Here is a 72,089-nt window from a genome sequence, read left to right as displayed (position 1 = left end):
AAGACGCGGAGTGAGACGTTCAGTGAGACGTGTGTGTCTCGAATTTCGAATGGAACGCCATACAGGTGGCAGCTGCCTCGCGACCCGTCACTCCTGCCTCACTACCTGTCACTGTTTTATTCACCTGCCTCACTGACTGTCACTGTTTTATTCACCTGCCTCACTGCCTGTCACTGTTTTATTCACCTGCCTCACTACCTGTCACTGTTTTATTTACCTGCCTCACTACCTGTCACTGTTTTATTCACCTGCCTCACTGCCTGTCACTGTTTTATTCACCTGCCTCACTGACTGTCACTGTTTTATTCACCTGCCTCACTGCCTGTCACTGTTTTATTCACCTGCCTCACTACCTGTCACTGTTTTATTCACCTGCCTCACTGACTGTCCCTGTTTTATTCACCTGCCTCACTGACTGTCACTGTTTTATTCACCTGCCTCACTACCTGTCACTGTTTCATACACCTGCCTCACTGACTGTCCCTGTTTTATTCACCTGCCTCACTGACTGTCACTGTTTTATTCACCTGTCTCACTGACTGTCCCTGTTTCATTCACCTGCCTCACTGCCTGTCACTGTTTTATTCACCTGCCTCACTACCTGTCACTGTTTCATTCACCTGCCTCACTGCCTGTCACTGTTTCATTCACCTGCCTCACTACCTGTCACTGTTTCATTCACCTGCCTCACTGACTGTCACTGTTTTATTCACCTGCCTCACTACCTGTCACTGTTTCATTCACCTGCCTCACTGACTGTCACTGTTTTATTCACCTGCCTCACTGCCTGTCACTGTTTTATTCACCTGCCTCACTACCTGTCACTGTTTTATTCACCTGCCTCACTGCCTGTCACTGTTTTATTCACCTGCCTCACTGACTGTCACTGTTTTATTCACCTGCCTCACTACCTGTCACTGTTTCATTCACCTGCCTCACTGACTGTCACTGTTTTATTCACCTGCCTCACTGCCTGTCACTGTTTTATTCACCTGCCTCACTACCTGTCACTGTTTCATACACCTGCCTCACTGACTGTCCCTGTTTCATTCACCTGCCTCACTGACTGTCCCTGTTTCATTCACCTGCCTCACTGACTGTCACTGTTTTATTCACCTGTCTCACCGACTGTCCCTGTTTCATTCACCTGCCTCACTGCCTGTCACTGTTTTATTCACCTGCCTCACTACCTGTCACTGTTTCATTCACCTGCCTCACTGACTGTCCCTGTTTCATTCACCTCCCTCACTGACTGTCCCTGTTTCATTCACCTGCCTCACTGCCTGTCACTGTTTTATTCACCTGCCTCACTGCCTGTCACTGTTTTATTCACCTGCCTCACTGCCTGTCACTGTTTTATTCACCTGCCTCACTGCCTGTCACTGTTTTATTCACCTGCCTCACTGCCTGTCACTGTTTTATTCACCTGCTTCACTGACTGTCCCTGTTTCATTCACCTCCCTCACTGACTGTCCCTGTTTCATTCACCTGCCTCACTGCCTGTCACTGTTTTATTCACCTGCCTCACTGCCTGTCACTGTTTCATTCACCTGCCTCACTACCTGTCACTGTTTCATTCACCTGCCTCACTGACTGTCCCTGTTTCATTCACCTCCCTCACTACCTGTCACTGTTTTATTCATCTGCCTCACTGCCTGTCACTGTTTTATTCACCTGCCTCACTGCCTGTCACTGTTTTATTCACCTGCTTCACTGCCTGTCACTGTTTTATTCATCTGCCTCACTGGCTGTCACTGTTTTATTCACCTGCCTCACTACCTGTCACTGTTTCATTCACCTGCCTCACTGCCTGTCACTGTTTTATTCACCTGCTTCACTGCCTGTCACTGTTTTATTCATCTGCCTCACTGGCTGTCACTGTTTTATTCACCTGCCTCACTACCTGTCACTGTTTCATTCACCTGCCTCACTGACTGTCCCTGTTTCATTCACCTGCCTCACTGACTGTCCCTGTTTCATTCACCTGCCTCACTGCCTGTCACTGTTTTATTCACCTGCCTCACTACCTGTCACTATTTTATTCACCTGCCTCACTGCCTGTCACTGTTTCATTCACCTGCCTCACTGACTGTCACTGTTTCATTCACCTGCTTCACTACCTGTCACTGTTTCATTCACCTGCCTCACTACCTGTCACTATTTTATTCACCTGCCTCACTGCCTGTCACTGTTTCATTCACCTGCCTCACTACCTGTCACTATTTTATTCACCTGCCTCACTGACTGTCCCTGTTTCATTCACCTGCCTCACTGCCTGTCACTGTTTTATTCACCTGCCTCACTACCTGTCACTATTTTATTCACCTGCCTCACTGCCTGTCACTGTTTCATTCACCTGCCTCACTGACTGTCACTGTTTCATTCACCTGCTTCACTACCTGTCACTGTTTCATTCACCTGCCTCACTACCTGTCACTATTTTATTCACCTGCCTCACTGACTGTCCCTGTTTCATTCACCTGCCTCACTGCCTGTCACTGTTTTATTCACCTGCCTCACTACCTGTCACTATTTTATTCACCTGCCTCACTGCCTGTCACTGTTTCATTCACCTGCCTCACTGACTGTCACTGTTTCATTCACCTGCTTCACTGCCTGTCACTGTTTTATTCACCTGCCTCACTGACTGTCACTGTTTCATTCACCTGCCTCACTGACTGTCCCTGTTTCATTCACCTGCCTCACTGACTGTCCCTGTTTTATTCACCTGCCTCACTACCTGTCACTGTTTCATTCACCTGCCTCACTGACTGTCCCTGTTTCATTCACCTCCCTCACTGACTGTCACTGTTTTATTCACCTGCCTCACTGACTGTCCCTGTTTTATTCACCTGCCTCACAACCTGTCCCTGTTTCATTCACCTGCCTCACTGCCTGTCCCTGTTTTATTCACCTGCCTCACTACCTGTCCCTGTTTCATTCACCTGCCTCACTACCTGTCACTGTTTCATTCACCTGCCTCACTGACTGTCCCTGTTTCATTCACCTGCCTCACTGACTGTCCCTGTTTTATTCACCTGCCTCACTACCTGTCACTGTTTCATTCACCTGCCTCACTGACTGTCCCTGTTTCATTCACCTGCCTCACTGACTGTCCCTGTTTTATTCACCTGCCTCACTACCTGTCACTGTTTCATTCACCTGCCTCACTGACTGTCCCTGTTTCATTCACCTCCCTCACTGACTGTCACTGTTTTATTCACCTGCCTCACTGACTGTCCCTGTTTTATTCACCTGCCTCACTACCTGTCCCTGTTTCATTCACCTGCCTCACTGCCTGTCCCTGTTTTATTCACCTGCCTCACTACCTGTCCCTGTTTCATTCACCTGCCTCACTGCCTGTCCCTGTTTTATTCACCTGCCTCACTACCTGTCACTGTTTCATTCACCTGCCTCACTGACTGTCCCTGTTTCATTCACCTGCCTCACTGACTGTCCCTGTTTTATTCACCTGCCTCACTGACTGTCCCTGTTTTATTCACCTGCCTCACTACCTGTCCCTGTTTCATTCACCTGCCTCACTGCCTGTCCCTGTTTTATTCACCTGCCTCACTACCTGTCACTGTTTCATTCACCTGCCTCACTGACTGTCCCTGTTTCATTCACCTGCCTCACTGACTGTCCCTGTTTCATTCACCTGCCTCACTGCCTGTCACTGTTTTATTCACCTGCCTCACTACCTGTCACTGTTTCATTCACCTGCCTCACTGACTGTCCCTGTTTCATTCACCTCCCTCACTGACTGTCACTGTTTTATTCACCTGCCTCACTGACTGTCCCTGTTTTATTCACCTGCCTCACTACCTGTCCCTGTTTCATTCACCTGCCTCACTGCCTGTCCCTGTTTTATTCACCTGCCTCACTACCTGTCCCTGTTTCATTCACCTGCCTCACTGCCTGTCCCTGTTTTATTCACCTGCCTCACTACCTGTCACTGTTTCATTCACCTGCCTCACTGACTGTCCCTGTTTCATTCACCTGCCTCACTGACTGTCCCTGTTTTATTCACCTGCCTCACTACCTGTCACTGTTTCATTCACCTGCCTCACTGACTGTCCCTGTTTCATTCACCTGCCTCACTACCTGTCACTGTTTCATTCACCTGCCTCACTGACTGTCCCTGTTTCATTCACCTCCCTCACTGACTGTCACTGTTTTATTCACCTGCCTCACTGACTGTCCCTGTTTTATTCACCTGCCTCACTACCTGTCCCTGTTTCATTCACCTGCCTCACTGCCTGTCCCTGTTTTATTCACCTGCCTCACTACCTGTCCCTGTTTCATTCACCTGCCTCACTGCCTGTCCCTGTTTTATTCACCTGCCTCACTACCTGTCACTGTTTCATTCACCTGCCTCACTACCTGTCATTGTTTTATTCACCTGCCTCACTGCCTGTCACTGTTTTATTCACCTGCCTCACTACCTGTCACTGTTTTATTCACCTGCCTCACTGCCTGTCACTGTTTTATTCACCTGCCTCGCTACCTGTCACTGTTTCATTCACCTGCCTCACTACCTGTCACTGTTTTATTCACCTGCCTCACTGCCTGTCACTGTTTTATTCACCTGCCTCACTGACTGTCACTGTTTCATTCACCTGCCTCACTGCCTGTCACTGTTTCATTCACCTGCCTAGCTGCCTGTCACTGTTTCATTCACCTGCCTCGCTGCCTGTCACTGTTTTATTCACCTGCCTCACTGCCTGTCACTGTTTTATTCACCTGCCTCACTGCCTGTCACTGTTTTATTCACCTGCCTCACTGGCTGTCACTGTTTCATTCACCTGCCTCGCTGCCTGTCACTGTTTTATTCACCTGCCTCACTGCCTGTCACTGTTTTATTCACCTGCCTCACTGCCTGTCACTGTTTCATTCACCTGCCTCACTGGCTGTCACTGTTTCATTCACCTGCCTCACTACCTGTCACTGTTTCATTCACCTGCCTCACTGCCTGTCACTGTTTCATTCACCTGCCTCGCTGCCTGTCACTGTTTTATTCACCTGCCTCGCTACCTGTCACTGTTTCATTCACCTGCCTCGCTACCTGTCACTGTTTTACCTGTCACTGTTTTATTCACCTGCCTCGCTACCTGTCACTGTTTTATTCACCTGCCTCGCTACCTGTCACTGTTTTATTCACCTGCCTCGCTACCTGTCACTGTTTTATTCACCTGCCTCGCTACCTGTCACTGTTTTATTCACCTGCCTCACTGACTGTCACTGTTTCATTCACCTGCCTCACTACCTGTCACTGTTTCATTCACCTGCCTCACTACCTGTCACTGTTTTATTCACCTGCCTCACTGTTTTATTCACCTGCCTCACTGACTGTCACTGTTTCATTCACCTGCCTCACTGCCTGTCACTGTTTTATTCACCTGCCTCACTGCCTGTCACTGTTTTATTCACCTGTCACTGTTTTATTCACCTGCCTCACTGCCTGTCACTGTTTTATTCACCTGCCTCGCTACCTGTCACTGTTTTATTCACCTGCCTCACTGCCTGTCACTGTTTTATTCACCTGCCTCACTGCCTGTCACTGTTTTATTCACCTGCCTCACTGCCTGTCACTGTTTTATTCACCTGTCACTGTTTTATTCACCTGCCTCACTGCCTGTCACTGTTTTATTCACCTGCCTCACTGCCTGTCACTGTTTTATTCACCTGCCTCACTGCCTGTCACTGTTTTATTCACCTGTCACTGTTTTATTCACCTGCCTCACTGCCTGTCACTGTTTTATTCACCTGCCTCACTGCCTGTCACTGTTTTATTCACCTGCCTCGCTACCTGTCACTGTTTTATTCACCTGCCTCGCTACCTGTCACTGTTTTATTCACCTGACTCACTGCCTGTCACTGTTTTATTCACCTGCCTCGCTACCTGTCACTGTTTTATTCACCTGCCTCACTGCCTGTCACTGTTTTATTCACCTGTCACTGTTTTATTCACCTGCCTCACTGCCTGTCACTGTTTTATTCACCTGCCTCACTGCCTGTCACTGTTTTATTCACCTGTCACTGTTTTATTCACCTGCCTCACTGCCTGTCACTGTTTTATTCACCTGCCTCACTGCCTGTCACTGTTTTATTCACCTGCCTCGCTACCTGTCACTGTTTTATTCACCTGCCTCGCTACCTGTCACTGTTTTATTCACCTGACTCACTGCCTGTCACTGTTTTATTCACCTGCCTCGCTACCTGTCACTGTTTTATTCACCTGCCTCGCTACCTCTCACTGTTTTATTCACCTGTCACTGTTTTATTCACCTGCCTCGCTACCTGTCACTGTTTTATTCACCTGCCTCACTACCTGTCACTGTTTTATTCACCTGCCTCGCTACCTGTCACTGTTTTATTCACCTGTCACTGTTTTATTCACCTGCCTCACTACCTGTCACTGTTTTATTCACCTGCCTCACTGACTGTCACTGTTTTATTCACCTGCCTCACTACCTGTCACTGTTTTATTCACCTGTCACTGTTTTATTCACCTGCCTCGCTACCTGTCACTGTTTTATTCACCTGTCACTGTTTTATTCACCTGCCTCGCTACCTGTCACTGTTTTATTCACCTGCCTCACTACCTGTCACTGTTTTATTCACCTGCCTCGCTACCTGTCACTGTTTTATTCACCTGCCTCACTACCTGTCACTGTTTTATTCACCTGCCTCGCTACCTGTCACTGTTTTATTCACTTGCCTCACTGCCTGTCACTGTTTTATTCACCTGCCTCTCTACCTGTCACTGTTTCATTCACCTGCTTCACTACCTGTCACTGTTTCATTCACCTGCTTCACTGCCTGTCACTGTTTTATTCACCTGCCTCACTACCTGTCACTGTTTCATTCACCTGCCTCACTGACTGTCCCTGTTTCATTCACCTGCCTCACTGACTGTCCCTGTTTTATTCACCTGCCTCACTGACTGTCCCTGTTTCATTCACCTGCCTCACTGCCTGTCACTGTTTTATTCACCTGCCTCACTACCTGTCACTGTTTCATTCACCTGCCTCACTGACTGTCCCTGTTTCATTCACCTCCCTCACTGACTGTCCCTGTTTCATTCACCTGCCTCACTGCCTGTCACTGTTTTATTCACCTGCCTCACTGCCTGTCACTGTTTTATTCACCTGCCTCACTACCTGTCATTGTTTTATTCACCTGCCTCACTGCCTGTCACTGTTTTATTCACCTGCCTCACTACCTGTCACTGTTTTATTCACCTGCCTCACTACCTGTCACTGTTTCATTCACCTGCCTCACTGCCTGTCACTGTTTCATTCACCTGCCTCGCTACCTGTCACTGTTTTATTCACCTGCCTCACTACCTGTCACTGTTTCATTCACCTGCCTCACTACCTGTCACTGTTTCATTCACCTGCCTCACTGCCTGTCACTGTTTCATTCACCTGCCTCGCTGCCTGTCACTGTTTCATTCACCTGCCTCGCTGCCTGTCACTGTTTTATTCACCTGCCTCACTGCCTGTCACTGTTTTATTCACCTGCCTCACTGCCTGTCACTGTTTTATTCACCTGCCTCACTGGCTGTCACTGTTTCATTCACCTGCCTCGCTGCCTGTCACTGTTTTATTCACCTGCCTCACTGCCTGTCACTGTTTTATTCACCTGCCTCACTGCCTGTCACTGTTTCATTCACCTGCCTCACTGGCTGTCACTGTTTCATTCACCTGCCTCACTACCTGTCACTGTTTCATTCACCTGCCTCACTGCCTGTCACTGTTTCATTCACCTGCCTCGCTGCCTGTCACTGTTTTATTCACCTGCCTCGCTACCTGTCACTGTTTCATTCACCTGCCTCGCTACCTGTCACTGTTTCATTCACCTGCCTCGCTACCTGTCACTGTTTTATTCACCTGCCTCGCTACCTGTCACTGTTTTATTCACCTGCCTCGCTACCTGTCACTGTTTTATTCACCTGCCTCGCTACCTGTCACTGTTTTATTCACCTGCCTCGCTACCTGTCACTGTTTTATTCACCTGCCTCACTGACTGTCACTGTTTCATTCACCTGCCTCACTACCTGTCACTGTTTCATTCACCTGCCTCACTACCTGTCACTGTTTTATTCACCTGCCTCACTGTTTTATTCACCTGCCTCACTGACTGTCCCTGTTTCATTCACCTGCCTCACTGCCTGTCACTGTTTTATTCACCTGCCTCGCTACCTGTCACTGTTTTATTCACCTGCCTCACTGACTGTCACTGTTTCATTCACCTGCCTCACTACCTGTCACTGTTTCATTCACCTGCCTCACTACCTGTCACTGTTTTATTCACCTGCCTCACTGTTTTATTCACCTGCCTCACTGACTGTCACTGTTTTATTCACCTGCCTCACTGCCTGTCACTGTTTTATTCACCTGCCTCACTGCCTGTCACTGTTTTATTCACCTGTCACTGTTTTATTCACCTGCCTCACTGCCTGTCACTGTTTTATTCACCTGCCTCGCTACCTGTCACTGTTTTATTCACCTGCCTCACTGCCTGTCACTGTTTTATTCACCTGCCTCACTGCCTGTCACTGTTTTATTCACCTGCCTCACTGCCTGTCACTGTTTTATTCACCTGTCACTGTTTTATTCACCTGCCTCACTGCCTGTCACTGTTTTATTCACCTGCCTCACTGCCTGTCACTGTTTTATTCACCTGCCTCACTGCCTGTCACTGTTTTATTCACCTGTCACTGTTTTATTCACCTGCCTCACTGCCTGTCACTGTTTTATTCACCTGCCTCACTGCCTGTCACTGTTTTATTCACCTGCCTCGCTACCTGTCACTGTTTTATTCACCTGCCTCGCTACCTGTCACTGTTTTATTCACCTGACTCACTGCCTGTCACTGTTTTATTCACCTGCCTCGCTACCTGTCACTGTTTTATTCACCTGCCTCGCTACCTGTCACTGTTTTATTCACCTGCCTCACTGCCTGTCACTGTTTTATTCACCTGTCACTGTTTTATTCACCTGCCTCACTGCCTGTCACTGTTTTATTCACCTGCCTCACTGCCTGTCACTGTTTTATTCACCTGTCACTGTTTTATTCACCTGCCTCACTGCCTGTCACTGTTTTATTCACCTGTCTCGCTACCTGTCACTGTTTTATTCACCTGCCTCGCTACCTGTCACTGTTTTATTCACCTGACTCACTGCCTGTCACTGTTTTATTCACCTGCCTCGCTACCTGTCACTGTTTTATTCACCTGCCTCGCTACCTGTCACTGTTTTATTCACCTGTCACTGTTTTATTCACCTGCCTCGCTACCTGTCACTGTTTTATTCACCTGCCTCACTACCTGTCACTGTTTTATTCACCTGCCTCGCTACCTGTCACTGTTTTATTCACCTGTCACTGTTTTATTCACCTGCCTCACTACCTGTCACTGTTTTATTCACCTGCCTCACTGACTGTCACTGTTTTATTCACCTGCCTCACTACCTGTCACTGTTTTATTCACCTGTCACTGTTTTATTCACCTGCCTCGCTACCTGTCACTGTTTTATTCACCTGTCACTGTTTTATTCACCTGCCTCGCTACCTGTCACTGTTTTATTCACCTGCCTCACTACCTGTCACTGTTTTATTCACCTGCCTCGCTACCTGTCACTGTTTTATTCACCTGCCTCACTACCTGTCACTGTTTTATTCACCTGCCTCGCTACCTGTCACTGTTTTATTCACTTGCCTCACTGCCTGTCACTGTTTTATTCACCTGCCTCTCTACCTGTCACTGTTTTATTCACCTGCCTCACTGCCTGTCACTGTTTTATTCACCTGCCTCACTGCCTGTCTTCATTCACCTGCCTCACTGCCTGTCACTGTTTTATTCACCTGCCTCACTGCCTGTCACTGTTTTATTCACCTGCCTCACTGCCTGTCACTGTTTCATTCACCTGCCTCACTGCCTGTCACTGTTTTATTCACCTGCCTCGCTACCTGTCACTGTTTTATTCACCTGCCTCGCTACCTGTCACTGTTTTATTCACCTGTCACTGTTTTATTCACCTGCCTCGCTACCTGTCACTGTTTTATTCACCTGCCTCGCTACATGTCACTGTTTTATTCACCTGTCACTGTTTTATTCACCTGCCTCGCTACCTGTCACTGTTTTATTCACCTGCCTCGCTACATGTCACTGTTTTATTCACCTGTCACTGTTTTATTCACCTGCCTCGCTACCTGTCACTGTTTTATTCACCTGCCTCACTACCTGTCACTGTTTTATTCACCTGCCTCACTACCTGTCACTGTTTTATTCACCTGCTTCACTACCTGTCACTGTTTTATTCACCTGCCTCACTGCCTGTCACTGTTTTATTCACCTGCCTCACTGTTTTATTCACCTGCCTCACTGACTGTCACTGTTTTATTCACCTGCTTCACTACCTGTCACTGTTTTATTCACCTGCCTCACTGCCTGTCACTGTTTTATTCACCTGCCTCACTGTTTTATTCACCTGCCTCACTACCTGTCACTGTTTTATTCACCTGCCTCACTGACTGTCACTGTTTTATTCACCTGCCTCACTGCCTGTCACTGTTTTATTCACCTGCCTCACTGACTGTCACTGTTTTATTCACCTGCCTCACTGACTGTCACAGTTTCATTCACCTGCCTCACTGCCTGTCACTGTTTTATTCACCTGCCTCACTGCCTGTCACTGTTTTATTCACCTGCCTCACTGCCTGTCACTGTTTCATTCACCTGCCTCACTGCCTGTCACTGTTTTATTCACCTGCCTCGCTACCTGTCACTGTTTTATTCACCTGCCTCGCTACCTGTCACTGTTTTATTCACCTGTCACTGTTTTATTCACCTGCCTCGCTACCTGTCACTGTTTTATTCACCTGCCTCGTGAAATTGTCACTGTTTTATTCACCTGTCACTGTTTTATTCACCTGCCTCGCTACCTGTCACTGTTTTATTCACCTGCCTCACTACCTGTCACTGTTTTATTCACCTGCCTCGCTACATGTCACTGTTTTATTCACCTGTCACTGTTTTATTCACCTGCCTCGCTACCTGTCACTGTTTTATTCACCTGCCTCACTACCTGTCACTGTTTTATTCACCTGCCTCACTACCTGTCACTGTTTTATTCACCTGCCTCGCTACATGTCACTGTTTTATTCACCTGTCACTGTTTTATTCACCTGCCTCGCTACCTGTCACTGTTTTATTCACCTGCCTCACTACCTGTCACTGTTTTATTCACCTGCCTCACTGACTGTCACTGTTTTATTCACCTGCCTCACTGCCTGTCACTGTTTTATTCACCTGCCTCACTGCCTGTCACTGTTTTATTCACCTGCCTCACTACCTGTCACTGTTTTATTCACCTGCCTCACTGACTGTCACTGTTTTATTCACCTGCCTCACTGCCTGTCACTGTTTTATTCACCTGCCTCACTACCTGTCACTGTTTTATTCACCTGCCTCACTGACTGTCACTGTTTTATTCACCTGCCTCGCTACCTGTCACTGTTTTATTCACCTGCCTCACTACCTGTCACTGTTTTATTCACCTGTCACTGTTTTATTCACCTGTCACTGTTTTATTCACCTGCCTCACTGCCTGTCACTGTTTTATTCACCTGCCTCACTACCTGTCACTGTTTTATTCACCTGCCTCACTGACTGTCACTGTTTCATTCACCTGCCTCACTACCTGTCACTGTTTTATTCACCTGCCTCACTACCTGTCACTGTTTTATTCACCTGTCACTGTTTTATTCACCTGCCTCGCTACCTGTCACTGTTTTATTCACCTGTCACTGTTTTATTCACCTGCCTCGCTACCTGTCACTGTTTTATTCACCTGCCTCACTACCTGTCACTGTTTTATTCACCTGCCTCGCTACCTGTCACTGTTTTATTCACTTGCCTCACTGCCTGTCACTGTTTTATTCACCTGCCTCTCTACCTGTCACTGTTTTATTCACCTGCCTCACTGCCTGTCACTGTTTTATTCACCTGCATCACTGCCTGTCACTGTTTTATTCACCTGTCACTGTTTTATTCACCTGCCTCACTGCCTGTCACTGTTTTATTCACCTGCCTCACTGACTGTCACTGTTTTATTCACTTGCCTCACTGCCTGTCACTGTTTTATTCACCTGCCTCACTGCCTGTCACTGTTTTATTCACCTGCCTCACTACCTGTCACTGTTTTATTCACCTGCCTCACTACCTGTCACTGTTTTATTCACCTGCCTCACTGACTGTCACTGTTTTATTCACCTGCCTCACTGCCTGTCACTATTTTATTCACCTGTCACTGTTTTATTCACCTGCCTCACTGGCTGTCACTGTTTTATTCACCTGCCTCACTGCCTGTCACTGTTTTATTCACCTGCCTCACCGACTGTCACTGTTTTATTCACTGTTTTATTCACCTGCCTCACTACCTGTCACAGTTTTATTCACCTGCCTCACTACCTGTCACTGTTTTATTCACCTGCCTCACTGCCTGTCACTGTTTTATTCACCTGCCTCACTGCCTGTCACTGTTTTATTCACCTGCCTCACTGCCTGTCACTGTTTTATTCACCTGCCTCACTGCCTGTCACTGTTTCATTCACCTGCCTCACTGCCTGTCACTGTTTTATTCACCTGCCTCACTGCCTGTCACTGTTTTATTCACCTGCCTCACTGCCTGTCACTGTTTTATTCACCTGCCTCACTGCCTGTCACTGTTTTATTCACCTGCCTCACTACCTGTCACTGTTTTATTCACCTGCCTCACTGACTGTCACTGTTTTATTCACCTGCCTCGCTACCTGTCACTGTTTTATTCACCTGTCACTGTTTTATTCACCTGCCTCGCTACCTGTCACTGTTTTATTCACCTGTCACTGTTTTATTCACCTGCCTCACTGCCTGTCACTGTTTTATTCACCTGCCTCACTACCTGTCACTGTTTTATTCACCTGCCTCACTGACTGTCACTGTTTCATTCACCTGCCTCACTACCTGTCACTGTTTTATTCACCTGCCTCACTACCTGTCACTGTTTTATTCACCTGTCACTGTTTTATTCACCTGCCTCGCTACCTGTCACTGTTTTATTCACCTGTCACTGTTTTATTCACCTGACTCACTACCTGTCACTGTTTTATTCACCTGCCTCGCTACCTGTCACTGTTTTATTCACCTGTCACTGTTTTATTCACCTGCCTCGCTACCTGTCACTGTTTTATTCACCTGCCTCACTACCTGTCACTGTTTTATTCACCTGCCTCGCTACCTGTCACTGTTTTATTCACTTGCCTCACTGCCTGTCACTGTTTTATTCACCTGCCTCTCTACCTGTCACTGTTTTATTCACCTGCCTCACTGCCTGTCACTGTTTTATTCACCTGCATCACTGCCTGTCACTGTTTTATTCACCTGTCACTGTTTTATTCACCTGCCTCACTGCCTGTCACTGTTTTATTCACCTGCCTCACTGACTGTCACTGTTTTATTCACTTGCCTCACTGCCTGTCACTGTTTTATTCACCTGCCTCACTGCCTGTCACTGTTTTATTCACCTGCTTCACTGCCTGTCACTGTTTTATTCACCTTTCTCACTGCCTGTCACTGTTTTATTCACCTGCCTCACTGCCTGTCACTGTTTTATTCACCTGCCTCACTGCCTGTCACTGTTTTATTCACCTGCCTCACCGCCTGTCACTGTTTTATTCACCTGCCTCACTGCCTGTCACTATTTTATTCACCTGTCACTGTTTTATTCATCTGCCTCACTGCCTGTCACTGTTTTATTCACCTGCCTCACTGCCTGTCACTGTTTTATTCACCTGCCTCACCGACTGTCACTGTTTTATTCACCTGCCTCACTGCCTGTCACTGTTTTATTCATCTGCCTCACTGCCTGTCACTGTTTTATTCACCTGCCTCACTGCCTGTCACTGTTTCATTCACCTGCCTCACTGCCTGTCACTGTTTTATTCACCTGCCTCACTGCCTGTCACTGTTTTATTCACCTGCCTCACCGACTGTCACTGTTTTATTCATCTGCCTCACCGCCTGTCACTGTTTTATTCACCTGCCTCACTGCCTGTCACTGTTTTATTCACCTGCCTCACTACCTGTCACTGTTTTATTCACCTGCCTCACTACCTGTCACTGTTTTATTCACCTGCCTCACTACCTGTCACAGTTTTATTCACCTGCCTCACTACCTGTCACTGTTTTATTCACCTGCCTCACTGCCTGTCACTGTTTTATTCACCTGCCTCACTGACTGTCACTGTTTTATTCACCTGCCTCACTGCCTGTCACTGTTTCATTCACCTGCCTCACTGCCTGTCACTGTTTTATTCACCTGCCTCACTGCCTGTCACTGTTTTATTCACCTGCCTCGCTACCTGTCACTGTTTTATTCACCTGCCTCACTGCCTGTCACTGTTTTATTCACCTGCCTCGCTACCTGTCACTGTTTTATTCACCTGTCACTGTTTTATTCACCTGCCTCACTACCTGTCACTGTTTTATTCACCTGCCTCACTGACTGTCACTGTTCTATTCACCTGCCTCACTGCCTGTCACTGTTTTATTCACCTGCCTCACTGCCTGTCACTATTTTATTCACCTGTCACTGTTTTATTCATCTGCCTCACTGCCTGTCACTGTTTTATTCACCTGCCTCACTACCTGTCACTGTTTCATTCACCTGCCTCACTGCCTGTCACTGTTTTATTCACCTGCCTCACTGCCTGTCACTGTTTTATTCACCTGCCTCACCGACTGTCACTGTTTTATTCATCTGCCTCACTGCCTGTCACTGTTTTATTCACCTGCCTCACTGCCTGTCACTGTTTTATTCACCTGCCTCACTACCTGTCACTGTTTTATTCACCTGCCTCACTGCCTGTCACTGTTTTATTCACCTGCCTCACTGCCTGTCACTGTTTTATTCACCTGCCTCACTGCCTGTCACTGTTTTATTCACCTGCCTCACTGCCTGTCACTGTTTTATTCACCTGCCTCACCGACTGTCACTGTTTTATTCACCTGCCTCACTGCCTGTCACTGTTTTATTCACCTGCCTCACCGTCTGTCACTGTTTTATTCACCTGCCTCACTACCTGTCACTGTTTCATTCACCTGTCATTCTGCCTGTAAAAGTTTGAAAGATTCTGAACTTCTATAATCTACAGGTTAATATTTTATTTACAAAAAAAGTTTGCAAAATCCTTACCCAATTGTAAATACTATTAAAAACTGTTATAGCAAAATGTTATGTAACTTGTAGCATCTTTCATATACTGTAGGCTACATGTCATTGTTAATGAGGGTATGCTGCCCTCGTACTGCGTCACCAGCAGGCAGAATTAGACAGCTAGATAACACTTTGACAAAGCTCCAAATAAATCCAAGGACTGATTGAATTTGTTTATTCTTTGTCTTTTTGTCTTTTTTGTCTTTTTTGTGTAAAACTGTAAAAGAATTCAGAAAATACATATAAGTTTTACATTACGATACAAATGAAATACAAGTCAGCTATGTTGCTAACCACATAGCTTCAGCACATACAGATCGCTAGGAATAGCGTTTACAACATGACCAACGAGAGCTAGCATAACTTAGCTAACTAAAGTATGCACAAACATATATCTAAGTTACAGAAGTAAGAAAACTAAAGAGATATGACGAGGAATATTACTCTAACACAAATCATCTACTTACAGACAAATAATGTCCAAAGCTCAAACGTAAAATGGAAAATAGCTGGCACCGTGTTCATCTGTGTAAACTCGTGGTCGACTGAAACGTGAATCAGGAAGTTAACAGGAAGTAGTACTTAATTACTAAACAGTTACCTCAAAAGACCAGAAGGTGGCAGCATACACAAAGGAATGAGAAATAAGGTAATCACATACAAAATAGGATGCATTCTTATGGAAGGCAGAACACTCCCCGCTTGGTATAATATTATTATGCCACTATATAACATTAAAACTCAACTTAAACATGAGTGACAAACTAAATTTTCTATTTCACTCAGAGAGAAGAACGACTATTTCTGAGATAGGCCTCAAAAGCACTTTAGCAGTCCCTCCTTTAACTATTTTGACCTCCACTTTCCGGATCCTCTTGACACCGCTTGGCAGAGTGTTGACAACCACTCCCACAGGCCATTCGTTTCTGTGGGCTTGGCTGTCCTTCAGCAGGACAACGTCGCCGGTCTTGACATTAGGCCTTTCATCAGTCCACTTTCGGCGGCCTTGCAGTGTTGACAAGTAGTCCCTCCTCCATCTCTTCCAAAAGGTGTTTGCAAGGCACTGGACATGTTTCCATTGCTTCTCGTGTAGATCAGCCATTTGGAAGTTTCCGGAGGGGGCTGCGACATTACTCATCTTTTGGGTAAGCAGCATCGCAGGAGTGAGCACTGTAGGCATATCGGGATCAGAGGACACAGGCACCAGGGGCCTGGCGTTCATGATTGCCATCACTTCGGCCATGAGGGTGCTCAGGACCTCGTGTGTGAGGCGGGTGTGCCCAGTCTGAAGCAGCATGGCATCCAGGATGCGTCTGGCGACGCCGATAAGCCTTTCCCATGAGCCCCCCATATGTGAGGAGTGTGGCGGGTTGAAAACCCAAGAGCACTCCTTGCTTTGAAGGTAGGCTGTTATGGTTGTGTCTTCCGTGTTAATGCCCAGTTCTTTGCAGGCTCCCACAAAGTTAGTCCCTCTGTCAGAACGGAGAAGTCTGGCAGGGCCACGGATTGCAAAAAATCTTCTGAGCGCATTGATGAAGCTGTCAGTTGTCATGGATTCAATGAGCTCGAAGTGGACAGCTCTGGTTGCCATGCAAGTGAATATCACTGCCCAGCGCTTACTGTCTGCACTTCCTCCTCTTGTTCTCCGTGTCATGATGGCCCAAGGCCCGAAGACATCAAGGCCTACGTTGGTGAACGGAGGCTCGGGTGTGAGTCTGTCAGCAGGTAAGTCTGCCATCTTCTGATCCTGTAGCCACCCACGCAGCTTGCGGCAGGTCACGCACCTGTGGATGACGGACGACACCAGACGCTTACCGCCAAGGATCCAGTAGCCTGCTGCTCTGACAGCTCCCTCTGTTATGTGTCGCCCCTGATGTACCACCTGCTCATGGTAAAATCTCACCAGGAGTGTGGCGATGTAGTGGGTGCGTGGAATAAGCAGTGGGTGCTTTTCTTCACGGGACAGGTCTGGGGCGGATGTTATGCGACCGCCAACCCGAAGCAGGCCGTCTCCATCAGTCACTGGATTAAGCTTTTTGAGTGGGCTTTGGTTAGGAATTGTCTTACCCTCTTTTAGGCATTTCAGTTCGTTTTCAAAGACCTCATGCTGAACAGCGCGAATTATCACACACTTTGCCTGTGACAGTTCGCTTGTGGTGAGTGTGTCTTTGAAATGCCTCCAGCCTCTGCATTTTGCGCTGACTGGATTTCCCTTGAAAGACGCAGCAACGTGGATGAGTCTGGCTGTAGCATTGCAGAGGTTTCTCCAGCTTGAAAACCTTTCAAAACGCTCTGAGCCTAGCTGAGCGTCCGAGGCCCTGGTGGACAGAGCGGTGACCTCAGGTCGAATGTCAGAGTCTGCATCTGGCTCCACCAGGGTGAAGATGTGGGGCTCCCAGGATTCCTCTGTGTTGCTGCGTGTCAGGAAACTGGGGCCAGAGAGCCAACTGCTTTGCTGTAGCTGTGCTGCAGGCATGTACCTTGTCGCATGGTCCGCAGGATTCCGGTCCGTGGGGACGTAGGACCACTGGTCTGGATGAGTGGATCGTCTTATGCGGTTCACCCTGTTGGACACATACACATAAAATCTTCTGGACGAGTTATGGACATACCCAAGTACGATTTTACTGTCTGTGAAGAATCTGACATCGTCCACATGGATGTCCATCTCATCTCGGATCAGCTCATACATTTGAACAGCGAGCACGGCTGCACAAAGTTCGAGGCGGGGAATGGTGTGTGCAGGCCGGGGAGCCAGCTTGGACTTCCCCATGATGAAACCCATGTGTGCTTTGCCATCAGCGTCGATTGCTCTCAGGTAAGCCACAGCCCCTATCGCCACTGTCGACGCGTCAGAGAAAATGCAGAGTTCTCTCCTCTGTGTTGAAGACAGTAGGACGGGTATATAACACCTCTTTATTTGCAGGTCTTCCAGAGCTTTGAGTGAATCTCTCCACGTGTTCCACTCTGTCTCTTTCCCGGGGTCGAGTGGAGTGTCCCACCCCTGCTCTGTTGAGAGTTCCCGTACTAATGCTTTTCCCTGCATAATTATGGGAGCAACGAAACCCAGGGGGTCGTATAGACTGTTCACGGTGGACAGGATACCTCTCCGTGTGTATGGCTTCGTCTCCCGGGACACCAGGAATGTGAAGCTGTCTGTTTCCAGGTTCCAGGAGAGGCCCAGGCTTCGCTGGAGGGGAAGAGGATCTACGCCGAGTTCCACATCTTTCAAGTCTTTGGCACGGTCTTCCTCAGGTAGGGCTTCCATTACCTGTTCACTGTTTGATGCCACTTTATGTAGCCTCAGGTTAGACTCTGCCAGCATCTTTCTGGTTCTCGTGAGGAGGTCGATTGCCAGCTCAGGTGAGGCAACAGAAGTCAGCCCATCATCTACATAAAACTGACGCTCCACGAACTGTCTTGCATCAGAGCCGTATTCTGCTTCACCTTTCTCGGCAGCACGTCTCATGCAGTATATGGCGATGGCGGGTGATGGGGTGTTTCCAAATACGTGGACTTTCATCCTGTACTCCACCACGTTCTTGTCAAAGTCATTGTCCTCATACCAGAGGTAGCGGAGGTAGTCTCTATGATCGCTTCTGACCACAAAGCAGTAAAACATTTGCTGCACATCTGCTGTAACAGCTACTGGCTCTTTGCGGAACCTCAGAAGCACTCCCAACAGCTTGTTGTTCAAGTCTGGGCCGCTGAGGAGTACATCATTCAGGGATACGCCTTCACATTCAGCGCTAGAGTCAAATACTACTCTTATTTGACCCGGCTTCTTTGGGTGGTAAACACCAAAGGAGGGGAGGTACCAGTGTTCTTTACCTGCCTCCAGAGCTGGCGCCTGCTCGGCTTGGTCGTTGTTCATCATTTTCTGTATGAACTCTGTGTAGTGGCTTTTCATTTCTGGCTTTTTCTCCAGGGTCTTTATGAGCGATCCAAAGCGTTTGACTGCTTGTTCCCTGTTGCTTGGAAGGGGTCGTCGTGGCGACCGGAACGGCAGGGGTGCTACCCAGCTGTGGTCGTCGTCCTGGAAGACCTCTCTGTCCATGATGGTCAGGAACGCTTTGTCATCCACTGACAACGCTGTCTTGTTGTCGTCTCTGGAGCTCTCAAACACAGAAAGGCTGAGGCTGTCTGTGCTCGTTGCCCAGCCTGTGTCTTCTTCACGGGTGTGTGAGAGAGGGTTGTGTCGCTGCGATGTGCTGCTGTGGCCTTCCTTTACCTGGATGTTGTTTGGACAGGGATGGAGGAAGGATGTTCTTCCGTTATGCAGCACATTGGCTTTGTACACGTTGACTTCGGCTGGTTTGTGGGCTGCCCCAGACAGACGACACCCACGATGACCCAGCCCAGGTCCAGCCGTTGCGCATAAGGAGCGTTGTGTGGCCCGTTGATTTGCTCACGCACCTTGTGAACTCTGAGGATGTCTCTTCCCAGGAGCATGAGGATGGGGGTGTCTGGGTCCACAGCTGGAATCTTGTTCGCCACAGGCTGTAGGTGAGGGTGGCGCTTACGACATCAGGAGACGGGATTTCAGATCTATCATCCGGCACCATGTCACACTCGATTAGTGTGGGGAGAGGGAGTTGCAGTTTCCCATCCATAGATTCAAGCATGAAGGAACCTTACTGGCTTTGATGCCGAAGAGGCTGAAGAACTCTGACTTTGCGAGTGACTTGTTACTCTGTTCATCCAGCACTGCATACATCTTGACAGCTTTGTCTTTTCTCCCAGCAGGATAGACATTAATCAGGCAGATCTTAGCACATGAGCGTGGGCTGTCTGCATTGCCGCATATCTCTGTGCACTTGGATGTAACTGTGGGTGCGTCTTCATCTGGCTTCCCGCTTTCCTCCTTCTCCGTGTGAGCTCTCTCGCTGGATGTAGGAGGGCCTGGGTGTAGAGCCGTGATGTGCCTCTCACTGTTGCACTCATCACATTTGATTGATGCTTTGCAGTCTTTCGCTATATGCTGAGTTGACCCACAGCACTTAAAGCAGATGCGGTTGTCTTTCAGGTAAGCCTTACGTTCTTCAATAGGTTTGGATCTAAAGTTCCTACACTTTTTGAGTGGGTGAGGCTTCCTGTGTATCGGGCACTCGCGGTCTGGTCCACTCGTTCTCTTCTCCACAGAGCCGTCACCTTCAGTGTACTTGGGTGTGACATCGGTCTTGTGCACACTTACTGGGGCTTTGTGGCTGTGCCTCGTGGCTTTTTCTGCTTTCTGTGGCACGTTGCTGTTGGAGGTGGCGATGGCGAAGCTTGGGTCATTCCTCACTTTGGCCTGTCGCCGGACGAATTGAGAGAAGAGAGAGAATGGAGGGAAGGCTACTCCATGCTCTTCTTTGAACTTGGATCCCATGGTTATCCACCTCTCTTGCAGGCTATAGGGTAGCTTTTCTGCGATCGGATTCACGCCGCGAGCTGTATCTAGACAGGCGAGGCCTGGTAGGTATCCTTCTTCTTTGGCACACTCCAGTTCAAGGAGGATATCACCGAGTTCTCTGAGTTTGGCATTGTCCTTGTTGGTTAGCTTGGGAAACTCTTCTATCTTTTTAAAGAGTGCGTGTTCTACGGCTTCTGGTGTCCCATAGCATTCCTCCACACGTTGCCACACCATGCGGAGGCCTGCAGCAGGATTAAGGACATGCACTGAGCGGATTCTCTGCGCTTGCTCTGCTGAGTCTGCACCTAGCCACTTTACCAGCAGGTCCAGTTCTTCCCTAGGTGTCAGATTCAAGTCCTGGGTGGCACTGAGGAAGGATGCTTTCCATGACCAGTAGTGTTCAGGACGGTCATCGAACTGTAGGAGACCGGAGCTCACCAGGTCTCGCCGCATGAGGTACCTGGCGAGGTCTTGTGCTGGCTGTGCCTCGGGGGAGTATCTGTTGTTCGGACTGGGAGTTGGATGAGGCGGCTGCGGGCAAGACTTGAATGGAGATGGTTCACTTAGCTGTTCTTTCTTTATGTTGTTGACTCTCGGCATTGGGTTCGTGCGAGCAGCTGCTCCAGTGTGTCGATGGTGTTGTCTGTAGGCATCCAGTGGCGCATGCGTTGGCGGCGGTGGTTCTCTGCCGAACATCGCTGAGTGCTGCTGGACGTAGTTGCCTGTACGTTCATAGGCACTGAAAGGCTTACTTGGGACGTATGGCTCGTAGCGCTTCTCCCCGCTTTCAATCTCCTCATCCTCATATGCTGCAGCTGCTGCTTCGGCGGCAGCGGCCATCTTCTGGCTCATGAGAACGTGGAGACTGGCTTCGAGTTCAGCTTTCTGCCTCATCACGCTTGCTTTTTTTTCAGCGAAAGTCACCTGGGCTTGTGCTGCTTTTGACTTGGCATGTGCTCTGGCAGCCGCTGACGATATTGCTGATCCACCGGACCTTCTGGATATCTGAGACCGGGAGTCAGGTGTTCGGAAAGGCTCTAACCTCTCGGTTGCCTCATGACCGTCTTTGGGTAGCTCTAGGGGTGCTGCGCCATGTGCCTGTTCGGCGGCATCCACCTCCAGTCTGTCCATGTGTAGCGACATCTTCCTGGGCTATCTTCTTGAGTTTGAACTCGCTGCGCTGTTGTCTTTTTACTATGCTGCCCTCGTACTGCGTCACCAGCAGGCAGAACTAGACAGCTAGATAACACTTTGACAAAGCTCCAAATAAATCCAAGGACTGATTGAATTTGTTTATTCTTTGTCTTTTTTGTCTTTTTTGTGTAAAACTGTAAAAGAATTCAGAAAATACATATAAGTTTTACATTACGATACAAATGAAATACAAGTCAGCTATGTTGCTAACCACATAGCTTCAGCACATACAGATCGCTAGGAATAGCGTTTACAACATGACCAACGAGAGCTAGCATAACTTAGCTAACTAAAGTATGCACAAACATATATCTAAGTTACAGAAGTAAGAAAACTAAAGAGATATGACGAGGAATATTACTCTAACACAAATCATCTACTTACAGACAAATAATGTCCAAAGCTCAAACGTAAAATGGAAAATAGCTGGCACCGTGTTCATCTGTGTAAACTCGTGGTCGACTGAAACGTGAATCAGGAAGTTAACAGGAAGTAGTACTTAATTACTAAACAGTTACCTCAAAAGACCAGAAGGTGGCAGCATACACAAAGGAATGAGAAATAAGGTAATCACTTACAAAATAGGATGCATTCTTATGGAAGGCAGAACAGAGGGTGTTAAAGTTGGATCTAGGGGTGGGCGGTATGGTAAAAATAATAATATCACGTTTTTTTCAGGATAATACACGATTCACGATTTTATCACGATTCTTTTTCGTGTTGCGTTTTAAGACTATTTTGCAAATTACTGAGCCGCAATACAAGCAACTTATATCTCCATTTAAAAAATATAGCCATACAAGGTAACAAAACATAAAAGGGAAAAACATTTAAGTAGCATATTTTAATCAAGTGTATATTTAATGGAAGTGCAATTGTGCAAAGTAAGAACACTCAACAGGACTTGTATTCCAATCAGACTTCTCATCACAAAATGAACATTATTTGAAAAAACAAAATCAAACATTGGCAATGTAAATTTTGAACTTTGTGTTCCATCTTGTCGCGGCATCCGGAATACAGCCGTGGAATGGCCGTGGCAGAAAAATATTTGCGGCTGGGAATCTCGTAACGCGGATCTACGACTTTGAGCAGTCTTTTGAAGTCCTCATTTTCAACAGATTTTATGGGGATCGTATCCTTGGCCAGGTAAAATGTCACCGCATCAGTTACATCTTTCCAGCGCTTACTTGTCCTGTCATACGGAGTTCCCTTCTCGAATACCTCCTCCGTTAGAGTTGTCTGTTTAAGCCGTGTAACGTTAGCACTAGCCTCTGGCTGCTGCGTGGATGTTCCTGATGGACTCGCGTGGGGTCTCTTAACAATTTGACTGTCAGCATATTCTTTAGGGTGTTTTCTCTTGAGGTGGTTAAAAAGATTAGTTGTGTTGCCGTCGGACGTGCGAATCTTATCATTGCAACATTTGCAAATAACTTGTTTGCGCCGTGTCAGTTTTGGAAAATCCAAACCATTTCCATATTACCGATGTTGAATTTCTTTTAGGGATCAACTCCTCTGTGTTTTCATCCATCGTCCCTTTGTTGTTAAATCTCACGAGCAAGTAGTTTATGATCCTGTTAACACGCTGACATCTAGCGCGCCGCGCATCACATGTTGTTACGTAGCTGAAAGAAAAGCCATAGATCTGCATCTAATAGAACGTGCACTGGAGCGCGATTCTACGATATTTCCAAAAAAGTGAATCGTGGAGACATTTGAATCGTTCACGATTAAATATCGTCATATCGCACACCCCTAGTTGGATCTATTACACCTTAATGTTTAACTGTCCTTGGTGAGTGAAAATCTCTCTCATCGATTATTGTGTTAACTTCACAGACCTCTCCAGTTCAATGTCATCATGAGGAGGGGTGTTTGTCTCTCAGTGGGGGGTTTGGGGGCTGATTGATGTGAATTTTCTGGGGTGAGATACATTTAGATTCTGCTTGTTATCTGATCTGTTAAAACAGGCCTTTATTTTATACTCTGCTTAACTGCTTCCTCTCATTACATTACTTATGTTGGATTGATTTGTAGTATTTAATAGTACAAATTAATGCTCTAAATGCTATGGCTTTGTGAACTGTAAAATATTTCTTCTGTCAATAAAGAACTAAGAAACTCAAGTTGTCTTACACTCAGAAAGTTTGCACTGAACACATATTATATATATTGCTTTGTACATCTGATCATTACCTTATTAAAAAATGTGTAGAGAAACAGTTTAAGATTCTATACATCAAAACTTTATGTATTTCATGTTTAACAAATTAGAAAACTAAACGTAAAATGTTCCCTAAATATCAATGTATATTTTTTTAAAGAATAAATAATGAATTACACAAACGGTAAGGATAGTTTCATTAGTGATACATTCATGCTTTGTTGCACAAACAAACGCATCTTAATACCTGGGACCCGTTTCAATAAGGAGGTTCAAATAAAATATGAACTCTGAGTTGATTTACTCAGATAATCGCTACTCTGAGTTTTCTGTTTCAGAACAGCTGGTTTCAATCAGTTCAATCCACTCTGAGTAAGTTCACTCTAGGTTACATGTGATCATCGCGGCTTTAAAAAGACATCATCAATTGAGCGAAGATAACACGATTCACCATGGCAACGGCACGTGACAAAAAGCGCTCCGTTTATTTCTCGCCAATAGAATAGGAGGCACTGTATATATATATAAACATATACACGCATATATACCTACGATTTTTGTCATGTAGGTGCAATCCTTCTGCAATAAACAGAACATGGCAGCAGCTAAAAATTTAATATATAAACATCATTCAGTCCGGTGAGTTTAAATGCTCTTGCTAGTAGGATGCCTGACTGGGAAATGTTTGATATATTGATTGGATTTGATTCAATTTATTGTCATTACACACATACAAGTACAGTGCAACGAAATGTATTTTTAGAAGAAGATAAAGCATAACATGGGGGAGGTGAGGAGAAAAACATGTACACAGTACACCATAGACAAGACTTGCAACAGGGATAAGTAATCCAGTTCCGACAAGCAGCCATCTGATCCTGCTGCCATGGTGGCGCCGTATAGAGACCCGCTTGTCAGGCTGGCGGGTCAAAGTGACGGAGGCGATGGATCTGGGAATGGGTGACCACCCTCGAGTGCCGCCGATGTTTGTGTTTGTGTGTGAGCGTCTGTGTGATAGTCTGTGCAGGTGTTTCAGTAGAATGGGGGAGGGACGCAAGAGCATCTCTCCGTACTGCTCCACTCAGGGTTGAATTCCAGCACCAGCCTTGGCCAAGGCTGATACGGGGGAGTCGAAAAAGATAAGATTGATTGTTTAGTCTTGGGGCGAGCAACTGCATTCCATTTCCACGGCTACTCTCTTTGTCCATTTTGGTCTCCAACAATATCAATTTTCCTTTGCAAAGTCGTGAGCTTCTCCGTGATAGAATCCATATTGCGGTTATTAGTCTCATTTCCAGAGCCGACCGCTCTTCCCACGACTTATGAAGTCATTTTTAATAATTCATTATTTCATCATTTGTTTAATTTTTCACTATTAAGGATTTTGTAAGTAATTAGAGTTACGTTAAGTTCTTGCCCCCAACCAAAAAGAGTTCAATTAAATGTGTAATGCAACAAATGTTTTTGAACATCAAATAAGCACATAAAACCAATTTCAGTAAGATTATGTGACACAAAAGACTGTAGTAATGATCAACGGAAATGTTGCTTTGCATCTCTTGTATATTTGATTCACAGGAAGAAGTTTTTTGAGTTTCGCAGGCGATCAAGACTGTTGTTACTGCTGTACATCAGTTACAGCATCAGAATATCATTTGTCTATTCGGCATATTCGATTTGCTGTATACTTGGAGGATGGAGGCATCAGTAAGTAATCTCTGAAAATTCATTTAATTTCCAAGAACAAATACAAAATATGTAATCTTATTACAAAATTAAAAACATGTTTTTGGCATTGTAGGCAAGTTTACCATACCTTGCAATTGCCCAGAGCGGAAATGTGGAAAAAGGAGCCATTGGCATTGTCCTAAATGTGCCAAAATAGTTAATAGAGCTCCAGATTTTAAATCCCACTTACAAAATCATGGTAAATTATTGAAAACCATTTAAATGATTTATTTTGGTGCTGACAAATTTGTAAGTAACCCGCACATTTCAAATTGTTGCCACAACAGGACTGACAGTGACAGCAAAACCTTCTGGTGAGTTCACTAACAAATGTAACTCAACCAATCAACAGATTGAAAATAGTTCCTTTTACCTAAAATGATAATAACCACAGTGGAATCTGTCATCTTTTTCTCAGATGAGAAAGAACCCTGTGAACAGACTGATCATTTACATCAGGAGCAACAAGGATAAAGAATGTGCCAGAACTGTGGCATTCATTTCAGCAGCATGTCAAACTTAAGATGACATGAAAGAGAGCAGAACTCTGGACAGGAACCAATGATGTGCATTGACCCAAAGAATGGACTTTATGTTACAAGCAAACATGCCCATGGTCTTAGACTTCCCGTACACGTACAGAAGTGTTTACTAGCACAGCACTATGATTGTGAAATGGATGAGTGTAGGGATTTTATGGGCATAGCAGCCCAGAGTGGAAACCCTGGTAAGGAATGACACCACCTTGAGAGGACCAGGAATGCACTTCCCTATATTTCACCACCAGCAGAATCACACAGTAATGCCATAAACGAGATGGTAGAAAAAGGACTTGTTTGTAATTCCAGACAAGAAGACTGTATGGCACTATTTAAACGTGCTCAGTCGGAGGAAGTAGACTGTGTGTTCCCTATATTCTGGGGAGAACAGATTTCTTCTGACAGAAACAAATTCTTCTCAGTGTTCAGCGGACAGAAGGACAATTGGTGTAAGTTTGGAAGGACAGTATCAACCTATGAGTCAAAGTTGGGTAAATGGCACTGCCAGTGCTTCGGATGCAAAAACAGGAACAGTTGTGTCCATAGATACATATCTATGTGGTGGTTGTTCCAAGAACATGCAGCGGAAGAGGATATAGAGGATATAGAGGGCAATGACAGTGAAGCAGTGGAAATTCATCCTCACCAAGAATATACCCAAAGCAATGTCATCACTGCAACAAACTACTTGTGGGAACTTCCTCTGGAATGAAGTCAAACGGAGATGCCCATTCCAGTGACATTTGAGCCGGCAGAACTGTGTTGTCCTTACTGTCCTGGGCCTTGTCCACCTGAACTTACAACATTTGTCATAACAACAAAAGCAACAGTATATGGGATATTTTCACAGAACTTTTCAGTGTTTACAGAAGTCACTTTTTTACTGATTAAAATACAATTATTTACTTGATGTGTTTCTGTCCAGTTTGCAGAAATGTGGTTCGTTTTCAACACTCCAGTTCTGGCTTTCACAATTATAACAACAGAATCATTCTGACCATACCCTTGTGTTCACTTTTGACAACTGGTCTTTCAGTAAGTACATTCAAATGGATAATATGCTTTACAAAAGTACACTTTCAAAAACTGTTGTGTGTTTCTGTCAACACTGTGTGTAGTTAAGCACAACATCATTTGTGTTACTTGTTACTAGATTTATTTAACACACATTCAACATGAAACTAAACATATTTGCCCGGTTCCACAGACAAGGTTTAAGGCTAATCCCAGATATAACTGAAAATAACTCACCTTAAAACATCTTAAAGTATGTCAGCGCCATTGTTTTAAACGCACACCAATAATGTTTTTTACGACATTTTTATAAAAGTATCCTAAATATCATAATTTAACTAAGGCTAGTCCGGATTTAAATTAAGCCCTGTCTGTGAAACCGGGCCATTGTGTTAAAATAGCATAACACAAAAATGTGTTATTCATGAAATAATCCTTTTTAAAGTGTAAGAACATTACAAGAACTCATTCTTTCTTTATTTTACTTTCAGAACCACATTGCTCTGCGCACAATTGCATCACATTCTGAATGTACAGTTCCGGATCAAATGCTGACATAATAAACCGGCTTATATAAGGATCTGTTTGTGAAGCTTAAAAAGGCTGGAGGTAAGAGGACCTTTTATTTCATGGCATGCAAATGATTTGAAGCAGAGCGGCCCTTTTAGGGCTAAATATGACCTTTTTACCACTAAAGAATCTTGTCCTGAGATATGAAGAATAAGAGAGAAACATGAGACAACGAACAGACAGGAATGTGACAAACATCTTGTAGTAAGACTTGTAGTGAAATGTAATTTACTAAAATATGACTTTAGCTCGGTTTTCATGATGAAGTAATATGACGTTATGTGGGGTATACAGTATACATGTATATGCTTCAAATAAAGCATATTCCCAAGTAACATATAACCTCTAAACGAATTGAGCCTTTATAACTGTTAAAGAACCTTCAAAGAAAAATAACACAAAAATATTATTTGTTAAATCTTAATCAATATTATTTGTGTTTTGCACTTATCTTGTTTCATAAAGTAATTAGTGATATTCTGTTAATATAGGTGGAGTGCTCCACATGGGGTGCACTCATGGCGTTGTGTATTACACGTCACCTTTATGGTGGCAAGAGTCGGCTCGGGATCACGGAGATGCTCTGTTGAGTTTTAAACCCCTCCCACAGTGTACATATCTGACATCGCAGGACGTGTCAAACATATCAAGATGAAGAGAAGACTCGCCCATTATCAATCTGCAGAGGACAGACTTTCTAGCTTCGCATTCTATGATGGGTTTCATCAGAAGAACCAGAAACGACCCGAGGAGAGACTGCGAAGTCTGAAACTGGCTTCCCTAGTGAACAAGTTAATGGAGAACTGTTCTCTAGTCAGTATTCACTGTGCCAAATGAAAGACACACACTATATGTTTTCACTACGCCTGTACTTTCATCTACACAATGAGAGGAAAATGCATTCAGCAGAAAACATGCACTTAGGAATAGATGGCAAACTGTTTTATGGTCAAAAAGGTAAGAATGTGAATGGTTTCATTCTTTTTTCAACAGTGGAGTAATTTGAAGTAAGCTGTTCATAGACTAAAACATAAATATGTATAAATGGTTACAGAGACACACAAAAGACCGATGGAAACACCGGGCACACCACAAGGCCAAATGGATGCAAAAGTGAACAGTACATCAGAGACGGGGGGGAATGTTCCCAGTTGATCCATCCAACAAGGTAATGTGTATCACACCATTCCAACCATTCCAACGAGATCAAGTAGAAGTGTAATGCTAACATAGTTTTAATACAAATCTCCAAACTTTACGCTGTACAGAGGAGAGAAGACGACACTGTTGCCAGAATTTCTCCCTTTGCCATTTTGTCTCTCCGGGATCTGAAAACTATTCTTCCCCCACATCTCCTGACTGAAAGCAGCAATGCCCTGGCTAACCGACAATGTGAGCATTATATGTTCTAAAGCTTTTATGTAATATTGTTATCTATAAAAGTTATATCTTTAAAGTTAAATGTATCACCTCACATAGAAGTTGCTGTATACAGATTTTACATTATTTTCCTTTAAAGGTTGTAAATTGCCGCATTGAACAAATTGCACTACAGGCCAATGGTGTAAGTTATCTGTAATCTTTTGTGTTTGGTATTTAAAGACAAAACTATTTATAAGTATTGTGGAGTTTTACATTTCTTGTATTTTCAGGTTTTGGCTTTGGACACGACACGTTTATATTGTGGTACAGGGACTGTGGGGTAAAAGGAGAAACGACTTCAGGTATTATATACATTAAGACTAATAGTCACAATAGCATTACTGAATGATTGTTGTTTCCTTAGAATGATTCAAATCTACAGAAAACCCTTTTACCGAGGGTGATGGGATTAAAAGATAACCCAGAGTTGGGACGTCACTTCATTCTATGGGTTAGTAACACACAATGTGATAATAGAACACTGTTTATATTCAATCTTTGTACTTTGTACAAACATTACTCATTATTATTGTTTCTATTAATGTTATTTATTATACAGGTTTTTGTTATTGTTGAAATTCGAGTGTACGACAGCACCAGCCGGTATAAGACCATTTCAGCAGAGGACATGGACATTTTAAAGTATTATTGAATTTTCTGACTTTAGTTTAATTAGTTTGTGTAAATTGTGGTCAAACAATAAAATTAATTTATTTAATACGTTTTTAATATGTTTTTTGCTCTTAATGATGTGCTTTTTTAGAAATGCATTTAGAAACGTTGACAAATTGGATGGCTGGACTGTGTCCAGTCTGAACCGATGGAGGAGAGATGATGGAAGGAACTCTGGGCTTTTGTTATGCACAGTAAGTTTTATATTTTTGTTCGTAAATATTAAGTAAATATATATTTACTTATAATTTAGCTTTATGTTTATTAAAACATTGTTATAGATGGAAGCAGAACATATTCAAATGAATAATGAAAGCCCGCACAGCAACAGGCTTTACCATGCCTCATGTATGGTGAGAAGACTGCAACCTCAGGTAATAAGAGGATGAAGAAGTTAGTATTAAGTGTGTAAGGGTTTATTTAAGATGCTTTTGTTTCCATGCCAAAAATGTACATTTCTTTTTAAGATTTTCTTCGCGAGGTTGATGGAACAAAAGAGAAAAACAGTGTTGAATCAAAGAGTGCAGCACAAAACAGTTGTATGGCCCAGGAAGCAGAAGTTTGCCTTTACCAAACAATTCATTCAAAGTAAGTGATGACGATGCTATTTTGATATGTTGTATAATAGTTACACTCATTTTTATTATTGTTAAACTGTCTTTAGAGAAATGCATCCACGTGTCAACACACTGAACTGGATTCAGTGCGACCATTGCTGGCATCACACAGAAGAAACAGCATTCAGCTGTGGCTGTGAAACCAGTCATGTGTATACCTTGGAGAAGAATGTAAAGGACTTGTTTTTAATGTTTTATTTCTACAGGACACTGGCACTCTTGAAGGACGGCTTAATGGTCCCATCTTGTAATAGATGATAAGATCTTGGTAAATATTTATAAATACGTAGGACACAATTTGAATAACAATATCTTAAGGCTGGAATACATTACACAACTTGTCAAATCTGAACAGATAAAAAAAACTAGACATCACACTAGCAGACTTTTAGAAGTTTTGCACAGAAAACAATATGTAATAAAATAAGCCGACTGGCGCAGACTTTCTGCAACAAATCGTTACAAACATTATTTGTAAGTATGTAGGATGTACATGGTTCTTTGTATTAGCATCTATCGTACTGTTGCTCTTTTATAACATATCGCTTATTGCTCCCTGATTCTTTGGATAAAAGCATCTGCTGAATGACTAAATGTAAGAATGTAGGATATTTACTGTGTTTTTCATGGACTTGTTATTAGTCATAAATAACATAATAAAAACAACACTTCTTAAGTTAAAGTAATACCACATACTGTTTCTTAACTATTAAAATCTTTCACCTGTAACTTGCAACACTCACATTCCAGGAATTACACGACGGCTTGAGGAATGAAACTATAATGTCCAACAGAATGTTTTTATTTTTACATCCGACATTTGCCCCCAAGCTAAAGATGAAGAAAATCAGGTAACACTTCTGTTTTTATTATTTGCCTTTTGATACCCTTTCTACAATGACATTTTTGTGCATTTTCTATATTAATAATGTTTTACATGTTGGCAGACTTCAAATATAGAGTACATGTTAGCAGACTAATATATGTATAATTATGGAAATGATTGCTGTTTAACAGACAGAGGCAATAATAGAAAGAATCTATGAAGTCACACAACTGGCTAGAGATTCCATGGAGAAAACATCCTACATACTGGATGTTATGACCCCTGAGGTAAACATAATGATACTTTTAACACTTCTACACAATAAATAGGAAAGTGGCATTTAATGCACTTTGCACAATTTAAAGCTGCACAATGTTTTTCTAAAAACCCTCATTAATCTCCACAAGACTGAGGGCTTTCACAGGTACCAGGCAGAAATGGCATTACAGTCAAACATTTCTTTGGAGTAAGTCTTCCTTTTCTGTTGTTATTCCTTTCTGGCTAACATACGTTTTTATCAAATGCTTATTTAAGTGAAATATTTGGCTTTTACAGGGTGCAATGTACTAATCCACCATGGTTCTAAACCAGGGGTGGGCAAACTTTTTGACTCGCGGGCCACAATGGGTTCTAAAAAGCCGGGCCAGGAGCATTTGGAGGGAGTGTTTGGGCCGGATATACTAAAGCATTAAATGTAGTGTGTGCAAACCTCATAGCACAGTAAGAACACTACAACCCAATTTATTAACTGTCTTTCAAATGTGAAAAATAGCCCTTATCAGTTAATAAATTTGTCTCAAGGAATATGCAAGATATGGCATTTACATACTATTTTGCAGATACTGGGAGGAGGAAATGTAAATAGATTAAAATAACATACGCACTGTGATTTATCAAGATTGCGTCTGTTTTTAATAAGTTTCAATCGAAGGTGCAAAGTTAAAGAAATCCACATTTATTGAAAAATGGAATCACTTTCAACATTCAAAACATATTATTACACAACGAAATACTCAAGCTCAATAATATCTACTTGTGTTAAACTCCGCAAAATCATGGATGGATTGTCCTGACCGCGCGCTCTACAAACTCGCCACGGACGCCCTCGCCTTCACGCGCAAACAGTACACGTGTATCGTTGCCAAGCACACAGACATAGGCTGTATTAAATATCCTACCTGCAGCTGAAAATTTAAATTAAGAGCGATGTGCGGCGTGTTAATTAAGCTACTGTACCGCTGCTGTGCGTAAATGCGCATTGCTCTTAATTAAAAGACGCACTTCCAAACTTTCCATATGCATTTTTTCATCACACAGCAGAAAAACTCACCATTTCAGTGGGAACAGTGTTGTTGGTCTCCCTTTTTTGCCAGTGCATCAAAGTCTGGAGTTAGTTTTGTTGTGGCAATTCTCAGGACAGATCTGAGGTGTTGGTCAGTTAACTTGGATCTGTGATGGGCTTTGTTGATTTTCATGACGCTAAACGTCTGCTCACACACGTAGGTCGAGCCAAACAACACCAGCATCTTCTGCGCAGTCCTCAGGAGGTTTGGAAACGCGGTCTCGTTAAGTGAAGCGTAAAAGTCATTCAGTTTAAGAGACTTGAACTTCTCCTTTGAGATGGAGTCAGACTGAAGATCGATCAGTTCCAATTGCAGCTCCTGCGGTGCTGATTCACAGGACACTAGTTGAAGTGACTTGTCAATTTTTTCAAAATCACAGAACCGACAGCAAAATTCTCTGTGCAGATCGTCCAGTGATTTGCAGTATTTCTTCGCATTTCGGGCGGCCTCTTTCTGCACGGCTAGTGTGGGGAAATGTGCGAAAGATTTGTTTGACATTTGCCTGGAGAATAAAACCAGCTTGGATTTGAAGGCTCTCACATTTGTGTACATGTCGTGCGCAAACTGATCTTTCCCCTGTAGCTTCACGTTCAGCTCGTTCATGTGTGAAAATATGTCCACAGCAAACGCAAAGTCACAAAGCCAGTTTGTGTCGCTCAGCTCAGGGAATTCTTCGGATTTCCCCATTAAATTAAAAAATGAGCGAATCTCGTCTTTGAGCTCCCAGACTCGTTGAAACACTTTCCCCAAACTTAACCAGCGGACGCGAGAGTGGTAAAGTAGGTCCTGGTGATCCGCATTAGTTTCTTCCAGGAACGTAATGAACTGACGATGATTAAGTCCCCTTGCTCGTATGAAGTTAACAAGTTTTACAACTGGATCCACGACGTGATTAAGCTGCAATACAGACTTACACAGAGACTCCTGATGAATGATGCAGTGAAGTAAAATAACATCCTGGTCAGGGTTTTCTTCTTTCACTTTATCCTGGATTCTTTTCAGCAGCCTGATGTTTTTTCCAGTTAAATTTGGCGATCCATCCGTGGTGACATTAGCAAGTTTACTCCAAGGTAGCTTCATTCTCTCGATGACAGCAGACACCAGTTCATATAAGTCCTCTCCTTGCGTTTTCCCTTTCAGTGATTCCATGCTCAAAAGCTCCTCCGTTATCTCAAAACTGTCGTTAATCCCTCGGATAAAAATTAGGAGCTGAGCAGTGACTTTTATGTCGTTAATTTCATCCAGTGCTAGTGAATATAACTTAAAGGACTCCGCCTTTTTGTTTAACTCGCTGACTATATCTTCGTCAATCAGTTCCACGCGGCGAGTCACTGTCCTGCGTGCTAAACTGATTTTTTCAAACTTGGCTTTGCTCTCCGGACACAAGAGACCTGCTGTCTCTACCATGCACTCTTTCAAAAACTCGCCTTCGGAGAAAGGCTTGCTAGCCTTTGCTAATTTGAATGCCAGCAAATAACTTGCCTTGGTACTTGACTCTTGAATTGCAGTTTGTCGGTGAAAAAAGTTCTGTTGACTCTGTAAATTAGCTGCCAACCTCTGAGCAGTAGCCGCCCGTTCTTGTGTTGACTGCTTGCTAGCATAGTTTGCATGCTTCGTGGCAAGCTTCGCGCTGCCGTGCTCCTGGGTCGAGGTGGGGTGGCTGCCGTCCAGGAGGGAGCCAAGGCCCGTTCGCCGTGGGCCGAGCCTGCTGCCAGCCGCCATGATGGGGAGGAGCAGGGAACGGAGGACCAGCTGCCCTCAGCTGGAGGGCCATCGCCGGCCGCCAGGGGGCGGAGGAGGATCGAGCCGTCCACCGAGCGTCTAGTACCATCGCATGGCACCGCGAGGAAGAGTTTCTCGGCTGGCTGAGGACTGAGCGACAGCTTGTCAGGGACCCGGACAATTTTTTTTCTTTTCCTCTCTCCCCTCTCTCGTCCCTGTCGCTCCCCTCTCTCGTCCCTGTCTCCGTTCTTTCGTCTCGCCGGTGCATACACCCAGGCGCCGCGGACTCCGAGACTGGCTCCCCGGGGGGGGGAGTAGGTACAGTCTCGGTGGTGCCCCCCGGCCTGTAAGGGGTGATGGGGGTATGTAGTGAGGAAGGCGGGACGAGAGCCGTGACGCGGGGCCGGTGGCGTGAGTGATCAGTGCAAGCAGCTGTGCGCGCACCGGTCCCGCATCTTATCACGGAGGAGATTGGGAGCTTAAAAGGATGTTCGGCAGGACTGTTGACGAGAGAGGACCGGGCCCGGACATATGTTTAGTTTGTGTGTATGTTTTATGGCCGGCAGTCGACCGTGAGGTGGCTGTCGGTCAGTTACTTCCGTGTGTATTGTTTATTTAATTAAAGTTTTATTGTTCAAATGTTCGCCGGTTCCCGCCTCCTTCCTTCCCTTCGATGGATCTTTATTACAGTACTCTTTGAAAACCGCAACAGCTTCTTGGCATATCAGACATACAGTCGTTGATCGGACTTCAGTGAAGAAGTATTTTGTTGTCCACTCCTTATTAAACACTCGGCATTCACTGTCCACTTTCCTTCTCTTTGGTCCGCTCATTTTCACAGAAGGGCTTAATGGTGACGGGAAACAAAGTGAAAATTAAAGTGAAATAAAGAGAAATACGCGCCACTCCAACAACGGTCAATGTGTTTTGAGTGCGCCATCTATTGGGGAAACGTGGGCATTGCAGGGAAAGGGGAAAAAAAGGAGGTTTTTACTATAATTTGGACAAGTTCGGCGGGCCGGATTAAAAAGCCTAACGGGCCGTATGTGGCCCGCGGGCCGTAGTTTGCCCATGTCTTTTCTAAACTAAAGTCAGCAAGAATCTTTTTCCAACCCTTTCTTAACAGATGGGAGTTCATAAATATGGTTCATGTTACATATGTTAATATTATAGTATCATTGTATGTTACTGCTGTAACAACATAAATAACTTCACAGTATTTTTTTAAGTCATGTCACGAAATGGCTTTGGACAGAACCCAGATGCAGGCAGACAAAGGGTAAATGTAAAACGTTTATTAAATCAAAGACCCACAATGGGGAAAAACAAGCACAAAAACTCACTGACCAAAAAACACTAACAAAACAAACATCTTCCACGAGGGGAAAAAACAAGGTCTATATAAAAGAGAAATAATAAGTCTACAAACTGGAACAGGAACAACATGTTATCCAAAGACAAGACATCCGTGTTGAGCATGAACATTAGACAATCGATAATGCACCGACACTGAACAGAGAGAAACTGAGACTATATAAAGGGAGACACTAACGAGAAGCGATTACATGGGGAGAGTGTGTCATGATTCTGCCTTCTCTTGTCTTGGTTTTCTGGTCTAGAGGCAGAATCATGACGGACCCACGTGTTTTATGTGGAGAGAAACATATTATTGTCAATCAGGACATAATATGCGTTCTCTCCTGTCTCGTCATTTGGCCCCGCCCCTCTCGTTTCTAGTATAGCTTTCCTCCTGTGTCTCATTACCACACCTGCCCATCGTTATATCCTTTGTTCGTCTCCCTATTTAAATCCCTTGTATTCTCTGTCCTGTGCTCGTTTGTCTTGTAAATCTTGTTCATTGTGGTAACTGTTTGCTCTGTTCTGCTCGATCCCTACGCTGTGTCCCAGCGCTAGTGTCCTTTTTTGTTACAGCTTGTTACCCGCCGTGAGTGTTTCCTTCCTGTTTTTGCTGTCTTAGTTGTCCTCTGTATTTTACCCCATTGTGGGTCTTTGTTTTGTGTTTTTGTTCCCTTTTTATTAAAATCTGTGTTACCCCGTACTACTGCCTGCATTTGGGTTCTCTTCACTACCCGTCCCGTGACAGAGTGGTGACAGGTGATTGGAATGAAACCATAACGGGAGTGAAACAACTAACCAGGTGATGGGAATAAAATCCTAACGAAGGTGAAACACAAAACAGACGATGGGAATGAAACCCTTAAGAAATTACAGGAGATAGGAGGGTTGGGCTGAGAGACATAACAGGAAGACACGTGGCATCAAGTAACCACATAAAGCCACATGTCTCCACACATAACACAACAGAAACCCGAAAGACGTGGCAATGTCATGACTCTGCCCAGGGAGCTTGAAAGCTCGAGACAGGAAGGACAGAGTCCTAACAAGTCAGCTTTATTTATATAGCGCTTTTTACAATTTTCATTGTTACAAAGCAGCTGTACAAGAAAACATTGACTATAAGTAAAACATAAAAGGTTATGGAAGTCAAAACACAGTTCAAATATCAGACACACAATAAATTCCTATATGCAGAGTTAATTAAATAAGACTACCAAATTCTAGCAGCCCCCCCGGCCAGGCAAACAGTGTAAAACAGTATGCAAACGGTGGCGAGGAACCCAAAACTCCATTGGAGGAGAAAAAAATCCTCAGAGGGAGACCAGGCCTAACCAGGGGATTCCAGTTCCCCTCTGGCAAAAGCTGCTGCCTCTGCACAAGCTCGACAGTGCTTGCACAACAAGGCAAAATAAAAAACAAATTTAGATTTAAAATTATCATTAATAATCTAATAGCGACTGAAGTTTTGTAGAGTGGCCACGTCCTTCGTCCAGCATTTGTCAGGTCTGGGAATGGATTGCGCCCTGCCCGCTCCGGTAGCCTTGGACTGCGTCCTGCCCGCTCTGGTAACCTTGGAACAATGAGACAAGACTGGCTGAGAGTAGAGTACTGTTCTGCACTCTTTGATGCAACAAATACATCAGTTGTTATTGGAAGTGTCCCTGGTTCCGGTTGATCTAACTAGTGCAGCCTAGATCTTTGAAATATATATATGATGATAGTGTAGTGTATGCAAGATTAAAAAGATGCGTCTTTAGTCTAGATTTAAACTGACAGAGTGTGTCTGCCTCCCGGACAGTGCAGGGAAGACTGTTCCAAAGTTTAGGCGCTAGATGATCTGCCACCTGCACTTGATTTTGAAACTAGGTATTACCAACTGACCTGACGCCTGAGAGCGTAGTGCACGTGATGGACTATAATACGTTAGAAGTTCTCTCAAGTAGTGAGGAGCTAAACCATGCAAGGCTTTATAGGTAATAAGCAAGATTTTAAAGTTTATGCGATGCTTTACAGGTAAGCAGTGCAAGGTTGACAGAACCGGGCTAATATGCTCATACTTTTTTGTACGTGTAAGAACTCGAGCTGCCGCATTTTGGACCAGTTGGAGTTTTTGTAATAGGCCTGCAGGGCAACCACCTAATAGTGCATTACAGTAATCTAGTCTTGATGTCATAAAGGCATGTATAAGCTTCTCTGCATCTGATGGTGACAGCATATGACGTAATTTAGATTTATTTTTAAGATGGAAAAACGCAATTTTACAGGTGTTGGCGACCTGGTTCTCAAATGACAGAGTACTATCGGATAAAATGCCAAGATTCTTAGCTAAAGATGAGGGTTTTATGGAACATCCATCAATAGTTAAGCAGTATTCTTGGTTGTTACGTAGGGCGGTTTTCGGTCCGATAAGTAACACTTCAGTTTTGTCCGAGTTCAGTGATATAAAATTGCTACTCATCCACTTTTTTATATCGACTATGCATTCCACTATTCGATGGAATTGCTGTGTTTCGTGAGGCTTCGAGGAAATATAAAGTTGCGTATCATCAGCATAACAGTGAAAGCTTACTCCGTGTCGCTTTATTATATCTCCTAGAGGTCGCATAAATAACATCTAAGCCATTTCAAAGCTATTTCCTTAATACCGACATCATTTTCGAGTCTATGTAGGAGCATGCTGTGGTCAATGGTGTCGAATGCTGCACTAAGATCTAGCAGCACCAATAAGGAGATACAACCTCGGTCAGACGCCATAAGCAGATCATTTGTAACTCTAATCAGAGCAGTCTCTGTACTGTGATGTGCTCTAAATCCAGACTGGAAATCTTCATTAATCTCATTCCTTGGGAGGAAGGAGCATATTTGAGTTGAGACTACTTTTTCCAGAACTTTAGATAAGAAAGGTAGATTCAAAATAGGTCTGTAGTTAACTAGTTCTCCAGGGTCCAGATGGGGTTTTTTGACAAGGGGCCTTATAACAGCCACCTTATATGCTTTAGGCATATGTCCCAATGTCAGAGATGAGTTAATAATGCTAAGTAGAGGATCTATAATTTCTGGGAGCATCTCTTTCAGTAGATTTGTAGGTATAAGGTCTAACATGCATGAAGTTGATTTAGATGATCTAATGATTTTAGATAGTTCATCGTGATCTATAGTAGAAAATAAACGTAATTTCTCCTTAGAGGCAGAATACAGAATCAGAAGTCGCTGACGATTTATTTTTGGTTAATTTAGCCACTGTATCAAATAAACACCTAGGGTTATTTTGGTTTTCTTCTATTAATGATGAAATGTAGGCGGATCGAGACGTTTTTAGGGCTTTCCTGTATTTTTTTGTACTATCCTTCCTTGCAGTACGAAATACCTCTAATTTAGTTTTCTTAAAGTTGCGCTCCATTTTTCGTGCCGCTTTCTTTAGAGCCTGAGTGTGTTCATTATTCCACGGTGTTGGTCTGTCATTTTTAATCTTCTTTAAGCGCAAGGGAGCAACTATGTCTAGCGTTTCCGAGAAGGTGGCATTAATATTTTCAATGGTAAAGTCAAGATCTTCAACGTTATTACTCATGCTAGAGATTTGAGACAATTCAGGCAAATTATCAAGAAACGCATCTTTTGTAGTCGAAGTTAATGTTCTACAATATTTGTAACTTGGAGTTTGATTTGCCACCATTGGGTATTGAAGTAAGCATGATACCAGATAATGATCTGAGATGTCTTCGCTCTGCTGAAGGATTTTAACATCGACCACGTTTATACCGTAAGACAATATTAAATCTAAAGTATGATTACGAAGGTGAGTAGGTCCTGACACATGTTGACTAACGCCCATGGAGTTAAGAGTGTCTTTAAAAGCCATTCCTAAAGCGTCTGTATCATTATCTACATGAATGTTAAAGTCACCAACAACAAGGACTCTGTCTGCAGCCAGTACTAGTTCTGATAAGAACCCACCAAATTCTTTAATAAAATCTGTGTGGTGCCTTGGTGGCCAATATACAATAGCCAGAATAAATTTTAAAGATGTTTTGTCCTTAGTATTAGGTATTGATGCATCAAGTACCATGACTTCAAAAGAATTGTATTTAGGATTAGACTTCTGGGAAATGCTAAAAGAGTTACGGTAAAGTGCAGCAACACCTCCCCCTCTGCCTTTTAGGCGAGGCTCGTGTGTATAATAGTAATCTTGGGGGACAGACTCATTTAAAGCAATATAATCATCTGGCTTTAGCCATGTTTCTGTGAGACAGAGCATGTCTATTTTATGATCTGTTATCATATTGTTAATAAAAAGTGCTTTATTAGAGAGAGATCTAATATTTAGCAATCCGAGTCATAACAGTTGATTATCTGTATTATGTTCATGTTTAGTTAGTTTAACGTTAATTAAATTACCTTTGAGAGGTTTACGCTTTATTTTATGTTTACTAATCCGGGGGACAGACACAGTCTCTATTTTATGATGTTTGGGAGAAAGGATTATCGCATGTTGTGTATTTAGTGTGTTCTGCAACGTGAGACGGCAAGCAGACCGTTGGTTAAGCCATTCTGTCTGCTCCCTGACCTGGGCCCAGTGAGTCAAGTTTTAGCATTAAGACTATGTGCCATATTTCTAGAGAGTAGAGAAGCTCCAGCCCAGGAGGGGTGGAGACCATCTCTTTTCAACAGGTAAGGTCTGCCCTCAAAACTTTTCCAGTTATTTATAAAAACAATATCATTCTGCAGGCACCACTCAGACAACCAGCCGTTTAGTGATGATACTCTGCTATGTATCTCATCACCACGATAAGTGGGGAGGGGGCCAGAGAATATTTCAGTGTCTGACATCGTGCTTGCGAGCTCACACACCTCTTTAATATTATCTTTTGTGATCTCCGATTGACGGAGTCGAACATCATTTGTGCCGATGTGAATAACAATCTTACTGAATTTACGATTAGCCTTAGCCAGCACATTTAAATTTGACTTGATGTCAGGCGCTCTGGCTCCCGGTAAACATTTGACTATGGTGGCTGGTGCCTCTATGTTAACGTTCCGAACAATAGAATCACCGATAACTAGGGCACTTTCAGCAGGTTTCTCAGTCGGTGCGTCGCTGAGCGGGGCAAACCTGTTCGAGACTGTAGTCGGAACGGTTGAGTGATGTTTTGACCTGCGACTACACCGTCTCACAGTCACAAAGCTTCCCAGCTGCGGGGGTTGTTCAACCGGAACCGCACTAATATTGCTCGCATCCAAAGTGTTTTCTAAGCTCCTTACATTCTTACTATCCTCAGATAAAGATTGGATGCAAGACTCTAATTCTGAGATCCTCTCTCTCTTCTGAGAGAAGGCTAAGCTAAACATTTGACATGAGGTGCAAGTGACAATAATAAGAGAAGAAGCCATAACTCGCCGGGTTTGAAGAGGAAGCTTATCCTTTCGTTGGAATCGGGCCGTGTTTCGTACAGGCAGGGAACCTGTGGGATCCCGGGATGCGGAAAATCAAGTTCTCGCCTAGACCGCCACATCCTCGGTCACACAGAGTTGTCCAAGAGGGCACAACGTCAGGCGATTGGTAAGTTCAAGAGGGATAAGGTGATAGAACAGCTCGCCGCCCTCCGCGCCACCTGCCCAGCGATCCCGATGGCCACCTTTTTGGACGTGGATGAGATCCCGAATTTCTCAGACGACCAACAGGTAGAGTATATCGACCGGGAGGAGGAAGGCCAGACGTGTGCTGAGGAGAGATGCCAGTAAGTAAGTGTGGAACATTTATTTCATTTATTTTACATTTGTAAGAACATAACAAGTTTGGATTTTAGATCAAATTTAGACTTATAGTGTGTTCGTTGTGGTCACCTCACCCCTGATTGCTCTGCGGTAATGTGCCACTGAGTAATAGCGTCCAGTGGATGGACAAACTGCGGGTGTCAAGGATCACCGAGACGACCATACACCACTATTTCAAGAACGTGGCTCAGTTCCTTGACTACGTGTCCGAGACCCCCCCAACCACCTGCCGCCTATCGAAGGCCATGCTGGTGGCAATCAGGAGAGAGGTGCGCACCCTGATAAAGGGAATGAGGAGAAAGGTGGTGACGCACAAATACGCAGTGAAGACGGCCAAGGAGGGGAAGCTGCTGTCAAAAGCCCACCTTCTGCAGTGCCGCGAAAAGGCAAGAAAGTTCATCCCGGCCATTTTGGGTGAGTTAAACTTTCACTTTTTTCAAGCTTCAGACTTATTGCATTTCATCCTCTAATGACTCTGTCTTTTCTTTCTTTGCAGAGAAGTTAAAGACATCGCCCACCACAAAGGACCAGTGGAGGTTCTACGGGCACCTGACCGCCTACCTCGCCACCATCTACGGGCACCGCGGGGGTGTTTACCAAAACATGCTGGTGGAAGAGGTGACCGGTGCCGTGCCCGTAAAGGGGACCCGGTCGGGAACTTTTTAATCAACGTGAGTAGCTCGCTTTCTCATTCTCACGCACCTCGCTCGCTCACCTCACTCAGTCACTCGCTCGCTCACGCGCTCAATCTTTGCTTCAATCTTCTACAGATCGCAACCCACAAGACGAACCAGGCCTTCGGGGCGGCCCAGCTCTCCCTTACAGACAAGGAGTATGGATGGATGGAGACCTTCCTCGACATGAGGGAGACGCTGGTCGGAGGATCGGACTCCCCGTATTTTTTCACCTCAAAGCCCAACCCCTGTAAAAATGTAAACGCGCATTTTCAGGAGGCGTGGGTGGAGATGGGGTTGCCAGGAACGCCAAATTTCACAGACGTCAGGACGTCGATAGCGACATACGTGAGTATACATTCATATAAACACTAGGCCTTTCGGGATCAGATTTGTCTCCTCCTAACTTATTTCTTTCTGTCTTCTTCCAGGCTAAGAATGCACACACGTCTGATGACCAGGAAAAAAATCTGGTCCCCCAGGAAAACCGTGGCACAGAAGCTGGTGGACCGGGCAAAACTGAGGCTGACTAGCCCAAAAATGTCACCCAGCCCCATAAAGACAAATTTATAGTTTATTGTTTCATTGTGTTGTTGTTCTTTGTTGTTCTTTAGTTGTTCATAACGTTCTTTACTTGTTTAATTATTGTTATACTCAGAAGAACACACACGACATGGGAACAACATTTTAAGTGTTTTATAATAATGTTTTATAATAATAAAGTTACAATTTAGGAATGAGCAACGTGTCCATGAACTTCATATGTGTTGCCCATTACTATAAACTACAGGGGTCATTTTACAAGTTTTTCCACAAAGTCATACAGGAAGTGACCACTCAATGCTTTAAATAGCACATTATTCATTTAGTACACTTTATTAGAATTACACGTGGCATCAACAACTCATAAAATGCTCCATTTTGCCTTTCTAAGTTTATTCTCATAAACTGCAGGTGGACTTTAGCCCCGTTTTTCACTAAGTCATACAGCAAGTGTCCACCTGCAGTTTATATGAATGCACCACGTGTAGTGAGTTGGTGGAAATTCATTTTTAAGGCCATTATCGTGTCTTTTGTGAGTTGCTGCTAACATATGTGTGTCTAATAAAGTTGAATATGTGAATCGCGTCGTTGTTTATTCATTTAATTGATTATAAACGCCTGGGGAATCGAATAAAGAAAAGAACTACAAAGGACTACAAACATGGCAGAAAACCGGAAGCTGGTTCCGGTCGTGTGCCATATTTGTAGTCCGTTGTAGTTTTTTTGGTAATCGACCACCTTACGCTTATATGAACGGCACACGCGTATTATGTTTGTGGACAACCACTTTAAGGGCATAATTCCGTCATCTGTGAGTTGCTGCTTACATATGTATGTCTATTAAAGTGTATCAACAGACTAACAGGGTCGTCAATGCATATAGATTACTATAAAGTGTGTCCACGAACTTCATACGTGTCGCCCATTAAAATAAACTGCAGGTGGACTTTTGTCCAGTTTTTCACTAAGTCATACAGGAAGTGTCCACCTGCAGTCTATGTGAATGCACCACCCGTAGTGAGTTGGTGGAAACTCGTTTTTAAGCATAAATAAGTGTGGCGGGGCGCTGATGAGAAAAGTTCACGAATGAACCAGTTAATTTATTACTTAAATATCCGACTACGCCACCTGGGCGGGTTAAACCCAGGAACTAGAAGTAAACCCCACAAGTTTAAGATCACACAGATTCGTTCTCTTCATAAATTAAGGCAGCCGAGAACATGGGTATCTAGTATAAAAATAGTATTTATTAAATAACAATTGCATAAAAGACAAATATAAAAATATCTTGGAGCGGCTCAATTTGACGGTCCAAGCACGTCATAGCATACAAAAAGAAAAATTAAACTCAAATGATTAAATAACCATAAACAAGAAAAATCATAGGATGAAAGTAAATGCACACGCATAGGGCTGGGGTTACCCACTACAGTGAAGGTCGTCCGTACTGGTTGTAGCACAGCACACACCACTGTGACCTCGGATCACACACACGTCAAGTGTCACACGACACAGCAAACTTAAAGTAGCACCACCACCACTAGAGACCTTTCACCCGTGGGACCCCAGCTCCTGAAAGAAAAAGATAAATAAAACAAACACGACACATTCCATAAATATATAACGAAATCAAAATCACGAAACAAACCAATACTCAATTTAAATAAGAAAAAGATGATCAGAAATGGTATAACACAAAAGAAAGAGAAGAAATAATCAAAAAAATAAACTAACACAAACATACGTAGACCAAGACGGCCTGGCTCCTAAAGGAAACGACTATTCAAAGCCTCCCTTGCCGCTCAACCAAACAAGGTGGGCACCGACAGCCTTCCACACCCAGAATACCCAACAGCGATAGCTTAAGCGACCGAGGGCACAGAGTGCTCAATAGCAATAGCGTAAATGTAGCTCTAGCGGCAGAAACCGCAGCACGCAATGTGCAGGAGTAGTAGCTTTAACAGCAGAAATCACGGAGTGCTCAATAGCAATAGCGTAAATGTAGCTCTAGCGGCAGAAACCGCAACACACAATGTGCAGGAGTAGTAGCTTTAACAGCAGAAATCACGGAGTGCTCAATAGCAATAGCGTAAATGTAGCTCTAGCGGCAGAAACCGCAGCACGCAATGTGCAGGAGTAGTAGCTTTAACAGCAGAAATCACGGAGTGTTCAATAGTAATAGCGTTAACGTAGCTTTAGCGGCAGAAACCGCAGCACACAATGTGCAGGAGTAGTAGCTTTAACAGCAGAAATCACGGAGTGTTCAATAGCAATAGCGTTAACGTAGCTTTAGCGGCAGAAACCGCAACACACAATGTGCAGGAGTAGTAGCTTTAACAGCAGAAATCACGGAGTGTTCAATAGCAATAGCGTTAACGTAGCTTTAGCGGCAGAAACCGCAACACACAATGTGCAGGAGTAGTAGCTTTAACAGCAGAAATCACGGAGTGTTCAATAGCAATAGCGTTAACGTAGCTTTAGCGGCAGAAACCGCAACACACAATGTGCAGGAGTAGTAGCTTTAACAGCAGAAATCACGGAGTGTTCAATAGCAATAGCGTTAACGTAGCTTTAGCGGCAGAAACCGCAGCACACAATGTGCAGGAGTAGTAGCTTTAACAGCAGAAATCACAGTGTTCAATAGCAATAGCGTTAACGTAGCTTTAGCGGCAGAAACCGCAGCACACAATGTGCAGGAGTAGTAGCTTTAACAGCAGAAATCACGGAGTGTTCAATAGCAATAGCGTTAACGTAGCTTTAGCGGCAGAAACCGCAACACACAATGTGCAGGAGTAGTAGCTTTAACAGCAGAAATCACGGAGTGTTCAATAGCAATAGCGTTAACGTAGCTTTAGCGGCAGAAACCGCAACACACAATGTGCAGGAGTAGTAGCTTTAACAGCAGAAATCACGGAGTGTTCAATAGCAATAGCGTTAACGTAGCTTTAGCGGCAGAAACCGCAGCACACAATGTGCAGGAGTAGTAGCTTTAACAGCAGAAATCACAGTGTTCAATAGCAATAGCGTTAACGTAGCTTTAGCGGCAGAAACCGCAACACACAATGTGCAGGAGTAGTAGCTTTAACAGCAGAAATCACGGAGTGTTCAATAGCAATAGCGTTAACGTAGCTTTAGCGGCAGAAACCGCAGCACACAATGTGCAGGAGTAGTAGCTTTAACAGCAGAAATCACGGAGTGTTCAATAGCAATAGCGTTAACGTAGCTTTAGCGGCAGAAACCGCAGCACACAATGTGCAGGAGTAGTAGCTTTAACAGCAGAAATCACGGAGTGTTCAATAGCAATAGCGTTAACGTAGCTTTAGCGGCAGAAACCGCAGCACACAATGTGCAGGAGTAGTAGCTTTAACAGCAGAAATCACAGTGTTCAATAGCAATAGCGTTAACGTAGCTTTAGCGGCAGAAACCGCAGCACACAATGTGCAGGAGTAGTAGCTTTAACAGCAGAAATCACGGAGTGTTCAATAGCAATAGCGTTAACGTAGCTTTAGCGGCAGAAACCGCAGCACACAATGTGCAGGAGTAGTAGCTTTAACAGCAGAAATCACGGAGTGTTCAATAGCAATAGCGTTAACGTAGCTTTAGCGGCAGAAACCGCAGCACACAATGTGCAGGAGTAGTAGCTTTAACAGCAGAAATCACGGAGTGTTCAATAGCAATAGGGTTAACGTAGCTTTAGCGGCAGAAACCGCAGCACACAATGTGCAGGAGTAGTAGCTTTAACAGCAGAAATCACGGAGTGTTCAATAGCAATAGCGTTAACGTAGCTTTAGCGGCAGAAACCGCAACACACAATGTGCAGGAGTAGTAGCTTTAACAGCAGAAATCACGGAGTGTTCAATAGCAATAGGGTTAACGTAGCTTTAGCGGCAGAAACCGCAGCACACAATGTGCAGGAGTAGTAGCTTTAACAGCAGAAATCACGGAGTGTTCAATAGCAATAGCGTTAACGTAGCTTTAGCGGCAGAAACCGCAACACACAATGTGCAGGAGTAGTAGCTTTAACAGCAGAAATCACGGAGTGTTCAATAGCAATAGCGTTAACGTAGCTTTAGCGGCAGAAACCGCAGCACACAATGTGCAGGAGTAGTAGCTTTAACAGCAGAAATCACAGTGTTCAATAGCAATAGCGTTAACGTAGCTTTAGCGGCAGAAACCGCAGCACACAATGTTCAGGAGTAGTAGCTTTAACAGCAGAAATCACGGAGTGTTCAATAGCAATAGCGTTAACGTAGCTTTAGCGGCAGAAACCGCAGCACACAATGTGCAGGAGTAGTAGCTTTAACAGCAGAAATCACGGAGTGTTCAATAGCAATAGGGTTAACGTAGCTTTAGCGGCAGAAACCGCAGCACACAATGTGCAGGAGTAGTAGCTTTAACAGCAGAAATCACGGAGTGTTCAATAGCAATAGCGTTAACGTAGCTTTAGCGGCAGAAACCGCAACACACAATGTGCAGGAGTAGTAGCTTTAACAGCAGAAATCACGGAGTGTTCAATAGCAATAGCGTTAACGTAGCTTTAGCGGCAGAAACCGCAGCACACAATGTGCAGGAGTAGTAGCTTTAACAGCAGAAATCACGGAGTGTTCAATAGCAATAGCGTTAACGTAGCTTTAGCGGCAGAAACCGCAACACACAATGTGCAGGAGTAGTAGCTTTAACAGCAGAAATCACGGAGTGTTCAATAGCAATAGCGTTAACGTAGCTTTAGCGGCAGAAACCGCAACACACAATGTGCAGGAGTAGTAGCTTTAACAGCAGAAATCACGGAGTGTTCAATAGCAATAGCGTTAACGTAGCTTTAGCGGCAGAAACCGCAGCACACAATGTGCAGGAGTAGTAGCTTTAACAGCAGAAATCACAGTGTTCAATAGCAATAGCGTTAACGTAGCTTTAGCGGCAGAAACCGCAACACACAATGTGCAGGAGTAGTAGCTTTAACAGCAGAAATCACGGAGTGTTCAATAGCAATAGCGTTAACGTAGCTTTAGCGGCAGAAACCGCAGCACACAATGTGCAGGAGTAGTAGCTTTAACAGCAGAAATCACGGAGTGTTCAATAGCAATAGCGTTAACGTAGCTTTAGCGGCAGAAACCGCAGCACACAATGTGCAGGAGTAGTAGCTTTAACAGCAGAAATCACGGAGTGTTCAATAGCAATAGCGTTAACGTAGCTTTAGCGGCAGAAACCGCAGCACACAATGTGCAGGAGTAGTAGCTTTAACAGCAGAAATCACAGTGTTCAATAGCAATAGCGTTAACGTAGCTTTAGCGGCAGAAACCGCAACACACAATGTGCAGGAGTAGTAGCTTTAACAGCAGAAATCACGGAGTGTTCAATAGCAATAGCGTTAACGTAGCTTTAGCGGCAGAAACCGCAACACACAATGTGCAGGAGTAGTAGCTTTAACAGCAGAAATCACGGAGTGTTCAATAGCAATAGCGTTAACGTAGCTTTAGCGGCAGAAACCGCAACACACAATGTGCAGGAGTAGTAGCTTTAACAGCAGAAATCACGGAGTGTTCAATAGCAATAGCGTTAACGTAGCTTTAGCGGCAGAAACCGCAACACACAATGTGCAGGAGTAGTAGCTTTAACAGCAGAAATCACAGTGTTCAATAGCAATAGCGTTAACGTAGCTTTAGCGGCAGAAACCGCAGCACACAATGTGCAGGAGTAGTAGCTTTAACAGCAGAAATCACAGTGTTCAATAGCAATAGCGTTAACGTAGCTTTAGCGGCAGAAACCGCAACACACAATGTGCAGGAGTAGTAGCTTTAACAGCAGAAATCACGGAGTGTTCAATAGCAATAGCGTTAACGTAGCTTTAGCGGCAGAAACCGCAACACACAATGTGCAGGAGTAGTAGCTTTAACAGCAGAAATCACAGTGTTCAATAGCAATAGCGTTAACGTAGCTTTAGCGGCTGCGTTGCGACCAGGCAGTAGCAATAACCAGCAACGAGAGCAGGAGACAAACGAGAGGCGAAAAAGGGAGGATCCAAACCTCGGTGATTTAACTATACCCAGTTCAAGCCAGGACACACAGTCTTCACTCGACCCGTTGCTAAACTGAATTTAAAGCAGTCAATAAATCCACTATATCAACGTACGAGGACTCCCGACGAAAAGGACAGGCTGTAACTACCGCGCACACACACCCACAGGGAAACTTCCGGATATGACGTATACCAGGCTGGTACCAACCAGCAACTAAATAGCCAGCACTGGTCGCTGATTGGCTATCCAAAATGTCAATCACCACACCTTCACTTGCCCGTACTGTCACATAAGCATTATGTGAGTTGCTGCTTACATATGTATGTCTATTTAAGTGTTCCAACAGACTAACAGGGTCGTTAATGCATATAGATTACTATAAAGTGTGTCCACGAACTTCATACGTGTCGCCCATTAAAATAAACTGCAGGTGGTCTTTTGTCCAGTTTTTCACTAAGTCATACAGGAAGTGACCACCTGCAGTCTATGTGAATGCACCACGTGTAGCGAGTTGGTGGAAACTCGTTTTTAAGCATAAATAAGCATTATGTGAGTTGCTGCTAACATATGTATGTCTATTTAAGTGTACCAACAGACTAACAGGGTCGTTAATGCATATAGATTACTATAAAGTGTGTCCACGAACTTCATACGTGTCGCCCATTAAAATAAACTGCAGGTGGTCTTTTGTCCAGTTTTTCACTAAGTCATACAGGAAGTGACCACCTGCAGTCTATTTGAATGCACCACGTGTAGCGAGTTGGTGGAAACTCGTTTTTAAGCATAAATAAGCATTATGTGAGTTGCTGCTAACATATGTATGTGTAGCGAAGCGCCGGTGAGCTCTATTTTATGTGGAATTGAACGGGCAACAATTCATACACCCGCTCAAGTCAGTTTTATTATTTCCTACGCCACTTGGGGAATTTCGCCCCAAGAATTTAACAACCTCTAAACTTAAGGCACACACAGATCCTAATCACAGTTGGAGTCAGAGACATAGGAAATGGGAAAATATATATTTTATTAATAATTAAACAATCATTTATAATATAAAAAGTGTTGACCAGCAATCACTCGGTTCAGTTTGCTGGATATCAATGTGGCTGCAGCAGAAGCCCGGGCGTACCCAAGGGGCAGTCTCAAGAATTCACCTTTAGGGGAATTACTCTATCCAGTGCACACTCACGCTAGCACCGCACACACACTCAACCACTCAGGTCAGAAAAGACCACGACAAACAGTGAAGATGCTACCACCTAATTGGTCACTCGTCTGCCCCCGGGTGCCCAGGCCCTGCCAGCAAACAGAAGAAAACAAACGTTAAAGAGCCGTTTTATGCAAAACAAAAATAATATAAAAGGAATTGTGGTACAGCTCTGGGAGGGAACAAACTCCTTGGTCCCAAGGACACAAATCACACAGAGCAGACCATTGTAAATAAACAAATTCAACAATACGATAAGTAAATTCAAAATAAAAATACAAATTCAAAAACAGTCTTCATGGAAATTAAAGGAAATGAAGTAAAGGAATAAACAAGAAAATTAAAGAAATAAAGAAATTAATTGAAGAAATAAACAAGAAAAAGTAAACAGTGAAAACTCAAGGCATATCACTGGACAGAGTCACCGCTCGCTGGGAACAGCTCACGTGAACGGTTCGGGTTGGAACGGTTTGCTCGGGGCGGTTCACTATGAGGGGCCGTTTAGGCCATAATTATTGAAATGACTCTTACAAACACTAGTGAAATAAAAACATCGATCGAACTCAGTGAAATTCATTCATACATATTAATGAAATGACTCTTACAAACACTAGTGAAATAAAAACATCGATCGAACTCAGTGAAATTCATTCATACATATTAATGAAATGACTCTTACAAACACTAGTGAAATAAAAACATCGATCGAACTTAGTGAAATTCATTCATACATATTAATGAAATGACTCTTACAAACACTAGTGAAATAAAAACATCGATCGAACTAAGTGAAATTCATTCATACATATTAATGAAATGACTCTTACAAACACTAGTGAAATAAAAACATCGATCGAACTTAGTGAAATTCATTCATACATATTAATGAAATGACTCTTACAAACACTAGTGAAATAAAAACATCGATCGAACTAAGTGAAATTCATTCATACATATTAATGAAATGACTCTTACAAACACTAGTGAAATAAAAACATCGATCGAACTCAGTGAAATTCATTCATACATATTAATGAAATGACTCTTACAAACACTAGTGAAATAAAAACATCGATCGAACTCAGTGAAATTCATTCATACATATTAATGAAATGACTCTTACAAACACTAGTGAAATAAAAACATCGATCGAACTCAGTGAAATTCATTCATACATATTAATGAAATGACTCTTACAAACACTAGTGAAATAAAAACATCGATCGAACTCAGTGAAATTCATTCATACATATTAATGAAATGACTCTTACAAACACTAGTGAAATAAAAACATCGATCGAACTCAGTGAAATTCATTCATACATATTAATGAAATGACTCTTACAAACACTAGTGAAATAAAAACATCGATCGAACTCAGTGAAATTCATTCATACATATTAATGAAATGACTCTTACAAACACTAGTGAAATAAAAACATCGATCGAACTTAGTGAAATTCATTCATACATATTAATGAAATGACTCTTACAAACACTAGTGAAATAAAAACATCGATCGAACTAAGTGAAATTCATTCATACATATTAATGAAATGACTCTTACAAACACTAGTGAAATAAAAACATCGATCGAACTAAGTGAAATTCATTCATACATATTAATGAAATGACTCTTACAAACACTAGTGAAATAAAAACATCGATCGAACTCAGTGAAATTCATTCATACATATTAATGAAATGACTCTTACAAACACTAGTGAAATAAAAACATCGATCGAACTCAGTGAAATTCATTCATACATATTAATGAAATGACTCTTACAAACACTAGTGAAATAAAAACATCGATCGAACTCAGTGAAATTCATTCATACATATTAATGAAATGACTCTTACAAACACTAGTGAAATAAAAACATCGATCGAACTCAGTGAAATTCATTCATACATATTAATGAAATGACTCTTACAAACACTAGTGAAATAAAAACATCGATCGAACTCAGTGAAATTCATTCATACATATTAATGAAATGACTCTTACAAACACTAGTGAAATAAAAACATCGATCGAACTCAGTGAAATTCATTCATACATATTAATGAAATGACTCTTACAAACACTAGTGAAATAAAAACATCGATCAAACTCAGTGAAATTCATTCATACATATTAATGAAATGACTCTTACAAACACTAGTGAAATAAAAACATCGATCGAACTCAGTGAAATTCATTCATACATATTAATGAAATGACTCTTACAAACACTAGTGAAATAAAAACATCGATCGAACTCAGTGAAATTCATTCATACATATTAATGAAATGACTCTTACAAACACTAGTGAAACCATACATATGTATTACTGTAATCTTTTACAAACACTAGTGAAATGTATGCATATGCATGCTAAAAAGCCTCTTATAAACACTGGTGCACTAATGAGGCAACATATTTCAGGTGTAGTTGATGAAAGATTTCAGTGTAGTTGATGAAAGATTTCAGTGTAGTTGATGAAAGATTTCAGTGTAGTTGATGAAAGATTTCAGTGTAGTTGATGAAAGATTTCAGGTATAGTTGATGAAAGATTTCAGTGTAGTTGATGAAAGATTTCAGTGTAGTTGATGAAAGATTTCAGTGTAGTTGATGAAAGATTTCAGGTATAGTTGATGAAAGATTTCATTGTAGTTGATGAAAGATTTCAGTGTAGTTGATGAAAGATTTCAGTGTAGTTGATGAAAGATTTCAGGTATAGTTTATGAAAGATTTCAGTGTAGTTGATGAAAGATTTCAGTGTAGTTGATGAGAGCATATTTCACTGGAAAAGGAAGCTGCATCCGCACTTCCGTTTAGTTTGGCACGCGTTGATGATGTGCAGATATGTCAGCGAACAGGAACCTGTCAGAAGCAATTAATTTACTGAGCAATATTTTACAATCGCCCGCGCTACCTTCTCTAGCTTCGACTTTAAATTCACAACAAACTTCTAACGTCAGTGTGCCCTCAAACAACACCGTGGAAGGGGAACTACATAGTGTCTTTCGTCCAGCCCAAGGACCGCGCTATGAAACACGCCACCGTTTTGGAGCCTGGCGAACAACAAAAATGAAAAAGAGGTAGGTGCTTCTGGCATAATCAGTAAATGTGATTTGTATTTAAGAAATTTCTAATGTAGCCTATACCAAATGTAATGATGTTGGTAATGTTGTAATTTAACAGTTTTAACGTATCAAAATCAGATTTCTTCTGATATGTGTAACCTTTTTGGAGCTGGTTGGTTAACGTTGACGAGTTAAGTTAGATCAATTGCTCCGTTGTAATCACCGTCAGACATTTGGCGAATAAAACGCGCGGGTAACAATTTCAAAAAAGGAAAAAAATTATCCTAAGGATTAGTTCCTTTAGAATCGCTGAATTTAATTCAAAAGGGATTGTATCAATCGGTTAGATTCGGCGACTGCACGGCCGCCATGTTTGAAACGCCAATGGGCACTGCAGTTATAGCAAGTCCACAGTCCTATCTCACGTTACTTGAATGGGGAAAAGCAGATCTTTTTAAATCGCTGGCAAAAATCACAATTAAACCGCATGTGTCTCATTAATGTTTAAACCTGACATGAACTGTACTTTGTGTTTGCTAAGCTTTAATTGCGCTAAACATAACAATTTCTTTCGCTTCATCTAAGTTACTGCAAGTACACCTGGCTGCAGGCTGGCAAGCGCCTCACGAGAGTTCCGCCCCTGTAAATAGTCAGTCAATAATGGGACACCGCGGCAATATTGAGCGTTGCTTTACTCCCCATTCATTGAAATGGCAGTGGCGCATCTAATTAGTATTAATATCTTTGGTAGGGCCCAGAGGGTGGCACACCGGACGAGAAACGCAGCGCTGCGTTGTGTCTCGTCTCCATTGAGTGACAGTGCTAATAGATTTAGGAATAATGCATTGCTGCTTATTTTTTACAGGCCCAGAAACCATGTTTATCAGTCTTTTAACAAGGATGTAATTTTGTTGCCCTCACCAACATGGAACAACACCTGCAAACAGTCCACAAAGAGGATGTTGTACCAGAAAGGACATGTCCTGAATGCTTTTGAATTTCAAAAGGATTGGGACTACAACACCACTATGTCAAAATTACAGGAGGTTTTCAAGGATCGCTTGCCATCAGATGTGAGGTATTATGATTGTAGTATTTTCAGAGCTCTTACACACTTCTATCTTAAATGAAAACATACAACATTGACAATAATTTACAAAAAAATCTATATGACAATAAGATATACTGTTACAATGGGTATTGACACCGTGTCTACACCAGATGCGGCGCGATGCAATGTGACATGACAATAGAACTTTAGAACCCATTATAATTAAAAATTTTCTTGACACTGGATGCGATGCAACATGAAAAACCCATTAGAACATGCCTTGTGTTGTGTCACGTGACGTCTGGTGTAGACACGGTGTAACTCTGTGATGTTTCTGTAAAACATTTTGGTTAGCCTGTGTAGTGCCTAAATAATTTCCAAGAATCGATTATGATTTAACATGAATCAAGTGATTTGCCACTATAATTTTTTTATCAGCTGAATATCTTCTGAAATCATATACTGTTTATTACAGTTTCGTTTTAGATTGCAGATTTTTTTAAATTCAGATTTGTATGATTATTTGTAGGTTAGATTTCTTGATGGCGTGCGGTAACAGATTAGTTGCCCCAAAGGTTTGTGACGGCCAGAAGCTAAATGGAGAACTCATCCACAAAGTGTTCAAATCGAAGACTTTGTACCTTAGGCCATCAAAAGAAATCGAGGTATGAAAAGTTTTCAAAATGTTTCTAGTTACTGTAAATGCAGTACTGTTTAGGTATGCTTAATCTACTTTGTGTTTGACAGTTTGAATCTTGTGATGAAGATGAGAAGGATGACAGTGCTGAGTCCGTTATTGACATAACACCTCCAGTAACACACCAAATGACCACTGAATTGGCTTCCCCATCTTTCACTGAGCCTGCTACCGAACCTGTTTTTGCACAATCAGAGTCACCTTCTACTTCCTTTTCAAGTTCATCAATGCTTTCCACTTCATTTGCAACTACAAGATCCACTGGAACCACCAGGAATGATAATTACAGCACTTACCTGTCAGTCATGACCTCCTTGTCAGACTTTTCATCTGATGATGAAGAGCTTAACCAGGCAATACTTGCCAGCATCAAAACACATCAGTATGTATATGAAAGTATCAAATAGTTGACTGTGATATTATGGGGTTGTAGTGATGTAAACATTTGATATAATGCACTGAGAATTTCACAGTTACGATCGTTTCACAACAGTATTTATAAATTCATGCCACAAGATATCTTACACATCATGTTAATATATTCAACACCGTGTATTCAAGGCATTTCATTGCAGTTTTCTATACCTGGTCAATTTAAAGTGTATTTTTGTGTTGGGGTTAAACATTTATTGTTACCATTTGTTTTGTTTTTCTTCTTTTTAATAGTGCTGATAGAAGCGTGGAAGTTCCTATTAAGAATATTATTTTGGACCTGGCCTCAAAAATGAACCACCATTCCCAATGTAGGTTTAACATTAATCGCTCAACTGTTCTTGACGGAGCTGTTCGAGGTTTTACCAGGATCAACTACAACCCTTCCTACACAATATCAGTCAAGTTCTCAGATGACACAGGGAAGCATGAAGAAGCAGTTGACTTAGGGGGACCGCGCAGGGAGTTTTTAAGGCTCCTTATGGAAGCCTTAAAAGAGAGTTCAATGTTTGAAGGCCAAAACGAATCGCAGAATCTTGCTCTCGATAGTTCTTATTTTCTTTAAATATTTATAGAATAAATATTTCAAAATGTAGTGTTGTGTAATATTTGTCTCTCAGATATACTGTGATCTCTGCCACCTGCTTAACAGGAGTTTTTCTGGATTTACTTTGAATGGGATGAATTTCTATGAATTTTTTCTAAAATCGATGAATTTCTTTGTTGGCTTGTTTTTTATTCAGCTTTAAGAGAGAACCGATATTTTATTGCGGGACGGGCAATTGCTGTAAGTTTAGTCCATGGCGGTCCAGGTCCAGGATTTCTGTCACGCACGCTATTCTCCTGTTTAGTTGATGGCCCAGAGTCGGCAAAACCCACACTGAGTGACCTTGCAGACTCGGATTTATATGAAAAGGTCAAAAAGGTATGTTAAGCTTTGTCAGAACTTTAAGTGATTTGATTATCTAGGGTGTTCAAACTTTTGAGCACAACTATTACAATTAAAATATTGTACACTAAATATATTTAGATTCAAGAAGCCACAAATTTGAAGGAGCTGTTAGAGTCTACAGAGCCATTGATGGACTATTTGTCCACCGCTGGATGTCTTAGGCCTATGAAAAGTATTGAAGACCGCAACCTTCTTGTGGATGACATCCTGATGTTTCAGGTTGTCCACAGGGTGCATGGAGCATTTGAAAGGTACCATGTTAACTGTTAAATTTGAAGCATCATCTTTTATTTCTTGACTGCATTCTTCATTCTTGCTTGAAATACACATTATTTCACATATTTGACTTGTGACACCTCAAGTATGTCTGTAACGCACTAGCACATGCGTTTCACTCGTTTCGCGGATAATAAAAACTTATGCAAGGATGATTTAAATAAAGTCAAATTAAGTCAATCGCACTCAGGCCCGATTGAGAGCAACCTATGAGTACAGCCTAAATAACATGGAATTTCTGGTGTGCACAGGTTTACACAATACGCTTTTATATATTTTAATTTGATAATTATATTTAACATAATATGGTTGGCCTTAAAGGGATACTTCAACCAAAAAGGAAACTTCTGTCTTCATTGAATCACCTTCGAGTTGTTCCAAATCTGTACAAATTTCTTTGTTCTGATGAACGCAGAGATTTTTCAAAATGAATCAAAACAAGTAATTTATCCTTCTATGGTAGTCAATGGTGGGCAAAATCTGTCTGGCTTTAGGCATTCTTCCAAATATCTTTCTCTGTGTTCATCAGAACAAAGAAATTTATTCAGATTTGTAACAACTTGAAGGTGATTTAATGATGTCAGAATGTTCATTTTTAGGTGAAGAATCCCATTAAAGCCGCAGGTATACTTTACTGTCCATGTCCGTCTCGCGTACATCCGCATACTCATCACAGATTAAGCGCAGACGTCAGACTGTCAGAGAGCAGTGCTGAGTCACGTCATTTGCCAACCCACTGCTAATTAATGATTGAGGAAGTAATTCGCCATTGCAAACAATCCGAGCAAACAGCAAGACAACAAAGAACAACATCCAAACAGTATGGAGAAGAATATACTTCTTAGCTAACCGTTCCTGGTTTCAGCTTGTTGGTTTTATATCGTTCTTCCACAACGGCACATAGCACACTTTCTGTGTGTGTATTGACCCCTAGTGGACTAGTGCACTTTTCTCGCGCATAACTGTTGTAGCCGTGTACGACCGGGGAAATAACGTTGTACGTGCAGAAGGCCGGATCATACCCGCGGTATGGTATTGATCAATCTGTATCAGTATAGATTGATCAAGACTTTAGAGAGAGACTGAAAAAAGGGGAATCAGTCTTCACAATAGTAATTGCATAATAATTATACAAGGTGATATTTTGATCATCTTTTTAAAAATCACATAACAAGGAAAAGGTGGGCATTGCACTGATTGTAAATAAAATTGAGGCATCAAGCACCAGAGCTATTAGTTTTATAATTAACACTATAATTGAGTGTTTAATTATTAGATTATTAGCATAGTGACTTTTTTCTCTGTCTGCATTCCCATTCTAGATTCAGAGATGGAATGAAGACACTGGGAGTTTTGGATGCAATTCAGCGTCACCCTGCCAGCTTTTTACCCATTCTGTGTCATCAACTGACTCCTCTCTCTGCAGACATAATTGAAGAGCTTTTTGAGTTTCGTCTGTCACAAAAAGGAAGCAACAACAGGGTACAAGAAGAGGTAGTTGTTCCCTTTTGGCGAGATTATCTTCAGGACATAGAAGGTGGGTTACAGTTCACCAAAATTATAGTCTAGCGCTGGTTCCCAATTTGCCTACTTCTACTTTGCACAAAACTTGTTTTTAAGTATAGAATTTAGTGTGTAGCAAAACAATCTGCATGCACTAGGACATGCTAATGCAAGAGGTCATTGTTTCCTAGAGACCTAGACGACTCTGTGATTTTCTTTTCATTAAATTTAAGAATTCATTCATTCATTCATTATTTCTTATGTAATATTTACAATATACTTACATTTATAAATTCTCCTGAATATCTCATAGTTATTTGTCTCTACGTCACTTAACTCCTCCCTCTTACGGTGCATTGTGGGTAATATCAGCCGTTTGAGAGTCCACGTTCCACACTCTGAATTTTCACACAGTATACCATCTTGGTACTTTGAGAATACTCATTTCAGCATACTGTGATTTGTGATGTACTTATTCTATTTCAAATAATATTTAGGTCGGCAGTATGCAAATTTGGACGCAACGTACGTCAGTTCTAGAAGTGAGCTTTGCACATCAGGCATGCTCATTTGATCTTTAGTTGCCATATGTAATGCTACCAGTGTATTTGTATTGATCATTGTAAAAAAGTGAATTTTTGACATTTAAAAGTTTTTCTGTGAGAAGTAACATAGAATATTTACTCACGTTATTCATACCCCTTCTGAGTTGGTCTTTGATTGCAGCAAAAAGTGACAACCAACTGGCTCTAAATTATCCATCTATTATACTGCAATTTCACTTATGAGTAAATTATTGGAAAGGCAATTTTGTTTAAATATTTCTTTACAAGTATTCCAAAGCAATGTGTAAAAAGTATCGGATAATGTACATTCAGCTGATTGTTATCTCAAAATAAATCCACTATTATGGTCATTATGACCTCTTTCTCTCAGAAAGGGTTCATTTTGCGATAATAAACAATTGAACAATTGGGCATGAGAAAGAGATTACGGGGTTAAATGCTTAGTTCCATCTTTTCCAAAACTGCTTCAATGTGGCCATATATTGAAACATTCATTTGTTGGACACTTTAACGGTTGCTTATATACATACTGATCTTATACTTTTGTTACAGAAGATATTTACTTTTATTGCTCTTACAGATGAGGATGGACCAGCCAAATTGGAGAAGATTTTGGCTTTCGCAACTGGTGCTACTTGTATACCACCAATGGGCTTCACTCCACAGCCTACAATTGAATTCCTGCACATAGAGAGATCTCAGTCTGCAGTGGTTTCAAGGTTTCCTATGGCAAACACCTGCATTAATTGTCTCAAATTGCCTTTGCACAAAACATACAATGAATTTAAAAGTTCCATGAACTTTGCCTTTGCCAACACATATGGTTTTGGCATGGAATAGGCACCCTGCTGAATAATATAGTGTATTTGAAGAAATACACACAAAAGTTGTTGTTTACCCAGCCTCACATCGTTCTAAATCTGTATAACTAATTTCTTCTGTGGAGTACAGGATGTTGTTTACAAATGCATTTTTTACATTAGCATTAGTTAATGCTTTAGGTATCTTTAACTCAAAAGTTTTGATAGGCTATAATGTAAGCACAATCTTCGATGTAAAAAAACATATGCAAATTATATGATGAATGAAAATGACATAAGTGCAACAGTTAGCACGAACAGTTAAAGATATTGCAATATCTTAGATAACATGTCATTTCTTATACAAACTTAAATGTTCAGAGTAATGTTTGAGAAGCTTGCCTATAGCTACTGATTTAAGGGTAAGTGTAACTGAGGTTTTATAACAATAAAGTTGAAAATTGAATGGCTATCATGTCTTCTGACTTTTTTTTAAACGCAACCATGAAAGAGTCATTGTCTGGACATTTGTATTTGAAGGAAATTACACACACTTAGAAACAAATCTATACCATTGTTACCATCCTCAGATAGTGGGTCAAACATTTCCTCAAGTGCACTGTAAATTGTTTCATTGATGATAACATCATTATGTGGAATCACCACATTGTTTGAGGTCTGCAACTGTATTTGAGAGCCATGTTCTTCAGCTTCATTGTCATATGGTAACTCAAAAACACCAACTGTTGCAGTGCTCCCTGTTCCTGCATAGTGTATTACACCACTTTGCCATAGCTGAAGGGGTGTTTGTCCTCCTTGTGTAGAAAGGCCATGGTAATTCCATTGAGCCCTAAATTCTGCAGCTCCTCGCTGTACTCGCGGTAGGTACACAAAATGCAAGCAGAACATGTGAAGCTCATTAAGAGAATCTAGAATCCCCTGATCCTCCATGAATGTGAATAAGTTACTGAAATGATATATGACGACTCTGTTTAGTTCTGCCCATAGTCTTTCAATGCGCTGATTATGAACACTACGACCGGTTATGATGCTGCCTCTATTCAGACCTTGTCTTTCCAGCATATAGCGTCCAACTTCAATATTCTCCATTCCATGGTCGCAACGTACTCTAGATGGTAATCCAAAATGTTGCACGCCATCACGAAACAAAGACAGAACACTGGTAGCTATGTTGTTGTCAAGGCAGTCAAGATAGATTATTGTTCGACTGTAGCCATCAACACAGCCATGGAACACCATTCTCCACCTCACAAGCTTATGGTTTCCATCAATATGCCTGTTGACAGTACATAAACACAACATTGGTGCTTCATAATTTAATATCAGGTTTTTTTAGTATTATAAAAATCACATTTGTAGGTCTAAACTTACTGGGTAGTTAACTCAAAAAATTAATATTTTGATATATATTAAAAACCTCTTATTTCCCATGCAACAAGATGACAGTGACTCCAAATCAGCCAAATGTGACAAATTATAAATAAATTCTTGCAAAAAGTTAAACCCAGATAGCCTAAAATGTACTGTAACACTTAAAGTTCTTCATAGTTCACATAAGTGTGATTGTTCAAGGGCACTGATCACCCCTTGAAATTTGATAAAGTGCATAAAATATAAATACAACAGCGCCTTTAATTAGAATTTGTCTGATTCGTTTTTGATGTACATAATGAATTTAAACAGCTAGTACGTAACGTAATACAATTTTACAACCAACCATGTTTTGTCTTAGAGTATTTATATTACAATTACATTAATTATTAAATACATTCATTGTATACCACGGTAAAACTTACTGCAAAAAACCTAAATAATATTTGGTTACCATGTTTTGTTCGTTTTATTTGTAGTAAAACTATGCTTAATTGTTGTAGAATTACGACAGTGTCCCAGCATCTTTATTGTATGGACTATGCAGAGCATGACGAATAAAGCAACTGGATTCAAACTTGTATTTAAAGTCACTGCATTTTGCAAACATGTCTTGGGTTATACTTAATGTCTGATTTAAAAAAAAATAAGTTATGTAAGGTGCAATTTTTCAATATGACTATATACGTAAACGAAACCATACCATAATTGATTTGGAGCTTGAACATTGTAAACCCTTCGTCGAATTGCGTGGCGCCGTCTAAATGCTCGTCCTATGGGATCGACTTCATGAAGGCTCTGTCTGACGCGCCAACGTTGAACACGAATATTACGTGCTCTGAGGCTCCCATGGACATATCGTTCACCTGCATTAGGGGTGCGTTCCAAAATTGTTCTTACAGCTCTGTTTAGAGCAAGATTCGACATTCTGGTAAATGTCACTGGCTGCACTCCGAGACGTTGTCTGTGTCTATATGAAGGCTTAACATATTCGTAGCACCATTCGCTGTTTGAATGTCCTCTAAACACTGAAGTGCACTTCTTAGAAAAGCTGTAATATCATCTTCATTGTTACTCGTGAATGAAAATAACGCAAACACTTGCAAAACCAAAAAACATCGCCGTGGCGTCATTTTGAAATGACACACTCTTTAATCCCTGGTAAAAGTAATGCTTCCTTCGAATGTGTAATTCCTATTTTAATTGCAGACGCCAAAAATTACGGAACCGCACGCTTCAGCTTTTTGGGACAGTTTTATAGCATAACCTGCCAGCCAAAATATATTTTTAGACATAGAAAAAAATTGCATTGACAAAGAGACTGTATAAGGAAAAACCGAATGTAGCGCGGGCGATTGTAAAATATTGCTCAGTAAATTAATTGCTTCTGACAGGTTCCTGTTCGCTGACATATCTGCACATCATCAACGCGTGCCAAACTAAACGGAAGTGCGGATGCAGCTTCCTTTTCCAGTGAAATATGCTCTCATCAACTACACTGAAATCTTTCATCAACTACACTGAAATCTTTCATCAACTACACTGAAATCTTTCATCAACTATACCTGAAATCTTTCATCAACTACACTGAAATCTTTCATCAACTACACTGAAATCTTTCATCAACTACACTGAAATCTTTCATCAACTACACTGAAATCTTTACATTTACATTTACATTTAGTCATTTAGCAGACGCTTTTATCCAAAGCGACTTACAGATGAGGAAACATTGGAAGCAATTATAACAACATAGGCAACGAAAATACATAAGTGCATCAAACTAGTCCATTAAAGCCTAGCACAGTATAAAAGCTAAGAATAGTGAGGTTAGTAATGTTTTTTTTATTTTTATTTTTTTTTTAAGAAGGAAAGGGAAGAGAATTAGGAAAAACTCAATCAGCAACTTGTTGACGGAAGAGATGCGTTTTTAGGTGTTTTTTAAAGATGGCAACCGAGTCTGCTGATCTTGTAGCAGCTGGTAGATCATTCCACCAATGTGGAACAGATCCAGAGAAGGTACGGGAGAGTGACTTTTTTCCTTTTTGGGATGGTACCACTAGTCGTTGTTCCTTTGCAGACCGCAGTGATCTGGCAGGAACATAGATCTGCATTAGCGAGTGGAGATACGATGGTGCAGATCCGGTGTTGGTCTTGTAGGCCAGGAGCACAGCCTTGAACTTTATGCGGGCGGCAACAGGGAGCCAGTGTAACCTGATGAAGAGCGGAGTTACATGCGCTCTCTTCGGTTCATTGAAGACCACTCTTGCCGCCGCATTCTGGATCATCTGGAGAGGTTTGATTGTGCAAGCAGGAAGTCCAGCCAGAAGCGCATTGCAATAATCCAGTTTGGACAGGACAAGAGCCTGGACTAGGACTTGCGTAGAGTGCTCCGATAGGAATGGTCTAATTTTCCTAATGTTGTAGAGGATGAATCTACAGGACCGGGTGGTGCTGACAACATGACTTGTGAGGTTAAGCCGATCATCGATTACCACTCCCAGGTTTCTGGCTGTGCTGGACGGTGTAATCGTTGATGAGCCTAGTTGAATGGCAAGGTTGTGGTGAATCTTTGGGTTGCCCGGGATCACAAGCAGTTCCGTTTTTGCAAGGTTTAGCTGCAGGTGATGATCCTTCATCCAAAGCGAGATGTCACTAAGGCATGCCGCGATGTGAGCAGCGACCGTCGGATCGTCCGGTTGAAATGACAAGTAGAGTTGTGTGTCGTCCGCATAGCAGTGATAGGAGAAGCCATGCTTCTGAATGACCGAGCCGAGGGATGTCATGTAAATGGAGAAGAGTAGCGGTCCAAGCACTGAGCCCTGTGGCACCCCCGTGTTGAGCTGTTGGGACGCAGAGACCTCATCTCTCCAGGATACTCTGAATGACCTACCCGAGAGGTAGGACTCAAACCATTGCAACGCCATTCCAGAGACACCCATAGCACTGAGAGAAGCCAGGAGGATGTGATGATTGACAGTGTCAAAGGCAGCAGACAGATCCAGTAGGATGAGCACAGAAGACATGGATGATGCTTTTGCCAGTCTCAGGGCTTCGATGACTGAGAGCAGTGCAGTCTCTGTGGAATGACCGGTCTTGAACCCAGACTGATTGCTGTCCAGGAGGTTGTTTTGCATGAGAAAGGAGGAGAGCTGATTGAACACAACTCGCTCCAGGGCTTTGGCGATGAAGGGAAGAAGGGAGACAGGCCTGTAGTTTTCTAGCAGTGTAGGGTCCAGGGTGGGTTTCTTTAGAAGCGGTGTGATGCGGGCCTCTTTGAAAGCTGTGGGAAATGTCCCAGTGGTGAGCGAAGAGTTGATGATGTGGGTCAGAGCAGGCACAACCGTTGGAGAGATGGCCTGGAGGAGATGGGTGGGGATGGGATCCAGTGGGCAGGTGGTAGACTTTCATCAACTACACTGAAATCTTTCATAAACTGTACCTGAAATCTTTCATCAACTACACTGAAATCTTTCATCAACTACACTGAAATCTTTCATAAACTATACCTGAAATCTTTCATCAACTACACTGAAATCTTTCATCAACTACACCTGAAATATGTTGCCTCATTAGTGCACCAGTGTTTATAAGAGGCTTTTTAGCATGCATATGCATACATTTCACTAGTGTTTGTAAAAGATTACAGTAATACATATGTATGGTTTCACTAGTGTTTGTAAGAGTCTTTTCAGTAACACATATGAATGAATTTCACTAAGTTCGATCGATGTTTTTATTTCACTAGTGTTTGTAAGAGTCATTTCATTAATATGTATGAATGAATTTCACTAAGTTCGATCAATGTTTTTATTTCACAAGTGTTTGTAAGAGTAATTTCATTAATATGTATGAATGAATTTCACTGAGTTCGATCTATGTTTTTATTTCACTAGTGTTTGTAAGAGTCATTTCATTAATATGTATGAATGAATTTCACTAAGTTCGATCGATGTTTTTATTTCACTAGTGTTTGTAAGAGTCATTTCATTAATATGTATGAATGAATTTCACTTAGTTCGATCGATGTTTTTATTTCACTAGTGTTTGTAAGAGTCATTTCATTAATATGTATGAATGAATTTCACTTAGTTCGATCGATGTTTTTATTTCACTAGTGTTTGTAAGAGTCATTTCAGTAACACGTATTAATGAATTTCACTTAGTTCGATCGATGTTTTTATTTCACTAGTGTTTGTAAGAGTCATTTCATTAATATGTATGAATGAATTTCACTGAGTTCGATCGATGTTTTTATTTCACTAGTGTTTGTAAGAGTCATTTCATTAATATGTTTGAATGAATTTCACTTAGTTCGATCGATGTTTTTATTTCACTAGTGTTTGTAAGAGTCATTTCAGTAACACGTATGAATGAATTTCACTGAGTTCGATCGATGTTTTTATTTCACTAGTGTTTGTAAGAGTCATTTCATTAATATGTATGAATGAATTTCACTAAGTTCGATCGATGTTTTTATTTCACTAGTGTTTGTAAGAGTCATTTCATTAATATGTATGAATGAATTTCACTGAGTTCGATCGATGTTTTTATTTCACTAGTGTTTGTAAGAGTCATTTCATTAATATGTATGAATTAATTTCACTGAGTTCGATCGATGTTTTTATTTCACTAGTGTTTGTAAGAGTCATTTCATTAATATGTATGAATGAATTTCACTGAGTTCGATCGATGTTTTTATTTCACTAGTGTTTGTAAGAGTCATTTCATTAATATGTATGAATGAATTTCACTGAGTTCGATCGATGTTTTTATTTCACTAGTGTTTGTAAGAGTCATTTCATTAATATGTATGAATGAATTTCACTGAGTTCGATCGATGTTTTTATTTCACTAGTGTTTGTAAGAGTCATTTCAGTAACACGTATGAATGAATTTCACTTAGTTCGATCGATGTTTTTATTTCACTAGTGTTTGTAAGAGTCATTTCATTAATATGTATGAATGAATTTCACTGAGTTCGATCGATGTTTTTATTTTACTAGTGTTTGTAAGAGTCATTTCATTAATATGTATGAATGAATTTCACTGAGTTTGATCGATGTTTTTATTTCACTAGTGTTTGTAAGAGTCATTTCATTAATATGTATGAATGAATTTCACTTAGTTCGATCGATGTTTTTATTTCACTAGTGTTTGTAAGAGTCATTTCATTAATATGTATGAATGAATTTCACTGAGTTCGATCGATGTTTTTATTTCACTAGTGTTTGTAAGAGTCATTTCATTAATATGTATGAATGAATTTCACTAAGTTCGATCGATGTTTTTATTTCACTAGTGTTTGTAAGAGTCATTTCATTAATATGTATGAATGAATTTCACTGAGTTCGATCGATGTTTTTATTTCACTAGTGTTTGTAAGAGTCATTTCATTAATATGTATGAATGAATTTCACTGAGTTCGATCGATGTTTTTATTTCACTAGTGTTTGTAAGAGTCATTTCATTAATATGTATGAATGAATTTCACTGAGTTCGATCGATGTTTTTATTTCACTAGTGTTTGTAAGAGTCATTTCATTAATATGTATGAATGAATTTCACTGAGTTCGATCGATGTTTTTATTTCACTAGTGTTTGTAAGAGTCATTTCATTAATATGTATGAATGAATTTCACTGAGTTTGATCGATGTTTTTATTTCACTAGTGTTTGTAAGAGTCATTTCATTAATATGTATGAATGAATTTCACTGAGTTCGATCGATGTTTTTATTTCACTAGTGTTTGTAAGAGTCATTTCATTAATATGTATGAATGAATTTCACTGAGTTCGATCGATGTTTTTATTTCACTAGTGTTTGTAAGAGTCATTTCATTAATATGTATGAATGAATTTCACTGAGTTCGATCGATGTTTTTATTTCACTAGTGTTTGTAAGAGTCATTTCATTAATATGTATGAATGAATTTCACTAAGTTCGATCGATGTTTTTATTTCACTAGTGTTTGTAAGAGTCATTTCATTAATATGTATGAATGAATTTCACTGAGTTCGATCGATGTTTTTATTTCACTAGTGTTTGTAAGAGTCATTTCATTAATATGTATGAATGAATTTCACTGAGTTCGATCGATGTTTTTATTTCACTAGTGTTTGTAAGAGTCATTTCATTAATATCTATGAATGAATTTCACTGAGTTCGATCGATGTTTTTATTTCACTAGTGTTTGTAAGAGTCATTTCATTAATATGTATGAATGAATTTCACTGTGTTCGATCGATGTTTTTATTTCACTAGTGTTTGTAAGAGTCATTTCATTAATATGTATGAATGAATTTCACTGTGTTCGATCGATGTTTTTATTTCACTAGTGTTTGTAAGAGTCATTTCATTAATATCTATGAATGAATTTCACTGAGTTCGATCGATGTTTTTATTTCACTAGTGTTTGTAAGAGTCATTTCATTAATATGTATGAATGAATTTCACTAAGTTCGATCGATGTTTTTATTTCACTAGTGTTTGTAAGAGTCATTTCATTAATATGTATGAATGAATTTCACTTAGTTCGATCGATGTTTTTATTTCACTAGTGTTTGTAAGAGTCATTTCATTAATATGTATGAATGAATTTCACTGAGTTCGATCGATGTTTTTATTTCACTAGTGTTTGTAAGAGTCATTTCATTAATATGTATGAATGAATTTCACTTAGTTCGATCGATGTTTTTATTTCACTAGTGTTTGTAAGAGTCATTTCATTAATATGTATGAATGAATTTCACTTAGTTCGATCGATGTTTTTATTTCACTAGTGTTTGTAAGAGTCATTTCATTAATATGTATGAATGAATTTCACTAAGTTCGATCGATGTTTTTATTTCACTAGTGTTTGTAAGAGTCATTTCATTAATATGTATGAATGAATTTCACTGAGTTCGATCGATGTTTTTATTTCACTAGTGTTTGTAAGAGTCATTTCAGTAACACGTATGAATGAATTTCACTTAGTTCGATCGATGTTTTTATTTCACTAGTGTTTGTAAGAGTCATTTCATTAATATGTATGAATGAATTTCACTAAGTTCGATCGATGTTTTTATTTCACTAGTGTTTGTAAGAGTCATTTCATTAATATGTATGAATGAATTTCACTGAGTTCGATCGATGTTTTTATTTCACTAGTGTTTGTAAGAGTCATTTCATTAATATGTATGAATGAATTTCACTGAGTTCGATCGATGTTTTTATTTCACTAGTGTTTGTAAGAGTCATTTCATTAATATGTATGAATGAATTTCACTGAGTTTGATCGATGTTTTTATTTCACTAGTGTTTGTAAGAGTCATTTCATTAATATGTATGAATGAATTTCACTGAGTTCGATCGATGTTTTTATTTCACTAGTGTTTGTAAGAGTCATTTCATTAATATGTATGAATGAATTTCACTGAGTTCGATCGATGTTTTTATTTCACTAGTGTTTGTAAGAGTCATTTCAGTAACACATATGAATGAATTTCACTGAGTTCGATCGATGTTTTTATTTCACTAGTGTTTGTAAGAGTCATTTCATTAATATGTATGAATGAATTTCACTTAGTTCGATCGATGTTTTTATTTCACTAGTGTTTGTAAGAGTCATTTCATTAATATGTATGAATGAATTTCACTTAGTTCGATCGATGTTTTTATTTCACTAGTGTTTGTAAGAGTCATTTCATTAATATGTATGAATGAATTTCACTAAGTTCGATCGATGTTTTTATTTCACTAGTGTTTGTAAGAGTCATTTCATTAATATGTATGAATGAATTTCACTTAGTTCGATCGATGTTTTTATTTCACTAGTGTTTGTAAGAGTCATTTCATTAATATGTATGAATGAATTTCACTTAGTTCGATCGATGTTTTTATTTCACTAGTGTTTGTAAGAGTCATTTCATTAATATGTATGAATGAATTTCACTAAGTTCGATCGATGTTTTTATTTCACTAGTGTTTGTAAGAGTCATTTCATTAATATGTATGAATGAATTTCACTGAGTTCGATCGATGTTTTTATTTCACTAGTGTTTGTAAGAGTCATTTCAGTAACACGTATGAATGAATTTCACTTAGTTCGATCGATGTTTTTATTTCACTAGTGTTTGTAAGAGTCATTTCATTAATATGTATGAATGAATTTCACTTAGTTCGATCGATGTTTTTATTTCACTAGTGTTTGTAAGAGTCATTTCATTAATATGTATGAATGAATTTCACTAAGTTCGATCGATGTTTTTATTTCACTAGTGTTTGTAAGAGTCATTTCATTAATATGTATGAATGAATTTCACTGAGTTCGATCGATGTTTTTATTTCACTAGTGTTTGTAAGAGTCATTTCATTAATATGTATGAATGAATTTCACTGAGTTCGATCGATGTTTTTATTTCACTAGTGTTTGTAAGAGTCATTTCATTAATATGTATGAATGAATTTCACTTAGTTCGATCGATGTTTTTATTTCACTAGTGTTTGTAAGAGTCATTTCATTAATATGTATGAATGAATTTCACTTAGTTCGATCGATGTTTTTATTTCACTAGTGTTTGTAAGAGTCATTTCATTAATATCTATGAATGAATTTCACTGAGTTCGATCGATGTTTTTATTTCACTAGTGTTTGTAAGAGTCATTTCATTAATATGTATGAATGAATTTCACTGAGTTCGATCGATGTTTTTATTTCACTAGTGTTTGTAAGAGTCATTTCATTAATATGTATGAATGAATTTCACTGAGTTCGATCGATGTTTTTATTTCACTAGTGTTTGTAAGAGTCATTTCATTAATATGTATGAATGAATTTCACTGAGTTCGATCGATGTTTTTATTTCACTAGTGTTTGTAAGAGTCATTTCATTAATATGTATGAATGAATTTCACTGAGTTCGATCGATGTTTTTATTTCACTAGTGTTTGTAAGAGTCATTTCATTAATATGTATGAATGAATTTCACTGAGTTCGATCGATGTTTTTATTTCACTAGTGTTTGTAAGAGTCATTTCATTAATATGTATGAATGAATTTCACTAAGTTCGATCGATGTTTTTATTTCACTAGTGTTTGTAAGAGTCATTTCATTAATATGTATGAATGAATTTCACTTAGTTCGATCGATGTTTTTATTTCATTAGTGTTTGTAAGAGTCATTTCATTAATATGTATGAATGAATTTCACTAAGTTCGATCGATGTTTTTATTTCACTAGTGTTTGTAAGAGTCATTTCATTAATATGTATGAATGAATTTCACTTAGTTCGATCGATGTTTTTATTTCACTAGTGTTTGTAAGAGTCATTTCATTAATATGTATGAATGAATTTCACTAAGTTCGATCGATGTTTTTATTTCACTAGTGTTTGTAAGAGTCATTTCATTAATATGTATGAATGAATTTCACTGAGTTCGATCGATGTTTTTATTTCACTAGTGTTTGTAAGAGTCATTTCATTAATATGTATGAATGAATTTCACTGAGTTCGATCGATGTTTTTATTTCACTAGTGTTTGTAAGAGTCATTTCATTAATATCTATGAATGAATTTCACTGAGTTCGATCGATGTTTTTATTTCACTAGTGTTTGTAAGAGTCATTTCATTAATATGTATGAATGAATTTCACTGTGTTCGATCGATGTTTTTATTTCACTAGTGTTTGTAAGAGTCATTTCATTAATATGTATGAATGAATTTCACTGTGTTCGATCGATGTTTTTATTTCACTAGTGTTTGTAAGAGTCATTTCATTAATATCTATGAATGAATTTCACTGAGTTCGATCGATGTTTTTATTTCACTAGTGTTTGTAAGAGTCATTTCATTAATATGTATGAATGAATTTCACTAAGTTCGATCGATGTTTTTATTTCACTAGTGTTTGTAAGAGTCATTTCATTAATATGTATGAATGAATTTCACTTAGTTCGATCGATGTTTTTATTTCACTAGTGTTTGTAAGAGTCATTTCATTAATATGTATGAATGAATTTCACTGAGTTCGATCGATGTTTTTATTTCACTAGTGTTTGTAAGAGTCATTTCATTAATATGTATGAATGAATTTCACTTAGTTCGATCGATGTTTTTATTTCACTAGTGTTTGTAAGAGTCATTTCATTAATATGTATGAATGAATTTCACTTAGTTCGATCGATGTTTTTATTTCACTAGTGTTTGTAAGAGTCATTTCATTAATATGTATGAATGAATTTCACTAAGTTCGATCGATGTTTTTATTTCACTAGTGTTTGTAAGAGTCATTTCATTAATATGTATGAATGAATTTCACTGAGTTCGATCGATGTTTTTATTTCACTAGTGTTTGTAAGAGTCATTTCAGTAACACGTATGAATGAATTTCACTTAGTTCGATCGATGTTTTTATTTCACTAGTGTTTGTAAGAGTCATTTCATTAATATGTATGAATGAATTTCACTAAGTTCGATCGATGTTTTTATTTCACTAGTGTTTGTAAGAGTCATTTCATTAATATGTATGAATGAATTTCACTGAGTTCGATCGATGTTTTTATTTCACTAGTGTTTGTAAGAGTCATTTCATTAATATGTATGAATGAATTTCACTGAGTTCGATCGATGTTTTTATTTCACTAGTGTTTGTAAGAGTCATTTCATTAATATGTATGAATGAATTTCACTGAGTTTGATCGATGTTTTTATTTCACTAGTGTTTGTAAGAGTCATTTCATTAATATGTATGAATGAATTTCACTGAGTTCGATCGATGTTTTTATTTCACTAGTGTTTGTAAGAGTCATTTCATTAATATGTATGAATGAATTTCACTGAGTTCGATCGATGTTTTTATTTCACTAGTGTTTGTAAGAGTCATTTCAGTAACACATATGAATGAATTTCACTGAGTTCGATCGATGTTTTTATTTCACTAGTGTTTGTAAGAGTCATTTCATTAATATGTATGAATGAATTTCACTTAGTTCGATCGATGTTTTTATTTCACTAGTGTTTGTAAGAGTCATTTCATTAATATGTATGAATGAATTTCACTTAGTTCGATCGATGTTTTTATTTCACTAGTGTTTGTAAGAGTCATTTCATTAATATGTATGAATGAATTTCACTAAGTTCGATCGATGTTTTTATTTCACTAGTGTTTGTAAGAGTCATTTCATTAATATGTATGAATGAATTTCACTTAGTTCGATCGATGTTTTTATTTCACTAGTGTTTGTAAGAGTCATTTCATTAATATGTATGAATGAATTTCACTTAGTTCGATCGATGTTTTTATTTCACTAGTGTTTGTAAG

The 72,089-nt window shown here is 41.2% G+C and overlaps 2 protein-coding genes across 4 annotated transcripts; one reads left to right on the top strand and one right to left on the bottom strand.

The window, feature by feature from the left end:
- Positions 1 to 31,471: 31,471 nt before the first annotated feature.
- On the bottom strand, positions 31,472 to 48,999 carry LOC306903210 (general transcription factor II-I repeat domain-containing protein 2A-like). Of its 3 annotated transcripts, XM_079472212.1 has the most exons (3): positions 48,842 to 48,975; positions 44,245 to 44,389; positions 31,472 to 41,547 (listed from the first exon to the last, which is right to left on the bottom strand). In XM_079472212.1, exon 3 carries the CDS (start codon positions 34,467 to 34,469, stop codon positions 32,739 to 32,741), a length of 1,731 nt encoding a protein of 576 aa, XP_079328338.1. In that variant the 5' UTR covers positions 34,470 to 41,547; positions 44,245 to 44,389; positions 48,842 to 48,975; the 3' UTR covers positions 31,472 to 32,738. The 3 variants fall into 3 exon arrangements, with proteins under 3 accessions (XP_079328338.1, XP_079328340.1, XP_079328339.1); XM_079472214.1 differs by lacking the exon at positions 44,245 to 44,389 and having other exon boundaries at positions 48,842 to 48,999; XM_079472213.1 differs by lacking the exon at positions 48,842 to 48,975 and having other exon boundaries at positions 44,241 to 44,671.
- LOC306903212 (uncharacterized protein) lies at positions 41,723 to 42,266 on the top strand (the record flags this gene model as incomplete). Its single annotated transcript, XM_079472216.1, has 2 exons — positions 41,723 to 42,014; positions 42,097 to 42,266. 2 exons carry the CDS (start codon positions 41,723 to 41,725, stop codon positions 42,264 to 42,266), a joined length of 462 nt encoding a protein of 153 aa, XP_079328342.1.
- Positions 49,000 to 72,089: the final 23,090 nt, after the last annotated feature.

The sequence above is a fragment of the Barbatula barbatula genome (assembly GCF_947034865.1).
Source record: "Barbatula barbatula genome assembly, chromosome: 13".
Lineage (NCBI taxonomy): Eukaryota > Metazoa > Chordata > Actinopteri > Cypriniformes > Nemacheilidae > Barbatula > Barbatula barbatula.
This window is presented reverse-complemented; position numbering and strand designations above follow the sequence as displayed.

Coding starts and splice junctions, on each gene's coding strand:
- LOC306903210 (XM_079472214.1), bottom strand. CDS start 34,469: ATGGCGGCTGGCAGCAGGCTCGGCCCACGGCGAACGGGCCTTGGCTCC.